Genomic DNA, 72,089 nt, shown 5'->3' with positions numbered 1-72,089 from the left:
ATCAACAGGATTCTCAGGGTGACCCAGTGAAGTTTGCACAACACTGGAAAACCGCTATGAAGGAAGCTTATGAACTGGCTAAAAGAGCTGCCGTGAAGAACTCACAGAAAGGTAAGAGGTACTATGACAAAGGCAAGCTGCCCGCACCTCTTGAACCAGGCAACAGAGTTCTTGTCCGGAATGTTGGCAGGTCTGAAGGTCCCAACAAACTTGGCTCGTTCTGGGAAGACAAAGTATATCGTGTGGTAAAAAGACACTCACCAGACCTACCAGTATATGATGTTGCTCCAGAAGATGGCATTGGAAGACAGAAAACAGTGCATCGTAATATGCTCCTGTCGTGTGAACTGTTTACACCCGAGAGACCGGCGAAGGATAGGAGGTCCCAAACTCACAGGCCAAAGCCAAGACAAAGGGCACGGTTTGTGGAGGATTGCAAAGACTCAGGGTCTGACTCTGAGGATGATGACTTTTACCTGGTTAGGGAACCGCTAAATACTATGAACCAATCAGGGGGACCTAATGGCGAGGTTAATCAGGATGACCTAATGCCAGTGGGCTCAGCTCAACAGGATGACCTAATGCCAGAGGGCTCAGCTCAACAGGAACAGGTAGCTGAGAGATACCCAACTAGACAAAGACGACCGAAACAGATGTTCACTTATGACCAACTCGGAGTACCACGTCAGTATCAACCAGAGGTGAATCACGTGCAGACAAGGATTGCCCACAATGGGGACATGTCTACATTACCTGATGTTGAACCACGAACAGAATATAATGGACAGATAGAGCATTATATCAAACCAGAGGACAGGATTCTGTGGCAACCCGCTCCACCCATATATCAAGGACCAGGGTGGTATCCGCCCCCCGTCCCGCCATATAATGCATCAGGTGGTCCGATTTTTACCCAGCTGTGCCAACCGCAGATGCACGAGATGTACCACCCACAGACATATCAACCAGTGTGGTAGTCGACTGTTGAGGGGAACTGGTTGAAACTGCAAGTAGACTGCCTATAATTTGGTTAAAACAGGACATTCTGTTTAAATTTTAGTAAACCTGAGAATTCAGAGGGATATTGATTGTTATCGGCATAAAAATATTTTACTACAAATGACTCTACAGGAAAGATGGGTTCAAAACTCTAACTGGATTATACTAGATTGGTAAAAAGAGTGAGTAGAGACAAAGGAGATAGTACCAATGCCCAAGCTAGTTTAATGGGGTGTGCAAACTAAGTGCCTATCTTATAATGGAAATTTAATTAATCCAAGCAGAGTTCAGTTGCTAAAGGACAATCTTTTAACCGCAGCAAAATAGGTGGCCACTGTTTTGTAGTGAGACATAGGGAATCTCCCTTCTAGAATCTGTTGGTGGCACTGTGTTAATAGTCCAGAATTGTGGAATTTGTAGGCAAGCAGAAAGAGAAAAAAAAAAGGTAAATCAGTAGTCAAGTGAGAGAGGAACGTATTCAAAAACAAAAAAGAGGAGATACAACTTTGTTGAACGTATTTCGTATTTCATTTTCTGTTGATCACTTTCTTTTCTGTTCAGTACCCAAAAGTTCTACGAGGTCGAGGACGACTTCTTTTAAGGAGGGGAGAGTGTGACAGGTATGAATTATGCCCCCTACAAAAAAACTTGTCATTTTCCAAGTGGCAGTATTACCGTCATTTATACGACTGCGTTCGCATCGATTCAGGTTGTCAGAAGTTAGCAGATTCCAATCTGTCAGTTTGTTTACTGCGGGGTCTGGGCACGCTGCTGGATGAGAATACAGCAACGCCATTTCTCAAAGTATATGAAATATTTGTCTGTCTACTCTCTCCCCTCCAGGTATGTACATAATGTATTAATTTTACCTTAAATGATTAAAACGATAAATGACTCTTCAGCGGTCATTCTTTGATTACTTAAAGCAAGCTTGTTGCCATATTTACAATGATTATAGAGTTAGTTTTCTTCATAGTTACGGCCAGGCCGTCGGCTTACGTTGACCATACGTCCATGTGATAGTATATTATGTTGGCAAGGCTGTACTGTTAATATAGAGTCTATTAGCGTGGGTTTGACAGCCGTAGGCATGGTCTGTATTATAATGTGTGTTAGGTAGCAGTTGCTGTGGGTTTTATGCATTTGTGTAACAGTACGTAGTGCATAGGGAAGCGTGGTAAGCAAATGAGTAGGGTTGAATCATACAAATTGTATAAGGAGCCTCACCTCATGATCATATAGTTTCTATAGAACTATATATAGTTTCTATAGAACTATAGTTTCTATAGATCATATAGTTTCTATGATAGATCACTATCATATAGTGATCATATAGTTGATCATTGTGCTGTTGATTGAGTATAAATATTGTTATGTAAAGAAGTAAGGACACTCATTCACTTATTTGTCCAACTGTTCAGTAACAGACATGTCAATACCTACATTAATTATACAAGAGACTCTACTGTAGGTGAAGTGCTACATCTTAAAGTTGTTTCAGGGTTAATATTAAATTGTTATGTGTACGGAGAATACAGCAACGCCATTTCTCAAAGTATATGAAATATTTGTCTGTCTACTCTCTCCCCTCCAGGGGACGGTAACATCAAGTTAGCAAGAGGCAAGGGAACCAGAATGAACAATCGGGAAGGGCCGTTTCCGGCCATCTGAGGGGTTTGTAAAACCAAAAATTTTCTTGTACGCTCCGCGCCAACCTATGGTGGCGCTCCGCTCAGATAGTCTTGCATACAACTCTGCAAATCCTGGCTACGCCCCTGACTTTGAATGAATTTGTGTGGGTCAAACTCAAAGCTATTTCGAATGGAAAAAATTGTTAAGATATTAACAAGAAATAAACTCTAATTCGGAAGATTCCTACATTAGCAACTAGCATGATCACCTCATTTTGTCTCAAAAGAAAACTTGTTCCTTGTTTCCCAATTTGCACATTGGATATTGCAGTGCTAGTATGCATATTTTCCTTGAGGGGGGGGGCGTCGACGGAGTGATGTGTATACGCAAATAAGATAATACAGTAAGAGTTATAAAGGGTACTAAATATAAGGCTGCATCAGTCCAATCGAATTTCTGCAAAGTGCCCTTTGATGTCGGTGCCCCCCCCCCCGATAAAAAGTGCTTCCGCCGCCCTTGAACATTAATACCTACTAATACTGGTTGTATAATAATACTGCGTTTACTATACAACCACAGAAACATATGAATTTGGCCTCTATAAATAGGTAACATTGAAAATTAATGATCTTGTTTTGTTATTTTCTTCACGAAGTTAGAACGTAATATATAGTATTACACCAACGTCGTATTTACGTATAATTTATACGTAATTACAACGAAACTTGCTAACGTTTTTACAACGTAAAGTATGACGTTGTATCAAGGAATAATATAAACGTAAATAAAACGTAACATGCTAGCGTTTTTACAACGTAAAGTCTGTTACGTTGTGATGTAACGAAACTACAACGTTATATCAACGTAAAACTTTACGTTGTGTGGACGTAATATTCAAACGTTAATAAAACGTGACATGCTAACGTTTTAACAACGTAAAGTCTGTTACGTTATAATGTAACGAAACTACAACGTTATATCAACGTTAAACTTTACGTTGTGTGGACGTAATATTTAAACGTAAATATAACGGAAGATGCTAACGTTTATACAACGTAAGGTATGTTACGTCAGGGGGTAACGAAACTGCAACGTTATGTCAACGTAACATTTTACGTTGTGGGGACGTAATATTTAAACGTAAATATAACGAATCGTGAAACTGTTAATACAACGTTTTTAAAAACGTAACCTTTATTTAACGTCATTAAAACGTTTTTTGGAAACGTTTAAAAACGTTGTGATATTATGTATGTTTGCTACGTTTTATTTACGTTTTCGTTACGTTGGGCGGACACCAACGTAAATACAACCAAAAAATAACGTTATTATTACGTTGTGTGTTAGCTGGGTTATCACCGAAATTATATGTTTTTTTCAGTGGACTGTAGCCCGAACTTCCCCGACCAGGATTTTCCAACTGCAGCTGGAAATAAAATTCGCAGTTATTCTTGGAGGAGGACCCTGCAATGGCCATAACACATCAAGATCAGTTGGGACGCGAACAGTTTTCCTTGTGATTTTAACCATGGAGTGGCCGAACTTTTGAAACAGCGGACAAAAATGGAAAGCAATCAACAAATCCTGGATGAAGTGCATAAAAATGTATCAGCACAGCTTGATGAACAAGACACTGCCTGATGTGGAGGAAGAAACACAGTTGTGATGATTGAACCCCACAAAATGAAACACGACATAAAAGGCAAATTTGCAGCCAGCACAGTCTAGAAATGATGATATTACATACAATGGCGCGAAATGTATCAGATGCCAAAATCCCGTGCTTGGAATTGAGTGGTGTCAGCATTGATAGTGTTCACAGCATTTCAAAAACAACTTTAACTTCATAGAGCCAGTTGAGAAATTTCTTGGATATAATGAAAGTGGAAAGGTTGAAATCTTTAATACCTCATTGACAGGAATATATTGAATGTCTTTATTGCAACATGATGTTTTCTCAGAGGTAATGAGTTCACAGGAACAATGCAACTCAAGAGTGCTAGGTCATTTGTGATGGAAGCTATTTTCAGGCCAACAGTTCATTCAGTTCTGTAGACCGGACATTACATATCTATCTTTATAATGATGAATTTGAAGTATCTAACCCAATTGGAACTTTTAGGAAAAAGCAAAAACTGTCGAGTTGTCTGCAGCAAAGCAATGACCTACTTTGTAACTTCTGGTGTGACTCCCAGAGAATTTAATCAGAGGTTGAATCTCTCTGGTTGTGAAACCTGTACCAGTAACATGGAATACTGGCATAATAGTAATTAAACAGATGTCTTGTTTCATGAGAGCTTTATTGATAATATTGGGTGATATTATCCCAGAAGGTGACAACCACTGTCAGTTGATACTATATCTGGCTATCTCACAATAGCTCATCAATTTCCTTCATGGTCTAATTCCTGACTCCAAAGATCCATTATGCAGAATAAATAACAAATTTTGGGCCTCTTGCCTATGGCGCGAGAAAGCGGAATATATTACGTACAAATATATATATGCTGCACTTGCGAAATACATACATGGTTTACGTCCAAAATACATTTAGAAATATTTATATATATTCTGAAAAAAACTATTCTCTAACACAAATACATTTATATAAATATATTCTCTACGAGAAAATATATTTTCTTTCAAATATATATATATATATATGTTGTTAAAAAACATATATATTCTCTGACAGAAAAATATTTGTCTTTAACAAAATATATAAATTCTGAGACAGACATATTTATTCTGCAGGAAAAATTGTATTCTGTGCAAAAATATATTTTTATTGTGTGTATGGAAAATATGTATATTCTCCAACAACAAAATTCTATTCTGTGCGAAAAATATATATTCTGTACGAAAAACATATTCTGTGCGAAAAGATATATATGCTGTACAAAGTACGGAGCTCTGTAAGTGCTGACTAAGATGTTTGTTAAAGTTGTTCAGTAACTTCAGCAGTGACCAGCTTCTTCATTACACTGGCCATTCATAAAACGCACATTTCTGCTCAGAATCTTAATGTTCACAGTGAGTGGGTTTGCGACATCACATTGCACATGATAGTACCAGGGATTATTCCATAACAACTCCCTGATTGTACGACGATACGATCGACAACGAAGCCTTCTGTACCGTAACTAGCCGGCTTAACAGTAACAGCAGCAATATAGCCATGGCGTCCAGATCGGGCCCGTGAGTATGATACAATTATCACAAGATTCGTTGCATATGACTAGCCACTGCAGATTTTCTACAATGCATTGTTAACAATGTGACCGAAATTAGGCTAGGCTTGCATTACCTACGTCAGTTGCTAGCATTATATTAACGTCAGGCTACTCCCAAAAAAAAAAAAAAGGCTAAACAACATAGGCCCTAGCCTACCTACTATTTAAACTTACATTTTCTACCATTCAAAAAATCTACTTACACTAGACTAAGAATTAGTATAGGCCTTCATACAGTTCAGCATGATTGAGAATTATACTTTCATATGTTTTCCTTCATGTATCATAGTGTATAGTAAAGCCAAGGCTTCATAATTGACGCACCCACTCCTTCAGATATTACTAGCAAGGGTACAGCAGGGAACCTTAACTATTTTACAGTGAAGCAGAGTTACATATTTGATGAATTTTAATCCATTTGAGATAGGTGCTCATCAATTTGTTTTTTTTTTTGTAAAGCTTTTATCACCCTCCCCACCAGTTTTGCACGGTTTATTGCATTTGGATATCTTACTCCCTAATTTTCAAATAACCAAAATGACGACAGTAATATACCATTACTCTCTGGGACCTGACCAGTCATAGCTAGGATGTTCAGAGCATAGCAAACAGCATCCAAAGTCAACGAATGTGTACTTAGGTCTACACAAAGTTCGCTTTACTACAAATGTGTCAATTTAGGGTACTGTATGACATGTAAGATCTCGACTGGACAGACATTTTGTGGTCAAATTCTGCTCAAGTGTACATTGCATAGGCACAAATAAAAAATATTTGGAGTTCATTATATTATGAAAAATGCATACAGTTAAGTGAGTTTGATTTTTCAATGATAGACATCACTAATCAAATTCTTAAGTGCGTCAATTATTAGCCCACAATGCTAGACGTACAGTAATGGGTGCTTTTTCCTTCTGTGTTTAAAACAACAACAAAGCGTGGCACATATTACGGATCAATCTTATAAACATTGTCACACTGTATGCATTGTGATGTGGTTAAAATAAAGCCTGATTTGTGCTTCAGGTCAGTCTACGCTGTTACATCTGAAAATGGAGAGCCAAATCATGCTCACAGTGTTACTCCTCCCTCATCAGTGTCTCAAAAGAAAAGAGAAAATTGAAGAAGGAAATCATCTATGTTCTGTATAGAGGGTGTCATCAATTGTTTGTAAAGTGGAAAAGTCATTGACTGTATTTCACTCTTGTTCCCACTTTACACAGATGGCTTATCACTGGTAAGACAGCATTTTTAGTGTTGCCTTTTCTACTGCTTCTGGGGACGGACTGTTCAGTGCATGCCACCTCCAGTACGAAGAAACGAACCAGATGTAAATGTCTTCCTGAACTCCCTGCTGCGCTTTTACGGGCAGGCAGTGAATTGAAATGGAACCAACTTGAATGAAATTGAACAGAATCATCGACATGGCATCGAGTTCTTGGATTCTCTGCAAATGCTAGCGCTGCAAGCCGAGGACTGGTTAGTCCATTCCAGGGACTTTGCTGAGCTAAGCAATGCTCTCTATGAAATGGTGGAAATTTTACAGCAAATCCTTGCTAGGCTAGAGCACTTGCAACTTCACTTTCAAGCCAGGCTAAATCCACCATCATTTGTATGTCCAACTGAAAACAGACCAGGTCCAGGCAGACCAAAGCTACTTGTAACTCTGCAGCAATTAGAATATTTATGAAACTTAGGATTCAGTTGGGAAAAGATAGCCCAACTTCTACGGGTTTCAGCCCGTTCCATACGAAACATACGGCATGAATTAGGCATGCCAGTTGGTTAAAACCACCACAACATCCAAGTATTTAGGATTAGGGAAAGTCTGCAGAGAGTGCATCCTATTGGCGTCGCAATGAGAAGGAGACATTCTATTATTAGACGAACATATAATATTCCATCTCCAAACTTTCTCTGGTAAGTACATAAAGAATGATGCAAATAGAAAACATTCATGCTATATAGTCATCAAATCTTTTTGAATGTTGTAGGTTGGCAAGTATGTGTTTCTCCAATAAAAGTATAGTTATACTGTCATTGCACAATATAGTATTTGAAATAAGTCCTAAATTCCAGACTCTATTCCATTATCTTATGTTGGGTGGTGAACCTTTTTGTACGTATGTAAAAGCCAACTGTTTTATCCAATACAGGTTATCAGACTGCAGTTCTAGGTATCTTGTAAAGCAAATTGGTATACTCTTAAATCACACAGTATGTATTATGTAACCAGGGTGAAGTCTGGTAAATACTGTAAATCTTTGGTAATATGTCAAATCTTAAAAGTCCCTCACAACTCCTATGCATGTGTACTCAAAATTAATGGAATTCTAATGTTGAGACGTAGCATTGGGCTACCCGTTAGTTCACAGGACAGTCTCTTCTTAATGAAGTATGGATAAAACAACTCCTGTTTCAGTCTCTATTTAAGTGCCCTAGACTAGTCCAATCCAATGTGGCTCAGCATTAAACATTTTCATATAGCCTACATCGATGTCATTATGGTTATACCTGAGTCAAACAGAGGAACATGGAGTCTTGTGAAAGTTGACAAGTAACTTTGCTAAAATGTAATTGTCATACTAGATTAAATGGTATAGACCATCAGTATCTTATTCATACTTCTATATTCATACTTCTTTTCTCTTTTATTTGTGCAGGCACATTGACGGCAACCATAAATTAATAAACCCCTGGCGCTTTGTGATACACGGCTGTAAAGATGGGTTCTCTAGGACAGTCGTGTTTCTACAGTGTAACACAGACAATAGGGCTGCAACAGTGCTGCAGTTATTTGAGAGAGCAGTGGCAGAGTATGGTCTTCCTTTAAGAATTAGATGTGACTACGGATCAGAAAATTTTGAGGTAGCAAGGGCCATGCTTGAAAGAAGAGGTACAGGACAAGGCAGTGTTATAACAGGTCGCTCAGTTCACAACCAAAGAATTGAACGTTTATGGAGGGATGTTTACATAACATGCCTTCAGTCATTTAGGGCACTTTTCATTCAAATGGAAGACTGGTTTATTTAACAGAGATAACGAAATAATAATAATAATAAAAAATGAACTTATAAAGCGCTAAAATCTACGAAGTATTCAATAGCGCTGTACAACCCTAATAGAAAGCCAACTTAAACTGAATGAGAGTGGGAGAACTCCGCACAGATATGGGTACACCATTCCAGAGCTTGGGGTTTTCAGTTTAGTTCTGGGAACAGTGAGAGTGAGTGTATTGCTAGAACGCAAGGTATAACGAGTATTGACCTGGAAGGACAGATCGTCCGACAAATAGGCGGGTGCCATTCCATGAATGCACTTATATACCAGGAGCAGTACTTTGAACTTAATTCTGAATTCAACAGGCAACCAGTGCAAAGAATGGAGGATACTCAACGATGGTGTGTTGAAGTCATAGCAGTCTACAACAAGCCTGGCTGCGCTGTTCTGCAGACGTTGCAGTCTCTGAATCAGATACCATGGAGCAAACTATTGCAATAATCCAAATGGCTCTGAATGAATGAATGAACCAATGTACTCATAGTTCTAGAAGACATATGTGTCCTAATCTTCTTTAAATTAAAAATATAATAGAAACCAGTCTTGCAAACTTTACTGATATGTTTATCCGCATTCTAGCTCTTCAGACTGTGTTTCTGCCTCGTATTAATAGATCTCTGAAGTTGACAGTTGGCTTTCGTGGAGTGCAGACGTGTTTTTCGCTCTCGCTCTACATCTGATAACTGTTTTTTCACTGTACTGTGCTATACTTCCCGCCAGGCGGGTGTGCGCCAGTTCGTATATCGTATATCGTTATCGTATATAGTCATCGTATATTGTATTTTATCCAACCTATCTTTAGTTTGTTTTGTTACTCCTCTGTGGCCCAGCCACCTTCGGTATCATGGCATCGCGCCGTGATTCCAAAATTGTTAAGTTAACCTTCACCGGTGAACAAGCGGTTCCACCGGTGCAAGTTTTTAGTTTTTTTAAAGAGTAAGGGTGTTGTTGTGCCTGGAGAGGTTGATGCGTTGCAAGCTCTCCAGGGTCGTAATACTTATGATGTACGTTTTACAAGTGACGTGACCCGGCAGAAGGGTGTCGCGTTGCTGAGTGGGGTTGAAGGTTTGACAGTTACTCCGTACGAGCGTTCCGTATGGGTAACTGTCATCCACGTAGGACTAGAGGTGCGTCAGGAACTTGTCGCAACTGTTTTAGGTCGGTTTGGGGCTGTCAAGGGCATCAAAATGTGCTCGTACGCACAGGCCCCTGGGGTGTTGAACGGGCACCGACAGGTTCGGATCGACCTCAAGCAGGACATTCCCTCCTTCCTTTTTATTGCCGGACATAAAGCTCACGTGCGATACCCCGGTCAGCCCCGTACCTGGGGAGACCGGGCACGAAGCCAAGGGCTGCCCAAACAAAAAGTGTGGGCGCTGCCTTCGTCTTGGGCATGATACCTCTGCTTACCCAAGCGAAGTTGTGTGCTCACTCTGTGGGAAGGAGGGGCATGTTTTTCGCGCTTGTCCCTCCTCTTATGTCTTTATGACAAAGAGTGGGGGTCAATCAAAGGCGCCAAGTTCTGGCGCACCTACTGCCTCGGAGGAAGCTCCACGCAAAGACGGGGGGCCGGATGCACCTAGTTCACCCTCCCTTGAAGTTGCAGACCCCAACCCCGTGCCCGCACCGAGAAAGTCTCCACCAGCTTCCCCTATCAACTCGTCCAGTTCCGTCCCCAGCCCGCCGCCGGTGTCGCCAGATCTGGAGACTCTGTCCGACGGCGACTCCGGGGACTCGGTGGTCATCGGGTCTCCGGAGGCTCTGTCTGACAGCGACTCCGGGGGCTCGGTGATCGTCGAGCCAAAACGTGCCACTGGGACGAGCTGGTACGACGAGATGGGGGAACCCTCTCTAAAAAGGTCGGCCTCAAGTGACGACTCGGACGACGATATGTCGTCTAGAGCGCGCTTGAAGCTTACAGAATCGTCGTCGGCGTAGTTTTGCCCCATTGCCCTCTCATGGCCCATACATTCTCAGTTGCCACTTTGAACGTGAATGGCATGAGGGATCATCGCAAGCGCAGTCGCATTTTCCAATATTGTAAATCAATGGAGGTCGACTGCGTTTGCCTGCAAGAAACACATATTTTGGAAGAAGATGTCCCTCTATGGGCTTATGAGTGGGGTGGTGAGCTGCATGCTTCGTTTGGTTCGTCTTCATCCTGTGGCACTGTCATCCTTCTGTCAGCTCGTCAGGCGGGTTGTGCCACTAGGGTGGAGACGGATCACGAGGGCCGATTGGTTTGCATTCTATTCAAGTATCCACAGGGTAACATCGCCATTTGCAATGTGTATGCTCCCAATCGGCCTTCTGCTAGACGAGATTTTTTTAACACGCTGCCTTCCTTTGTTCCTGGTAGTGCGCCGTGTGTCATGGTCGGAGACTTTAACTGTGTCCCAGACTCGGGTCTTGACAGACTCGGAACTTCTGTGTCTGCAAGTTCCGACGCTGGGATCACAGAATTGGACAGATTCACTTCGGCACACCTTTTAGCCGATGTCTGGAGGCATATGCACCCGTGTAGTACGGTGTATACGTGGGTGAGGCCTAACGGAGAAGATGCCTCCAGGATAGATCGAGTGTATGCGCCCGTAAGTTTTACATTTTCGGGTTGCGAGACGCTCAGCTGTCCGCTCTCTGACCATGACACTGTAGTAGCACGTTTTGTTTTGCCTTCCATTTTCCCCATCGGGCGGGGCCTATGGAAGCTTAACTGTCGGATTCTTGGCGAGGCAGAGTTCCGCCAGGGTTTCGAGACCAGGTACAAAGGATGGCAAACATTGAAGCCGGCCTTTGCTTCTACATCCCAATGGTGGGATGAGGTCAAGTTGCGCATCAAACGCTACGCAATTCAGTATTGCGTGACCCGCGCACGGCGTCGAAGAGAAAAATTCTCGAAGCTGTGCGCGGAGGTGAAGTTTGGCGACCCTTTGGCTGTCATCGCTTTGCAGACTTATCTCGATGAAAAGTACCACGGTGCCCGCGTCAGGGCCCGTGTCGAAGCGGTGGAAGCCGAGGAGCGCCCTTCACTGAGGTTTTACCAGTCCGTTAGCTCATCGGCAGGTGCCAGACGCGTCCCGTCTGTACGCGCTACTGATGGGACCGTGGTTAGTGACCCTCACGGCATTGTCCGCGTATATAAAGAGTACTATTCGAGTTTATTTACGCGTGGCAATGTCGACTTGTCGGCACAGGCCGATTTATTGAGGGGAATCTCAAAAACCGTTCCCCACGATGTCAATGATATTTTGGGGGGCGAAATAACCACTGTTGAGCTTTGGAAGGCGCTTTCGAAGATGATGAATGGCAAGTCCCCGGGTTCGGACGGGCTTCCGAGGGAGTTCTACCGAACCTTCTGGGCAATAATAGGACCCGACATCAGAGCCGTCTTCGAAGACGCCTTCCAAAACGGACTGTTAAACGAAAGTCAACGTCTGGGCATGATTACTTTGCTGCCAAAGTCTGGGGACCCCTTGGATCCCCATACCAAGCGTCCGATCACCTTGTTAAATGTGGACTACAAGTTGCTGGCTAAGGCCTTGTGCAACCGCCTTGCACTGGCTATGCCGCATCTTGTTGGTGATCTCCAGACTTGTGCAGTGAAGGGTCATTGCATCCAGCAGAACTTGTGGTTGATGCGCGACTTGACCGACTTTGTTATTGAGCGTGATCTGCCATGTGCATTGGTGTCTCTGGACCAGCAGAAGGCCTTTGACATGGTGGATCGCGGTTTTTTAATGAATGTATTGGAGACGTTTCAGTTGCACCCAAATTTTCGTAAATGGATTTCTGTTTTGTATGAACAAAGTTTCAGTTCTGTTATCGTAAATGGGTTTTGTTCGGAGGTTTTTAACGTAGAGAGGGGGGTGCGCCAGGGGTGCCCTCTGTCTCCATTACTTTATGTTTTGTTTAGCGAGTCCCTCTCTCGTCTTTTGGAAAGGGACTCCAAACTTGTTCCATTCGTTGTGCCAGGGGGTGCCAAAGTGAAATGCGCTCAATATGCAGATGACGTGACATGTATTGTTTCGAGTCTCGGCTCCTTTCGCGCACTCTCGCAGGATCTATCTATTTTTGAGAGAGCTACCGGGGCGAAGTTGAATCCAGAAAAGACAAAGGGCCTTCGTCTTGGTAGCTGGAGATACAGAAACTTACCATTCGGTGCGTCGTGGTCGGATCAGAATATCAAAATTAATGGTATATGGTTCGGCTACGATGCACCTTGTGATGTCACCTGGAACGAGAGGGCTGAGGTATTTCAGAGCAGACTCGAAACCTTTGGCACCCGCTGGCTTTCGATCTTGGGGAAAGTCACTGTTATTAATCGTTTCGTTTCGCCCATCTTGTGGTACCCTGGCGCGGTGTATCCTATTCCGCGTCGCGTCCTGGTACGGTTGGAGAGGGCGATTTTTTCATTCATATGGTCCGGTGGTACAGAGCTTGTCAAGAGGGCGGTATTGTACCAAAAACTGGAGAAGGGGGGACTAGGGGTGGTTCATCTGGGAAGTAAATTGACCTTTTTGTTATTTAAGCAGTTGTTTGTAGCGGTAACTGACCCAGGGTTGCCTTGTTCATATTTTGTACGTTTTTGGGGCGGTTTGCACCTGCGTCGATGGGTCCCGGCGCTGTTTAGCAACAGAGAACCGCATAGTAGTACTCCAAACAGGGCGGTGCGTGTCATCTGCTCCGCGCTGATTGAGTTGCCCCCTGTTGACCTGTCACAGCCGGCCCTCGTTCACAGTTCGTTGAGGGATAAGGCCTTGAATGCAACTTTTGTCCAGGGACGTCATTCTGCAGAAGTATGGCGTTCGGTGCATTGAAGGCTGAATGGTTGCAGGCTCCGTGATCTTGCATGGAGAGTTGCACACGGTGCCTTGGTGACCAACCTAAAAAGATATCATTGGCGATTGGGTGATGGACTGTGCCCTAGGACCGGCTGTGACAGCTTAGAGAGTACTGCTCATGTTTTTTGGCATTGTTACTTTGTAGTCAACTTATGGGAGTGGTTCCAGACCTGGGCCGACCGTGTTACGGGAGACCGTTCATGGTCGGTAGGGCAGGGCTTTATTTTATATGGGGTAGACCCTCCAGTTTGTTCGGTAGCTGTGTTGCACCGCATCATTTTTGTTTGCTCTATTGTAAAAAAACATGTTTGGCGGAATAGATGTAATTTGGTTTTTAGGGGGAAATTTGCCAGTTGGCAGGCAGTCCTGGAGGCGGTGAAGTCTGACATTCGCCTTCAGATTGAAGGCGATTTTCGCCGTTTATCTGGGGCTGCCTTTTTTGGACGCTGGTGTGCTGGGGAGGGGTTTTTCGTTTCGCTGCGTGCGGGTCGTCCTTGTGTACGTTTTTGAATGTTTGAGTGGGGAGGGGGTTGGGCGTTTTGTCTCTGCAGGTCGGCGGGCGTATGTTTTTTTGGCTCGCTAGACCTTAGTTTCGTTTGTCAGAATGGGATGGTTCGGTAGTGCCGTTTGGCCGTGACGTTTTGTATCCCGCATGGCGGGTCACGTAAAAAGCATTAATAGATCTCTGCAGCTCTTTGTCTCTCAGTGGAACAACCATATCCTTAGGACGGAAGGTCTGACACCTCTTCAGCTATATACACAAGGTTTTCTTTCAAGAAATGCCTTTCCACACAACTTCACAGCATACGGCATTGATGATGATGGTCCTATTCCACAACTACAAACCAATAACAATGTTGATGTCCCTGAGTGTCTGGTTGATCTAGATGATGAGGCAATTCAATTTGTTGAGGATTTGGATGTATTGGAGGATGATGGTGAGAATGGTGTACACATTTAACGTCAGTGTTGTGAATTTGTCCAAAGACACGCTCAAAATTAAATTAACCTTCAATGCAGCTTGTTAGGCTAGCCTTTTTTTATATTTTAATTCAACAAATTTCATTATACTCACATGTTTAAATTGAACTCATACCTTTAAATTGAACTCATACCAGCATGCTGGATGTTTGCCATATGAAGCCAACCATCATTACTACATATGACCCCATGTGCACCTGCATACTGGTTAGTGGACAATATAAACTTTGTAATATTCTGTTAACGATGTTAAAGTTTTTATTTTATTTTATTTTTGTACTAGTTTTCTATTGGTAACCTCATATTGATTTAAATGTTAATCTCAACCCCAAAAGGTGGAGACTTTATACATTAATACTCATTTTGGGGTATGTATGTGCCTTATTTGACACTGCTTCAACATTTATTAAATAATTGAAAACAAAAATGTGTTCTTCGTTGTACAATTTATTGGCAGGTCAACATATGCCCCCACCCACCCCCAGTATCACATTGTTAATGAAAACTGAAAGTAAGTATAAAGGAAATAAGAAAGTAAGAAAATAACTATAAAATGATTTAAACAAAATGGAATGTTCTTTAATGGGATATTTCGACATCTCCATGGTTACAAACTTTCTTATGTGCAATATAGGTCATCAAATATTAAAAGAAAAGAATACATGTAATCAACTGACAGGAAATAAATAATTTCTGTACTGGCAAGTTATCGTCAAGGTGCTTCTTGTGTTCTTTATTTGTAAGAAACAAAGTATGTGTCTTTTCACTGCCAAGTAAGAAGACAAAGATTTATTGTGCCACTGTGCACAACAGCACTCTTTTTGATATTGAATACAGTGGTAAGTATTGGCAAGTATACATTATGAAATACTGACAAAATGGTAAGAAAGAATCTAGCATGCAAAATATTTGATAATAAAACATGTTTTATGGTGTTAGATTCTGTGTTGGAAGTGTATAATGAAAAAATGAAAACCCTGAATGTGGTTACTTGCCATGCAGCAAATCAAATAATTGGCAAACTGGACAGTAAGAAATACAGTGGCCATATACAGCAATAACTGTTGCCCACTAACATAATGTGAACTATCTACCAAATGCAACAAGATTTTGCAATAAGTGTGGGGAAGCCACATGTCACAAGTTCTGTAGTTAAATAAGCTCACTCCAGATAACCTGTGATATCCAAATACAATAACAACCCCCAAATACTTTTAATGCTTAGTTAAAAGCTCAGTATTTTCAAACAACGAATCAGAAGGCGATCCCAGATTCATGAACCCTTATATAGACTACTGTTCAAGTAACACTATTATCGATATTCATCATGACCCATTACAAACTGCAGGAGAAGCATCTTCTGCAGTTTCACAAAACTAACTCGAATATTAATATCGGATAATTCTATCAAGAGCATCAACTGACACAACGGTGGCTTTGTTTTGTGTGTTGCCTATATTAAAAGTTGAAAGTCACAACTGCGAAGGCCAAATAAATAATGGCATCGGCATATGTTGAAATATGCATGGAAAAGAAGCACGGGGCAAAAACATACATTAAGTCAACATCACATCATACTTCAATGTAATATCAGACTTGAGACAACATTTAAGTTACCATTGACCCATATATCACTGGTAATGTGTGCAAAGTGACGAACTATAACTTAAAACTTTGATATTAGGTTTCCATCTTTCAAGGTGTGGCCTTTTCTGCACATTTATGTTGTATGCATCAGTGTATACATACATACACGCATACATCCACTCACCCATCCACGCATACACACCTACTAACACACATACTAACACACAGACAGACAGAAATAGAAACATACATTCAATGGGCAAGTGTAGCACGCGAATGATTGATAAGAACAGTGTAAACTATGTGTACAAATTTTCTCTTAATAAGTGAAAAGACATCAACATGAGATATAACTCAAAGTACAGCAAAGTCAACAGCTGTCATTGCCAAAGACATCATGTCTCTAAAGTCCTCCTGGTTGAGGTGACGGGGCAATGTCAACATCAAGGCACATGTGGAAACCACAGGTAGCCTATCCGATGCACAGAAGTTTATTCTTGGTGCGACGGAAAACCCCCCTGGTGGTAAACGTCTTGCACCAGACAACCATTGGAGGAAATCAGGCAAACTTGTGTTGTGCTCTGGCAGAAAAGAAAAATAAACAAAATTAATACAGACAGTTAAATATGCATCAATTACATCATTTACCTTGTTCAAGTAAAGAAATGAAATCCTTGAAACAATGATTTCAAAGTTTTGCACATGTCATGAATTCACATTGACACTTTCATGCATTGTATAAAATGGACCACTCACTTCCTTCACTGATCTCCTGAAGCCACATCAAGAAAGAGAAGTTTGATGCTTCCTCCCCCTCTCTGTCGTTGCTTCCCTCTGGAGAAAAGTCTACTGTAAATAGGTTGTAGACCTGATCCGCATCTACCTCTGGTACTGGACCACACATAATTTGTTTCATAACATCTGAATAATTTTCAATTGAGATATAAATGAGAAGCCAATAACGTTTTGATTCATTGTCTTTGGATTAAAGCCTATTATTGGGCGTAGAAAGTAGAAACAACTTGTTTTGTTTTTCTTTCTTTATATTTTTCTTTTTAAAGGGGGATTGGTCATTAAAGCTCTGCTTTCCCAGTCCACTTCTTTTTCTATGAGTTTTTGTATGTATTTAAATGTTTTCTTCATTTCATAACGTTATTTATTTTCATTGTGGCTTTCCTTTAGTCTTAGGCTATCATTAATTTGCCTAATTTCACCCCAAATGATATTTGACCTCTGCTGACCTTAAAAGACCTTTGACTTCCACTACAAACAATAGAATTCTTGTTCTCTAAAATGCAGGCCTACAACCACACCAAATATGACATTTATCCAGATTCCCTTCTTCAGATATAGTTACTGTAATTACGAGCAGGAGCAGGTGTCATACTGACCCATGCAGACACATCTTAACAACTGCAATTAGCTTTTGCTTATATGGCAAATCCCAAAGTCCCTGCTACTTCTCATTGATTACATTTACAGGGAACTTGTACAGGAAAGCCCTATGATAAACTTTCGTCACCAAAATATGCTATTGCCCCCATAGAAAATACATAATTAAGCAACCATCATCATTTTGTCAAGTCATGCTGAGTGTGATGGTCTTCAATGCAACATCCCCTCAACACTTCTGTTTATAACAACTTTACCTTGTTGCAAATATGCTACTTATCTCTTTATTATACTTTACATCTTCTTAAGTGACAATAGCCTTTTTGGCTGGGGTGGGGATGGGATAAGAATGAAATCATGCAGCAATAAACATGAAGTTTATAGCAAATGATGTAGTTCACATAGATGTGTGACAAGTGTTCTGTTTATCACACTGATACTGTGCTACTAACAAATTGTACGGCTTGGACTTTGCTTGGACTCTGAAAAAGTCAACTATCATGTACAGTAGACAGTCAGACAGAGTATCAATGTGGCAAGCTTACTAGTAATGTTATGATATATGTTTCAATAAGTGCCTTGGTTACTATGACAGATGGGAACATTTAATGAGAAAATAATTGTGATATCTCAGAACTATGTACCAGTATAGTAATGTACTTTCTATGCTATGAAGTGAGATATGTATACTGTGTGTGTCAGTTACCTCCATTAACTTCACTTTAAGCATGGCCCTGGGATCTTCAATGACTGTGTTGCCAATTGGTGTCTACAAAGAGGAAAGCAAAGTGTCAATGATTACTTGATATCATATGCAAATATGATCTCTGTTGATGTTATGGTTTTGGAAATATAGGCTTTTCTGATATTACGTTTTGACCTTTGCGAATGCCAATAAGCTTTGACTTCTGCCAATATGTACCTACACAAATTATTGAAACTTACAAGGTAAATATCTGTCGCAGTTGCCTGTGTTAACAAGTTTTTCCAGATTTGACCTCTGCTAACCATAAACGACATTTGACATGCTAAATTGTTTACAACATCTCACACACATTTACACTCTTATACCATGCAATAGGGTCTTCCAGATTTCACATTTTGACTTCTTCTGATCCCAAATGAGCTTTGACCTAAAAAAACACATAGGGTTCTTGCACACACATGCAAATACGAGAACTGCTGTAGTTATCTATCTTCATATATTCTGTTTTGATTGTTTTAATTGTGCAAATGGTGCTGTAATACAAAAATGAAGCACGTGCTTACCATCTTTTATTACACTAAGTTCTACTATACACTGAGGAAAATCTTCCAACAGGCATCCAAATGCAAACCAAATATGTCTTTTTTGTCAACATCACCTTTGATTTGCAAGAAGCTAATCAAAATTGTTGATATTTCAAGCTCTCTAAAATCAGTTTACTATCAATACTGGCATTATTACAGGAGTTCAAGAGATAGAGCTTACAATTTAGAATGGAAAATTGTTGCTTTTACCACTAGTTCCAGAGCAGCAAGTGGGATCTCAGAGACTGGAGGTGTTTTTCCATGAACAATATCCTCGATAAGATACTCTGATAGTAGGTTAAAAGAAGGCCCTCCCTGGCAAATGACTGACGCTACCAGTTGACCAGCTGAGTAATATGCACGGTCAACTAAGTGCTGCATGCTGTTTATTGGCACCATGTGACCAGCTTCTCCAATGAACAACCCAGATTCTTGGATGCCATGGATTATCAACTGGCATAGCTCCCGTGTTAACCCACCTCCGTCCTCACCATCTTCACCAAGAAATTTTAGCTGTGATATAAGAGATATTGAAGTACTTAGGTTTTATGATTAAAAAGAAAGAAAAAAGACCACAGTAAAGACCCTGAATGTGATTTACTTTGCCATACAACGAATCAAATAATTATTATTCCTTACTTTCCTTACTACTTTACTGGCAAAAATTACAGTAGTAATTAATGTTTGGGTAATCACCATTTTTTTTTAGATATATAAAGGCAACTGCCTTTATCTACTCAGCCACAGCACCGGTATATTTTAAAGTTACAACACTACATGATCTACCATGCAAATATGATCTCCGTTGATTATCTGGTTGCATATATAGTTCTTTTTGTGATGAGATTCTCACATTGTTACTTCTGCTGACCCCCAATGACATAGCGTGTCTACAACCTGGAGCATCACATATACCCACACATACACACATACCTGTTGATAGAAACCATAAATGAAGAACATTGATAAGCCCATTTTCAATATCCTGTCTTCATAGTCAGTGTTAAATTAGTGTATGTGAACAGACACAAGATCTTCCAAGATTTGTGATGCCAATTAGAAATGTGAGAGTGCAAGAGTATTGCTGATTGATTTATGTGTGCCTATGTACAGATTGTTCAAGTACAAAACAACTTCATTTCTTGAGTGAAGACAGTTTCAGGCTGTTAGGTAAACAGACCTTTCACATCCATGAAAAATATAGTGATCATCTTCCAAGTTTTAAATTTTGGAACAATTTTACTCTGTACATGTTAATAAGAAGGTTCTCAGATTTCAACCTCAAATAACCTGTCACATCCATTAACACAACTCAGATTGTCTGCACATGAAAAGCTACCTAGAAAACTAAGTTTAAACTTCCGGCAACTTTAACTGTTGAGGATATTGTCTTTACAAGCGAAAGTGCCACACACAGATACTGACAAGCTACATAACCATCATAGATTCCTTCTGCCTTCAGCAAGGAATCATTAGTGAGAACATTTCCATACCTTCCATTTGTTTTGAATGTAAAAGCTCTTCCTCTGCAGCCATTTGTTAATGTCATTCCAGGCATGTCTCCTCCGAATGATTATATTCTGTACATCCTCTCTAATCACTCTCTGAATGTGTTCATCAAGGACAATTTGTAAAGGTAGGTCACTGATGGATTGATAAAAAACTAAGTGTTGAACAACACTCAAATATTGTAAGAACAAGAACATAACATAATCATAGTGCCTTCTGGCTCTCTGGATGATATATTTGCAAATAAAACATAGACATCACAAGAGAATGCACACGCACACATGTACATATGCCTCAAATATTTCATAGACATGTAACAATGAGTAACAGAACTATTGTCACTGACCTGCCAATGTCTTCATTTGCAAGAGGAATTTCATCTTCTTCATCAAAAATGTCTCCCTCTGTTCCTGAGTTTGATATATCCATCAAAGTCCTTTGAAAATAAAGGATACAGCTTACATGTTAATAGATGAATGTCAAGAAGGCTTACATTTTCTTATTTCCACCTCTCTTTATCTATAGATGGGACAAATGTAATAACCATGTTCACTTAATTATTAAAAATGTAAAAACAAACAAACAACAAACAAACAATAAAGAAACTAGAATGCAAAAATGCCTTGTGGTTTCGATAGTATAACGATCGATCAGCTTTCTTCTTGAACCCGAAGTGATGTATAGTGACAGTGTACAACATACTTGATCTTAGTAATACAGTGATATGCAGCACCTGTGATTTGACAAACAATTAATTCACATTGACACAGGCTGTCCTGAAATGACCATTGACCTCAACCACAGGATTCAGATATCCTGAAGTTGGGCGTCACAAACGCACACAAATACACACGCTCGCACACACTCCATCATGAATGCAAAGGTTATGATTGTTATGGAAACCAAAACAAGTACCTGCTAGCGATCTGCAAAACAGTGTTTGAGGTTGAGGGTTTATCTGCTGCAAGCGGATGATGAGAATTCTAAAACAATGAAAGGAAATTATGAATTGAAGAATGTGTAATAGGAAGTACCTATAGCATCAATAAGATTGAACAGATGTGCGAATGACTTGAATTGATTGATTCAGGGTTCAGATATTACGGATACAAATGTAACATTCCATCAATCCAATTACGCCAAAATGTGGGGCACAGGAATCCACAGACACCAGAGATACTGGCATTGGAGCCTGATTCAATTCTTAATAAAAGATCTTAATAAACTAGCATGCAAAAATGCATTGTGCTTTCGATGGTGTAACATGAGCAGTTTTCTTCTTGAATCCGATGTAATGTATAGTGAGGGTGTACAACATACTTCATCTTAGTAGTACAGTGAAAAGCAACACTTGTGATTTGACAAACAATAAATTAAAAATGACACAGGCTTTCCTGAAATGACCATTCACCACAACCACAGGCTTCTTGTACTAAATGTGACATCCATCCTTGGTGAAATATTGTGTAAAACATGGTCTTTACAATTTGACCCCTGGTGAACTACAACAACCATTGACCTCCGCCCACAACATTAGGTTTCTTTGCACACATACATACACACACTTGCCATCATGAGTGCAAAGGTTACGATCATAATTGTAACTAAAAAGAGATGGTAAACAGAGCTCTTGTGGTTGGTAGTGAGAACTTTTGGTAAATACAAGTTACTACAAAAGAGAATTCAATGGAACAAAGGTGACTGTGAAATTGGAAATTAGATTCACAGTACATCTGAGTAACAACTTACAATACACCCTTCCTGTGTTAACTACACAAACAGATTGCCAGGCTTCACCTAAACAACCCTTGACAATACTAATGATTCCACCTAACTCAGCAACCCTGCCCAAACAGACCTAAAGGCTTTCATACTGAGCAACTTGTAACAGAACAGCCAAACATGAATAACAACTTTGGGCATTCTTCTAATAATAACAAAACTCATGACTCAATGAATATCAACCATGTAGGACCCAACACATATCACAACGGATGATTTGTATAACTCCTTCACAGACTTTCAGCAGTACTATAGCACTGCATGACACCATTTAACCACATGAAAAGCCATCACGCAAACGGTGGACGGATGACACTACCCAGAACTTTGCACATACCGTATGCATATTCACAATGGAGCCCAGTTATTTAAGGATACATAAAACTTGACCTGTTACACAAGGCTTTTAGAGTGATACTCCCTGATATGAAATGACCTTTGACTGAAAAGACAATCTCAAAGTTATTTACTGACGACAAACTAAACCAAGTCTTAAGTCGTAACAACGGTTGCTTCTTGAGATAACATATTAACTTTTTAAGGGACAGGCAATTATAACAGAGAGTATTTTACTGTTATCTCACCTTCTCCTTACCCTAGGGACATATTTACAATATCTTACCTAGTAGCACAGACAGGAAGTTCTTACATCACACCTCCCAGAAACCTCCAACTTCTTAGTTCCAGGAGATCATCCACACTGTGGCCTCCAGTGTAACTTTCTACAACCAAAACCCTTCACCGGTTTGTGCACCTATTATTATGTAATCTTCAGCAGGATGTGTGGTGAGCTTCTCAGTAGCTTAACCACTGTTTATGTAGTTAAGTAAACATGTTGACAGAGTATTACATCCTGTCCCATCCCCTTGTAATCCATGGTAAAAGAGTGTAGCAACTTTCACCATTTGTTTTCAGTAGCATATATCCAGCCAAGTGAAGAAACAATATATACTTTGTTAAATTGTTAAATTCAACTACTTGTTTGTGCCTTTATTTCTTGTTCACATACCGCTGTGACAATTTGGTACTTCAAGTTGAACTTCAAGCAACTTTGACTTCTTCAGATGTCATGTATACAAGCTTTTTCACATTTGATCTTTGTTGATATAAAATGACCTTTGACCTCAATGAATTATTTTTTTGGCCCATTTTCTTACCAAGGGCTTGCTAATTACTAACTTGAAGTTATAGCAACTATTGCAAATTGAGATAGCATGTTTAATCACAAGGTTTTATGAATATTACCTCTGTTGACCTCAAATTCCCTTTAACATCCATGAAAAACAATACATGAAAAACAAAAGTGATCTGTACTCCCTAGGACTACCTACATATTAAGTTAGAAGTTGTAGGACATTTTGCAATTTGAGAGAACATATGTTTACAAGGTTTAAACTTTGACCTCAGATGAACTTGAACCTCCATTAAAAATTTTACTTTATTTACTCACCAAAGGCTACCAACATGCCAAGTTTGAAGGTAAATCAGCAATTTTTGAAATATCATGTTTACAAGCAGCATCACAGAGACACACTCATACAGGACTTAACTGCATATATTCTCATTGCAAGGAATTAAAGTTGTATTACCATAAATACTAACATGGAATGCATTACAACATTAATATAAAATCAAGGTAATGACATCATTCTTTGTGTCTGTGGTGAAATGCATGTATAGCAATTGACTTGAAGGCCATACATTACAAAAAATATGCTTGACAGTAAAAGAATAACTCACATTGACGACTGGTGCACTTAATGAATGGATCAGGAAGTTCTTCGCCGTAAGAAAAAACAACAACAAACAGCAAAGTAAAAGAGATTTTTATCATTGTTGACCAGACGTGATCAGAAAGGGTCATGTGCAGCCAAAAAAATAATTGAATCATACAGAGGAAAGAGACAAATAATTTATGTTTCATTAGAATTTGAGATTCGGACAAGTGGTACCTTCTTTTCATGTCTAAAATAGCTGCTGTTTTGACAATTGCATCTTCAATTGTTCATTGTGTAAAGTATTTGCTATGTACAGTATACTTTCACAAATGTGTTAATAATGTGTGTATGAAGGGCTATAACTATTTCAGATTTTTTTTTAAATTTACACACTGACGAATTGCAGATGAAGTAGAATGGCTGTTATTGTGAGCACAGGCAGTTGCATTGCTCTGAAACAAACCTTAACCATGTGTAAAACTATCCTAAATTGTAGTACTGTTTGCTTTCATTCTTTGCAACTCAAAAACAAATGTGGTGAAGACTTTTTCTGTAAACTGTAATGGATTGTACATGACTGTCCATTTATTATGAGTTTTCCAATGTCAAGTTTAATTCATTATCAGAACTTTAAGACCTTACAACAATTCAATGTAAGATTCATTACTAGGAAGTTAAATATGAATTTGATGTGGTTACTGGCAACATTTCATCATCAGGCACCAATACTTTAAAGCAAATTTTTCTCAAATTGAATGAGTGTTGGTATTTAATTAAATATGTGGTAATGGCACCATATCTAATGAACAAGGAAACATGTATTCATCTGTTTAATACTTATCAGCAGTGAGAGGTCATGAAGCAACATTCGATAGTGTTTGAAAACTGATTGGAACATGTATCCCTATGGAAATTCATCAACTTACGTCACTTATCACATCAGTCTGATTCTCTACTTTCTTTGAAGTCAGTGGAATGGTTGACCTAACGTATACTGCTCCCTGTCCAGCTGGGTGTTTAACTGCAACCCCGGTCCATCCATGTTGATTATGTGTGTTTGGGGTGATGATGTCCCCACGAACCACTCGAACAAACTGAAATCTAAGCGTATAGATGGACAAATGAGGTACTGATAGTAGTGAATAAGGTATGATGAGCCACATAGATCTATGACATCTATCACACAGTTCATAAACTATGACCTTGTGTAACACTTTATTGCAATCAAACTAAACCATTGAAGGAACAGCCTACATTATGTCACTACTCCATCAGTGTCTATTGACAAAAACAACAGTGTATCCCAAGTGCTGCATTTGCATGTAGGCAAAGCAAAAAACTCATCCACATTGATTGTTACTGCAAAAGATATTACAACCTGGATCAGGCATACCCAACCAAAAAATATGTTGACAAGGTGTACACAACACACACAAGAAACCAGATTGCAGGCATTGAATGCTGTTGCTGTGTAGCAGTTAAGCAACAAATCATTGATTCTTAGAGAACAATCTTTTGATCCAATAAGAACCGTTAGAACCGTAAAACATTGACCAAATATAATAGTATTCTTGCAGTTAGTCTAATAGTGGTGAAGCCACATGTTATGAAGTCTGTTGTATCATCGTGGTTGATTGAGACAGAGATTTTCAACGTAGACTGTTGCTCATTTCAAATATGATTCTTGAAATATTGTCTTCCAGATTTTAAATATTTGACCTCCGATGACCTTTAATGACCTTTGACCAGCTTGTAGAATACGTTTACACATTATTATATGACCCCTACATGTGAGTTGCCTTTTTCATGATTCTGCTGTATTACCTGTCTTTGCTCACAATGACTTTTGATTTATAGAGACTTAATGTTAGACTAATTATAAGCTCCTTCATAAAAGAACTAACAAACAGTATTATTACACTGCCATAACAATGGTTCTAACCAGCAAAATACTAAAATCATCTATTTCATATAATTATATAGCCTATATGTTGTGTTTACTTTCTAAATATATTGGCTATTTGCAAAATATATATATGAGCAAGTTAACAGAACAAGATCAAAACAACCACCAGTTGTGTTTCTGTGATCATTAAAAACTGATTAAACTGATTAAACTGAGTGTTCTCTTTGTACGCATGTACTTGGAAACATTTCCTCATTGGTTTGATCTTACTGGTCATTGCTAATTTACCATGAGTCATCACATTTTCCTTTTTTTGAATACCTTGGCTGTTCCAGTCCTGAGAGATGAGAGTAGAAAATGTCCTCAATAAGGGATGTTATGTCCGCTTCCGTCATAGAGCGAAAAAACTCTACTGCCGTCACAATACGCCCTTCTTCATGCATAAAAATTAGGTTTCTGGGCCTCTTGGTCTCATCTGCACCAAACAGGTAAACATCCTTTACGAACATTCCTCTGCCTGTAAAGAATATGCATGTAGGATATATTATGGACATGAACATCATCTCAGTTGCACAATCATACATGTTGATGAACTAACACAGCAGCATTGTGCTAAAATAATTTTCTGAGTATATGTGAAATTAATTCTTGTACTAGCATGATGAGGTTTCATAATCTGTAAGAAAATAATGACTGATTTAACCAAAAGTTCTTGCCTCTTATGTGTATTACCGCCTAGTGCTTTACTGGTCAGGTACAGTACATGTGCCTTATGTAAGTATATACAATTCATTTTTAGTATCAACGCACCAAAAACAGTTTAATGATTGTCTAGCTGAATATTTGCTCCCATACACAAAGCTTAACTTGATTGTAATTACTCCATCCAAAACTCACAAACTCACTACAGCAATACCCTTCACCAAACAGGATGATGGTGCCCCCCACAGACTCATTACCCAATCCCCCCACCCCGGGAATAAAAGGTGTAACTGTTAGACTGTTTATGGGTCAATGAGTGAATATGGTTTCCATATATTTTTTTTTCTATCCCTCACTTGGGTCATACGTTCGTTGGTGGGTATTTATATAGTTCCTACGACCCATTTCATGATTTGTGATTGATCCTGTTTTAGTATTAATAGGCCTACTACTACTAGCCTACAGTAGACCAATGTACGCCTAGGCTATAGACCTGAGTTAAGTAGACCTAGCTGTTCCTCAAGATTGATGTAAAGGCTACATGTATGTAATTAGCATAAGCCTAGTCCCACATACCATTTCTTTGATAAGGTTCGAATCTCCGTGACCCTGACCCGCCTCAATGCTACCCCGGTTCTGTCTTGGGGCGTCTGTCTTGACCCTGATCTCCTTGAAGGTCGAAAGAGCTCTGTCAACTCCTGTTGTGTACTGGTGCCGTGCCTTGGCCGAGCACTGACGTTTGGCCTAGTTAGAATGGTATTACTAACGTTAGTCCTAGGTACGGGCCGGACTTGCTGCCCTTCACTTGAAGTTAAACGATGGGATGTGGATGCTGGTGGTGGGTTCTGTGTCAATTGGTTCACCGACGAGTTTGCCACCACCTGCTCTATTAGACTTGAGAGCCGTTCGAACTGCTGCCTCATGTCTCTGAATTCTGAGTGATCGGACATGATGTCTACTGTCTACTGAGTACTATACTGTTGGTCCAGTAGTGTGCGCTGGACACTGGACTTCCGCGGCACGAACTAGTCCGAACAACAAAACATCTTAGTTGGCACTTACAGAGCTCCGTACTTGGTATTGCATATATATATTTTTCGTACAGAATAGAACTTTGTTGTTAGAGAATATATATATTTTTCCTTACACATGATACAAATATATTTTTGCACAGAATATAATTTTTTGTACAGAATATATTTTCTGTCATAGAATATATATTTTGTTAGAGAAAAATATTTTTCTGTCAGAGAATATATATATATTTTTTTAACAAGATATATATTTATTGTAAGAAATATATATTTTTCTCTTAGAGAATATATATATTTTTGTGATAGAGAATATATATTTTGTACAGAATATTTACAGTGATAGAATACATTGTTTTGCAGAAAATATATATTCGTGGTTAAGAAAATATATCTGTATACCTGGAAAATATATAAATATATACTTTAAGGGAATAAATATAATTTTCAGGGAATATATATGTGTATACATATATATTAATATGTCTAAAATGTATTTTTGAAGTTAACAATGTATGTATTTCGCAAGTACAGCATATATATATTTGTACGTAATATATTCCGCTTTCTCGCGCCATACTTGCCTACTGCACTAGCCTGCGATTTGAGTCTGAGTTGATCAGAAGTCAAACACTGACATCCTATATAACTGTCATGAACATCCTATTAGACGCTGTTCTACATTGAGTATATTACACGCTTGGTTGGAGCAGAAAATCGAAAGTCAGTTTAGGTAAAAAGTATCAAATGTTGCTTGTAATTGGGGGTATTCATAGCCAAAATCAATCATTTTAAGTTCCTCTGGGACATTTGATAGTGTTCACATGTGAGTGACAGCACATTCAAGGCAAAGGAATCCCAGATCCTTGTTGATTCCCTGTTTAAAATGTTAAAAGCAGAAATATATCGTAATGAATAATGTAGTACTCACTGCAACATTTCTTTTAGTTCTCAGCCCTGAAAAATCTTTTAGGTTCCTTGCTGGAAGTAAAGGAACATTCAGGTTGGCAACAATTGAGTATTCGATATTTGTCATACTGGCAGTGTACATGTATGCAACTGAGAATATTGAAGGTAAACTTGGCATGGAGTTGATAGGTGGTAAATGGTAAGCCTACATTTTCTTTCGACCACCTGGGCCCAAGAAATGTATGGCCCATGTTTGGGCTGGTTGGTCCCAACTTGCATTGCCACCTCCAATGCACTTTGGGATACATTCTTTGAGCTTGAAATTGAGACCAACATTATTGGGACCATTTGGCCCTCCCTCTTAAAAATTTTTTTTTGTGGGGGGGCCAAGATATTTATGAACCAGTTTCTTTGGGCCACATATTTTATGTAGGCCGATTTTTTGGGGATCGGCGAACAAAAATCGCGACAGTTCCACAACGTTAAATCCGATTGTATCCAAATTTGGAATACAGTTTTTGTTAATTGGTGGTAAGTTTGGAGCTAATTTTGTCGGCCGTATTTGGGTTCAGTGGGTAAAAATTTTAGTTGTACCTCAAATGCAACATCAATATTCTACTTAGCAAGAAACCGTAGTGCCCTTGGGCTCTTGTTTTTTTTGTTTTTTTTTGTGTGCGCGCCACCTTGTTCAATTTTATTATACTTTTTAATCTTATTCCAGCTACAGAGACAGTTTGAGCATGCACCGAAAAGAGAGAAACCACTCTCCCCTAATACCTCCAAGCAAAGACAAAATTAAATTATCCCGCCGTAGCTCGCACTGCTAGCTTTACCCAATCGCTGTTGATTTTAAGTTATCTGCCTGTAAAACACGGCCTTGAATCGTCTTTGATCTACTATCATCGGTTCCGCCCTTTAACCGCGAGAAATTGGTACATCACATGCGCGAAAGAATTAAAACCTTATGAATATGCTTGCGGGAAGTTCAAAGTTCATGTGCAGTTCTTATAACGTCAGTAAACATCGTTGAAGTTGATGTGCAGTTTCAGATATTATTTGTCACTTTGACATGAAATAAACCGCAATTCAATACGAGGCGATTTTGTCGAGTTACGTGGAGTTACATTACACGTAATTTAGCGTATCATAAGTTGTGGGGAAATATTACGCTAATTTTTGCTTACTTTTTCGACGACCAGGATCGCTCATGACCTAAACCCTTTCTTCAAGGCCTTTCAAGGCCTAAACTTCCTGGTAAACAACGTTACAACAGTGTCCGGGTATGTACGTTTTCTTAATTTGTTGCTGAACTTCGGTGTGCTGAATCTTTTTTTTTTTTTGGGGGGGGGGCGGGGTTGCCTACGCAAAAGTACGACTATGTGTGGTTGCTAACTCCAATATTTACTCCTTGATCGTACTAGTTGCGATTTTTTTAATTTGATGGAGATTAGAAACTAATATTTATGATTAGAGGTCTACGAAGAACGACTTTCGTGAGTATAGGCTAGCTCCATGGCCATAGTGTAGTACCTCAAGTCATAGGCCTATGCTTTGAAATTTTTAGTTTTTATTATGATCAATATTATGATTCATCATTGAGCTTCAGAAGCTGTAACGTTATGATACATTTGCTAACATTAGAAGGATACATGAAGTCCCATCATCCCAATTAATTCATCATATTTAACCTCTAGGTTGTAACCTCGGTTTTAATGGACTTGAGGGAAATCAGAACACAATTAATTTAAAGTACATTTCAGAGAAAGGGGTAATTTAAGAAAATTGTGAATTGACATTTTTAAACATTGTAGTGATTGTGATCAAAAACATATTGGCACAAACCGTTACATTTTTGTAAATGTACATAGGCCTATTTAACTTTTTTACATGAGGTAAGCCAACATGTGAAAGCCAAGCGATCGCTAGAAAATGTGCAAACGACTATTGGCTTCAGCTATGCTCATCCATTGAACAGGCATCTGACACGGGTAACATCAGAGTTATGTATGAGGGCATTAAGAAAGCCGCTGGCCCAGCTGTGAAGAAAACAGCCCCGCTGAAAGCTAAATCAGGTCAGGTCATTACAGACCGCAGAAAACAGTTGGAAAGATGGGTGGAGCATTACTATGAGCTCTACTCTACAGAGAACACCGTTTCAGAGGAAGTCATCAACAACATTCCAGCCCTACCAACCCTGGACGAACTCGACAAAGAGCCCACCGCATCAGAACTAGAAAAGGCCATCAATGGCTTGGCGAGTGGTCAAGCCCCAGGAAATGATGCCATCCCTCCCGAGATCACCAAGAAAGGGAAACCAGCTCTTGCCCCATCTTTACGAACTCCTCTGTCTCTGTTGGAAGGAAGGTGAGGTGCCGCAAGACATAAGAGATGCCAGGATCGTAACTCTTTTCAACAATAAAGGTGATCGGAGCGATTGTAACAACTATCGCGGAATCTCCCTCCTGAGCATTGTTGGCAAGCTGTTCGCCAGAGTTGCCCTGAACCGACTACAGACATTAGCGGATCGTGTCTACCCAGAATCACAGTGTGGCTTCCGTTCCGGCAGATCCACCACCGACATGATCTTTTGCGTCAGACAGTTAGAAGAAAAATGCAGGGTGCAACGTCAACCATTGTACGTAGCTTTTGTTGACCTGACCAAGACCTTTGATCTCGTCAGCCGCAGCGGACTCTTGAAATTGTTACAGAGGATCGGCTGTCCACCAATACTTCTCAGCATCATTATGTTATTCCACAACAACATGAAGGGCACTGTGCGCTCCGACACTCTTCGGCATCTTTATCTCCCTCCTGCTGACCTACGCATTCCAGTCCTCCTCTGATGGTGTTTACATCCACACTCGGCATGGTGGCAAGCTGTATAATTTGCCCCGATTGCGTGCAAATACCAAAATAACCCGTGTCTTGATAAGGGAAATGCTGTTCGCCGATGACGCAGCCCTCGTCAGTCACACCAATGATGGCCTTCAGCGACTCATGGATCAATTCGGCCATGCTTGCAAAGAATTTGCATTGACCATCTGTATATAGAAAACAGAGGTCATGACACAGGATGCGCCCATACCTCCCATCATTTCAGTCAACGATTTCAGGCTTGAGACAGTTGACAACTTCAGATACCTGGGCTCTATAATATCAAGTAATGTGAGTCTGGACGCTGAGATTAATGCTGGCATTGGTAATGCAGCTGCAGTGATGTCCAAGCTTCAGAAGAGAGTGTAGGGGAAAAATTGACACTTAACACCAAGATGGCTTGGCCATGTCCATCGAATGGAGGAGGGTCGTATCCCAAAGGACCTCTTGTATGGACAGCTGGAATGTGGCGCCCGTCCCAGAGGCCGCCCCCATCTACATTACAGGTGTCTTACTCGTGTAAGAGGGATCTTCAGTCAGCAAACATCGACATCAACAGCTGGGACGACATAGCATCAAAGCGCTCAGCCTGGCGTTTTGGCCTTAAATCAGGAATAAACAGAGCTGAGGAAGACCGTTGCAAGAAACGGACATCTAAGCGAGAGAAGATGAAGGCATTAGTCTCACCACCTGACACTACTTTCATCTGCAACACCTGCACGAAAGACTGCCACTCCAGGATTGGCCTTTACAGTCATCTATTGATCGTGTTCTTTAGCAGCAAGGCGCAACCCATCGTCTTCTGAGACGGACGGAGGCCAATGAATGAGTTGTTGTGTTTATTTGTTTTTGGAGGTTTAACAGGTCATTTGACATTATGAGTCAATTGTTCCAGAATTCTAAAAATGAATGGTGCTAGAATAAATAAAGGATTACAGATGGCATAAAGTTAGAATGAATTATGGCATTCCTGCACTGCCCCTCTTCTGTGTTATCTTTTCCCTTTCTGTAGTTATAGCTAGTGCCCACTTCGAACTTTTGATCTGTAGATTTAAGCCAGGATACAAAAGGAGTGCATCCAGAATTTGTTTGCCAATGCTGTGCCTTTAAACTTCAAAGATGGAAGAAGAAAGACAATAAAAGTCAAAAGGCAGATCTTAACATTACTTTAAAGGATTATAAGGCTCATTCAGAGAATTGTACTTTGTGCACGGAAAATAATGTATCGTCTGCTGGAGAACAAAGTGGGAGCACAGAGAAATCCACTATCATCTTGACCAACGGTAAGCAGTTTGGCTGGTTGTTTGGCTGGTTCTTGGATGGTTGGCAGTACATGCTTCAGTATTCAGGTAGATACCTATGGAACATGCCCCAGGAAGCGCATGTTTGTAAACCAAAGAAGTCAATGGAGACAAACTCTTGGCATGTGTTTGCCACGTTTCCATCTGCGACAGAAATCATGGCATCTTCACAGATGAAGAATATGATCAGCTGCAGAAGAATCTCATCATTGAAAACTTCATTTATTTCGGTTCGTCTACAGTTAAGACAATAACACACAATAGTTGCAAGCATGTTTGTACTTCAGGGAAGCGTTGTAGCGTGTGCACACAGTACAAAAGTGACTTCTTTTTAAAACGGAGTTGAATGCGCGGGAAACCAAATGATATGTGATTCTCAGTTGTAGTACTCGAAGTGATTTCTTGACCAGTGCTGAAAAAGATGTAAAGCTTAAGCTAAAATGGCACATAAACAAAAGCACCTTAAGGGACATATCTCGTTTGGAAGAGAAATGTGCAAAACTGTTCAGTCAGGAAGGAGTGGTCCTAGGAGACGAAGAGAGCACCATCATAAAGAAAATATTCATGACAGAACCCGAACAGCCCAAAAAAAAATTAAAAATGAAAAAACCGTAAAATCGATGGAGATGGCATCCAGACATTTTGAAATGGTGTGTGTAGCCATTCATGCCAAGTCACCTGCTAAATATAATTTATTGCGACAGAGCGGCCTATTGCCTCTTCGAAGTTTCATTCATAAGTATGTTCATTTCTGCAAAGCTGGTGTTGGATTCACACCAGAAATTATGAAGCATGTTGCAGAAGAGAACGCTGCCCCATCAGCAGATATTTAAGAAAATGTGACACTAGTATTACACGAAATGAAAATGAAATGTGGTTTAGTCTTTTCGGGATCTTCTGACAGACTGGTAGGGTTTACAGATACAGGATCAGTAAACAACATGCTGTGCTTTTTACGTGCAAAGAAACGGACACGGACCAAAGGTCAACAAAACCAAAAACAATGCCAGTCTGTTTAACAAACACCAAAAACCCAACTGAAAACCCACAAACAGAAATCTCTCACTAACCCACAAATGTATAAAAATATAGCGTTTAACGTGACGTGAAAAGGACACGGACCCAAAGGCTAACAGAACCAAAACAATAAAGCTCCACAAAGCTCCACAACATGCTGAATGATTTCCAGAGAAGAGTTAGGGAAGCCACGCAAATCTAACCGCCATGTCCGGGCCGGTTGATTTTTCCGCGGCTATAATGAGCACAGCTACAAGCAGATAATGAGTCACACTTGAGTGCACACTGTCCCCAAACTTTCCTCCACGCTATACAGTAATATTCACAAGCCGCGGTCAAGCTTTTACTAAGCCGTTTAGAACACAATAGCGAGTTGAACAAAGAGGTAGGCTCTAAAGGTATCCCGACGTTATTCTTCTGCAAAGGCAGAACTTTGTGCAACCGCCTTGCACTGGCTATGCCGCATCTTGTGGGTGACCTCCAGACTTGTGTAGTGAAGGGTCATTGCATCCAGCAGAACTTGTGGTTGATGCGCGACTTCACCGAATTTGTTATTGAGCGTGATCTGCCATGTGCATTGGTGTCTCTTGACCAGCAGAAGGCCTTTCACATGGTGGATCGCGGTTTTTTAATGAAGGTTTTGGAGACGTTTAAGATGCATCCAAATTTTCGTAAATGGATTTCTGTTTTGTATCAGGAAAGTGTCAGTTCTGTAATCGTAAATGGGTTTTGTTCGGAGGTTTTTGACGTAGAGAGGGGGGTGCGCCAAGGGTGCCCTCTGTCTCCATTACTTTATGTTTTGTTTAGCGAGTCGCTCTCTCGTCTTTTGGAAAGGGACTTCAGACTTGCCCCATTCGTTGTGCCAGGGGTGCCAAAGTAAAATGTATTAAATATGCTAATGACGTCACGTGTGTAGTTTCGAGTCTGGGCTCCTTTCGTGCCCTCTCGCAGGATTTATCTATCTTTGACAGAGCTACCGGGGCGAAGTTGAATCCGGGAAAGACAAAGGGCCTTCGTCTTGGTAGCTGGAGATACAGAGATTTACCATTCGGTGCGGCGTGGTCGGATCAGAATATCAAAATTAATGGTATATGGTTCGGCTACGATGCACCTTGTGATGTCACCTGGAACGAGAGGGCTGAGGTTTTTGAGAGCAGGCTCGAAACTTTTGCACCCGCTGGCTTTCGATCTTGGGGAAAGTCACCGTTATTAATCGTTTCGTTTCGCCAATCTTGTGGTACCCGGGCGCGGTGTACCCAATTCCGCGTCGCGTCCTGGTGCGGTTGGAGAGAGCGATATTTTCATTCATTTGGTCGGGTGGTACAGAGCTGGTCAAGAGGGCGGTATTGTACCAAAAACTGAGAAGGGGGCACTAGGGGTGGTTCATCTGGGAAGTAAATTAACCTCTTTGTTATTTAAACAATTGTTTGTAGCGGTGACTGACCCAGGGTTGCCTTGTTCATATTTTGTCCGTTTTTGGGGCGGTTTGCACCTGCGTCGATGGGTCCCGGCGCTGTTTAGCAACAGAGAACCGCACAGTAGTACTCCAAACAGGGTGGTGCGTGTCATCTGCTCCGCTCTGATTGAGTTGCCCCCTGTTGACCTGTCACGGCCGGCCCTCGTTCACAGTTCGTTGCGGGATAGGGCCTTGAATGCAATTATTGTCCAGGGACGTCATTCTGCCGAAGTATGGCGTTCGGTGCATTCAAGGCTGAAGGGTTGCAGGCTCCGTGATCTTACATGGAGAATTTCACACGGTGCCTTGGTGACCAACCTAAAAAGATATCATTGGCGATTGGGTGATGGACTGTGCCCAAGGACCGGCTGTGACAGCTTAGAGAGTACCGCTCATGTTTTTTGGCATTGTTGCTTTGTAATTAACTTATGGGAGTGGTTCCAGACCTGGACCGACCGTGTTACGGGAGACCGTTCATGGTCGGTAGGGCAGGGCTTTATTTTATATGGGGTAGACCCTCCAGTTTGTTCGGTTGCTGTTTTGCATAGCATTCTTTTTGTTTGCTCTATTGTGGTTTTTAGGGGGAAATTTGCCAGTTGGCAGGCAGTCCTGGAGGCGGTGAAGTCTGACATTCGCCTTCAGATTGAAGGCGATTGGCTGCCTTTTTTGGACGGTGGTGTGCTGGGGAGGGGTTTTTCGTTTCGCTCCGTGCTGGTCGTCCTTTTGTGGTTTTTTGAATGTTTGAGTGGGGGGTTGGGCGTTTTGTCTCTGCGTATGTTTTATTGACTCGCTTGACCTGAGTTTCGCTTTTCAGAATGGGATGGTTCGGTAGTGCCGTTTGGCCGTGGCAGTGCCGTTTATATCCCGCATAAATTGTCTTGCTAAAGGACTATTGGCAGTTTATCATTTTTCAACCAAATTCAAAGACTGAACCTCAGTGCTTCCATAGTGTTTATCATTGATTCCTAAAGTCATGCTTTCGTAGATGAGTAAAAGCTCTTACATTCCATTGCTTCTTGTTCTACGTTTAGTTTCAGGGGAAAGATATCCGCTGGTCACACCTGATGGCCCTGCAAGAATGAGACCAACAACTAAATGCTCCATCACCAGGTCTCCGCTTTGTGTAAAAGTTAACACATGAGCACATCAACCCACTGGGGGAACAATCTTCTCCTTCGAAATTACAGTCTCTAATTTGCTATATTGACCATCCATATAAAATATCATGTTACAGAGCCTCCATACAAATGTAAACGCTCCTTTCCCTGCATTTTGGGGGAAGCTGCAACCCTTCTCTTTGAAGTGGGCGAGAACCTTGTTTCTTAGCCTGGTGAAGTTGCTCTTAGGTTCCTGTACAGGCTCAGGAATGGCTCTGTTGGCTGTTGCATCCACTGAGAGAGTGCCCGCTCTGGAGTGGGGAGGCATGTGGCACACGGTGTCGAGTGCTGAATGATTATAGAGAAGAAACGCATGGTGACGACCTCTATAAGATCGGTCTCTGCATTCCCTGTGATCTTATTAGTTGATTCCAAGGCGAGAGTGGCAGTTGCTTCCTTGAACAAAAATTTTTGGCAAGGAAGGTCCAATTCGAACGTAGTTGCCAACGGACCATCGAGTATGTCATGCCAGAGTTGACCATAGGTGTAACTGATATGGGACAACCTTACAAACTTCCAAGGGCAAACAATTTTCCTTTCCTGAAGACTTATGCATATAGCAACCTGTCCTGCCATCTGTAAAATGTGAAAATATTACAGGGGGTTCAATTACTGTACATCCAGTAGATAATATTTGTTATGGCAATAATTGCTGATTTATTTTAAGATAAAAAATAATTGTGGATTTGTTTATATTTAGTGAAAAGGATGGATGATCAAAATATAATTTATTGTGATCATCCATCTTTTTTAATACCAAAAGCGATGAGAAGTCATGTGCAAAAGGAAACAAAAAATAAATAAAGGGAGGATACAGCTAGGGGTGTCACGATACGACATTCTTGCGATACGATACGTATCGCGATACTTGGTCACGATACGATTCGTATCGCGATACGTATCATGACGAAAAATTTCCACACCTTTCCTAAAAGTGGGCCGGGGCAAAAAATTCATGCACAACAACCAACGCTTTAAAATCGCTGCTTTTTATTCACAGTAAGGAGAATAAAACCCAGGCTTTCAAACACAACTGCGCATGCGTAGCTATCTACATAAACCATTCACACAAGTGGTATATAAACGACTTCAAAATGCCATGTTTGCTATCACGGTAGGGGAGAATAAAACCCTGGCTTTCAAACACAACTGCTACTAGTACTAGGCTAGCTGGATGGGGATGCATAGAATTTATAAAAATGTTAAAATAGAACCGGGCTCCTGTCTGCAACATGATGTACACACAGTGACAATGACAGCCTACATGACTTGGTCACTACAGTGCATTGACCTGGAACAGTCTGACTCCGTACGTACGTAGACTATTCCTAGATCGACTGCTTGTTATCCTATGCTTTAGCATTACAATGGAGACGATCAAAAACACCGCCGAACATCGACCAGTGAATCGTAAAATTTCACATTGTGATCATGCCATCCATCAATATTTGTATATCGTATGCAATGTCAATAAACTTTGTTATAGTTTAGCCCTTTTATTTCAACAATTCGAGTCTTGAAACTATAGGTATGTATAAAAGATTGAAAGGAATACTTAGGTTTCGTTCCACGAGAACAATTCATGGTATCAACGCGCGCGCGCGCGCGCGTGGAGACATTGCGAGAATCCGATGTGCCCATTGGTCGGTGCGGTTGGAGCGATTTGACCTGTGACCCCGACGACGCCGCAACACTGGCAAAGCGATGATACTGTTTTCATAGCTGCATATACGCGATAAATAGATCGTGTTTCCGCTGTGCGCGATTTGGATTTGTTTAATTTTTTGGTAATGAAATTTTTCGTGCGGTAGCTTTTCATTCTCGTGGCCTAAAGAACCTAAGGATGTGTGGCGATATCCAAAGGCCTACGGGGTAGTAAAGCCGACGAGCTACAAAGTCAGAAGCGGTGGAATGGGGGCTTGAATGACTTTCTGATGTAATCTTTAAAGTGAAGTAGAAACCTTTGGTTGTAAAGGATATCCAACGGACTGCACCGTGTAGCCTTGGTTTTAAGTAATGACAAGAGATAACAGAGTCAGAGGCATACAAGAACCTGAGAGTTTGGGGCGACACCCAACGGGCTACAAAGTAATTATTGAAATACTAAAGCAATTATAGTTGGGCGGGTATGGGGGACAAGCAATGGGCTATGCCTCAAAATCTTTATTGTTTTTGTCTCCGTAAGTAATCGTATAACATAAGAAGTATATGTTGTATTAATGAAAGAAAATATACCAAACTCACTTTATCATGTTTGGAAAAATTCTGAAAACTAACTTTGTACAGTAAATAATGCCGAATGTCTAAGCACTACCACAATAGCATAGTAAAAAGTTACAATGGTTATTAAACAATTTTTGAATGCTAGATTTAAGGCAGCGAAGCACTACCACAATAGAAAAGTGTGGGATGTAAAAAGTCACAAAGCTTATTAAACAATTTTGGAATTCTACATTTAAGGCAGCGACGCACTACCACAATAGAAAATTAAGAAATGTAAAAAGTTACAAACGTTAGTAAAAAAAAAATGGAAAAAAAGATTTCAAGCTTTTATGAAAATCGTAAAAGTTGCTTGAGTTACAAATTGTTAGTATCCCTCTTCTGCTAATCTATTTTGGATGTTTTCAGTTCAAGCTGCTGGAGAAGGTTTTTGGTAGGCTTCATTGTACTGATCAAATGGGCCAGGTGTCGCGGATTGGTTGCAAAAGACAGAGACCTTATTTGCTGAGCGAGGTACTCTTATTTGCACCATATTTCCAAAGGCTGCGAGGGTCTGAATAGTGTTTTTAAACTCGGCAGGTGTAACGGAGCGAAGTCGTTTTGGGCCTACTTGCTTAAATGAGCGTGCGGTGCAATATGGTCCTGGGCTTTGGTGACAACAATTTCATCGATAACCTGTAGTAAAAAAAAAAGGATTGAAAGTGATAAATAATGCTTCTTGATTCACTGCAAGATTTAAAATTTGGCCATATGCAAATATGTTTAGGTTTGGGGTGTTAAAAAGTTGAAATTTTTATTTAATGGATATTTTTTTTACCATTATTATTACCATTTATTAAAAGTTTTCCCAAGTTGTACGTAATTAATTACAACTTTTGATGTAATACATGGAAATATTTAGCACAAATAATGTTAACTGTCGTATTTTTTTCTGGGGGGGGGGGGCAAGATGTATCTGCAAAAGAGTTAATTTTGATTAATTTTGTGACATTCTTGACGAGTAATTATTAAAAAAATGCCGATTAAGTCATCACTTGTTGCAACTGGTACAATTGCAGAATACAACACATGTAGTAAAATATCCAGTATATTTCAACACGCGCATTAATAGTCATTATTAAAAGTCATTGAAATGGTTACATCTAAGATTTATTCACACCTACTGTACATTAACTAGGATGGTATCATGACAGTCGAGGTTGTTCATGTCATTTCCGCTTTAACAAAAATGAACGTCTTAAACATGTATTCACACCTGCGATAATCCCTCCAATTTGAGCAATCTTAGAACTAGAGCCGTTTCCTGTTTAGTAATTTCGTTGATTTATGTTTCTTTGAATTTGAAGAGAACTTAGTTATACGTGCTAAGTCAATGGGTGAAAAATCGCCAAAGTTTACTTGCTTGACGAGCTCCGTGCTCCTATAAAATAAAGGAATTAGCCCGGTGAGGGAGGTTGTGATCAAATTCGTATGTACCCTCTAAACGTTGTATGAATTTGGGGGCGAAAAGATGTCTCGTTTTCCTATGGGGGGCCAAAAAACGACAGAAATATCAGTATTGAAGAGAACTGTTATGTATTAATTGAAGTGATGATTTATAAAGACTAATATTTATAAAGATCTTAAATATATACTTACATTCATCATAATGCATCTTTGAGATTCTATACTCCGTAACTTTTACAGCTCTCTTAAAAGTCTCAGGTGAAATTTATGCAGGGGGACAAGATGGGTTTTCCGTTCCCGCTAAAAGTTCTAAAACAGTGTGGTCCAATACATGTAGAACGAGGGCCATACGGCTAATAATGTCCATTTTCTTTGATTTTGGTGGTACATTTCCTGTAATTAAAGCTTCATTTAGTTAATTTATGAATGATTTAGTCAATTCATTGTATAGTCCCTTTGTTTCACCGGAAAACTGATATTCCTTTTCGTTTAAGTGATTATCAAAGATTGTTTCAAGAACTTTGCTTATATCTTTAAGTGTCATATCCGACAGAGTATGAATTGCCGCAATGGTTTCTTCGGGAGACGGTCGTAAACAAACTGGCACTAATAAAATGAAACGGTCTAGTAATCCCTGCCCCATGTCCATCGCTGCTAAAAGTTAAACCATTGGCAACATTTGATAATCGAGGATTTCCCTTTGTTGAGTTGTGGCTAATGTCATTCAAGATGACTCTCCGCTGAATAATTCACATAATAAGGAGGTGTCTGTGTGGTTATCCTTGTCGCCTTTTATTAACTGCATTAGTACTTCACTAACTTCTGGCGAAATAATAATGGCCCCATTTCCATCTGACAAACGTTTTCGCAATCCTGCCGAGGTAGTCTTTTCCAACAAACTGTACTCTAATTTACGTGAGGTTTTCAGTTCCTGTAGGGGGCATTTTCCGGCCAATTTCAGGGCTTGTGATTTTCCGGTCGACGGCGGTTCAATAAAAATCGCATAGAAGTTGGGTTGGACGTTTTGGTTCCGATTAATCACCAACGACGCGACCGGAGCTAAGGGTACAAGCCGTTGCAACTACCAATGACGTCACAACGTATCATACTGAAGTGCTTACGGACGGAATTGAAAAAAAAAATCCATCGGTTGGAAAAAAAGTTGTCTTAAAATCAAATTGAACCTCTGTCAGGCGTCGGTGCAACATGGACCACGTCCTATGATTTTGTCGTGAAATTTTCAAAGCTTTCGTTAAAGGCATATTGACTAATATGTCATAGATTATATTTTCCTTAGGTTTAGCTTGCTCTGATGTCGAAGATGTTGTAAACTAAAATGAGCGTTAATTTGAGAAGAGAACCACGCTTATAATTATACAAGTAATGTCTGACTTCTTCTCCTTTATGTTGTGTGCGGTTGTAAATACACTTGCTTCTTTCCTCTTTAAGTAGCGGCTTATATCGCTTGAACTGAGGAATAGATTGTACTGACTTAGTTTTGTATGTTGGCTATACTAAAGGTCTGAATGAAAATGTGATTACCCAAGTAAACCTGTATATGCTGTAACTCAATTCGTTGAAAGTAAGTTCGAAATATTGTCGGCAATGTGGGATATTCTGATGATTTTGAATGACGAATGATATTCATTTAATGATGAATTATTTCATAATGTTTTTATGTTATCATCGTATCATAGTAAGGAATATTAAAAAAAAAATAGACTTACCTAAAGATCAGGATTATACAGCTTTGCAACGTCCATAATGAAAGCTGAAAAGATGTCACCATTCTTGTGCTTATATCGGTAGATAAATTCAGCTAGGTACACTGTAAAAAAAAATTGTAAATTTTACAGTGAAATGGCTGTCAGCTAAAATGCCAAAAAGAATTTGTAAATTTTACAATCACTTGTAAATGAAAAAACAGTTAAAAACTGTCAACTTTACCATTTTTGGTAATTCAAATTACAAATTAATGTAAAGATATTTACCGAAAACTGCAATATTTACAGTTGAAAAATGTAAAATTAACCATTTCTTGTAAATTAATTTACAACAATATGTAATATATACAGATGAAAACTGTGAAATTAACAATAAATTGTAAATGAATATACCAAAAAATGTAAAATGTACATATTAAAACTGTTAAATTGACAATTTATTGTAAATAAATTTACAAAGATATGTAATATTCACAGTTTCAAACTGCGAAATAAACAACAAATTGAAGATGAATTTACCCAAAAATGTAATATTCACAATTGATTGTCTGCAGGGTCACAACAAATTTGGAATATTAACATGTCCTATTTCCATGGCAGTGGTATTTCACCAGTTGGTTAGCGATACAATATTTACTCGATGAATGGCATACAATGTGACCTTCGCAAATGACCTTTGAGCTACGTGAAAAATGAAATGCTTCCACATGAATCATGTACAAATGACCATTATATATATAAGTAAGGAATTTTAGCTTTTTTTCTGTAGTCACATTTAGACTGTGGGTAAAACAGAGTAAATTTTCAAAAATCGAAAATAAGAAGGAAATAGTTTATTACAACTTTATTGGAACCTTTAAATGAATACCTGTAACTGTGCTTACATTCTTATTATCATTAAAACACCAGTCTTACATATGGCCATGTGTTTTAATCTGGGCCAGTAAATAAGTGGCGATGTTACATCTGTGCAACACATTTCCAGGGGCGGCCACTCCCTAACCACGCCCCCCCCCCGAAATTTGTGGTTTCCCCCTTAACCCCCTCCCCCAAGAAAAAAATAACAAATACAACAGAAAAGTATAACATTTTGCCTCATTCGTTACCTCAAATCTCCATAATGTCTCAGAGGAAGGACATTTTGTACGAACGTATTTTCAATGTTTTCTGTTTCTTGCAAAACTTCCCAGAGAAAGAATCTGCATCACTAATATTCCGAACTGTAGCACTAAATATGATTTCACAATATTAACCCATCGTGTACAAAAGTTATAAAAATGTGACAAAAGGAGGGCCTGTCACTTCCACGCAAAAGTTCACAAGAACCTTGAAGATGTGCAGTTAGCCACGTCGCCATGAGATGGTGGCAGACCGTGATTATGATTATGTAAAGGTCGGAAGACAAACACAATATGGTTGGTTACCTCAGTGACCCTCCTATGGGCGCCCATTCATTTTGTTAATGCTCGCAATCAGCCTCCGATCAGTAAACTCAACAGATAGCTAGTATCATGCTGAATTAGCCCCCTTATTTGCAAATGTAAAATTTCCAGTGTCCCTCATGTTTGCAGAAGTTTTATGTGGGTCATTCCAAGCCAAATTTTTTACATGCCCAGGTGACAATTTCCTGTTTTTTGGCAGAATTGGAACTCCCTCTAATTAGTTGATAATTAATGACCAATTAAAAACATTTATGTGAAAATACATTTTTCTGAAAGATATTACACTCCAAAAACTATTTCAAGTACTTGAATATATTCCTAAAGTAAACATACCAACTGATCCAAATTTGGATAAAAATAGACGAAAATTTAATAACCTTTATTCACGAACCGTCTCCCACATGACCACCTATTTCCCCGCCAGTTGTACTAATGCATACACTTCCGGGTTGGCTTACGATTTTTGAATCAAAGGCGAAGGCAGGCATGATCCTGTTTTAACTGCGATACTGTAGGGTTTCTTAACACGTAAAAAGCACTGCGATACTGTAGGGTAAACAACCCCCTTGCCTCCAGATGATTCCTTTTTTTGAAATATTTGTTATGAACTTTTACAATATTGAAAGCAGTTTCCGTATTTGTCACCCAGGCGTCGCACCCAATTTTAAAGTAGAAAAATCCAATAACCCCTGACACGTCATGCGGTACTCATTAATTATTCATGAGCTAGCATCACCACGCTATAGTTTAGGTTGCACTGTGTAGTAACTATGTAGTTAGATCTATATTTAAGGAACATTATTCACAGAATATAAGAATGTGGTCAAAATGAGAAGGGAAACAGGAAAGCGTGATGTACAATAAGACAACGATTCGCGGGAATGAAATTTGATGTTGTACTTTTAGGTTCCAAAAATATTCCTATTCTCATGGTTTCCGGGGAGAACAGGGAGACGCTTTAGGGCTAGGTGAATAAATAATTTAAAAGGGCACAGACAGCACAAACAAAAGGGTATGACAGCATTTTGTGCCGTCGGTGGTGTAATATTTTGGGGGCACTGACAGCTTTTTTTCAGTAAAAAGGAAGGGCACGATGGCAAAAGCCTTCGGTTTTGTCGAGCCGTGAATAGGATAACCTATTCTGAATCTGCGAACAGCCGATCTATCAGTAATGGGTCGCTAAAGTAAATGGGTGTAGTGACCAATGGAGTCGGCCCCAATTTTTCTGAAGTTTAAATAATTCTTGCAATCAATTCTTACAATCCAAAGCCAAGTCTCATGCTTCACAGTTGGGCATTTTTAGACAATAAAACACATTTGTCTTAATGGCAAACCTACTACACAAAATTGTGAGATTATAACGAATTGCTACCAGTGTTGGCGCTAGGATCATAATTTCGTGGGGAAAATCCCCCCCCCTTCCGAATTTTGTTTGGGGGGGTTTTAAATTTTGGGCGGGAATACTAAAATTTAGCGTAAATTTAAACTTCTTCGACATAAAATGATGTTGTACTAGTTTTATGCATTAGCAAATGACAGTTGAGCATCAGTAGTACAAATTAAAAGCTGATAAAATCAAGCATCACCCCCCCAAAAAGAGGGGAAATTTGCCCCCGACGATTTGCCCAATGCGGGATCGGCAAGAAAAGTGCGGGAATCCCGCAATCGCGCTGCTTAGCGCCATCACTGATTGCTACTATTTGTTAATGTTCACAATTGTCACTACAGAGCCCATTCGAAGTCACTGACGTTCTGGATCAAAGAGAGTACTTTCGGATGGGTGCCATATCCTTTCTTGAGTTTCGATCCTTTGTCCGGATTTATCATCAAGAAACACCTACAAAATTGAAGAATAAAAATGGACAAAAATGGACAGATATAATAGTGTACAGAATAATACTTTGTCAAAATCCATCAAAGGATATATGCATGAGATCACTTATGAACACTTGTTGAGAGATTGAGTGACAGATAGAGTGATGGATGCAGCGCAATCAAAATAGCCCTGACCAGCATGATGTTGGTATGAGCAAAGTGATATTATCTTGGAAATCTGTTCCGGAAATTTGTCGTTAAATACAATTACCCAAAGCTTGACATCAGCACCCAAAAATGCGGATGAGTTTCCGGCTTGCGGGTGCACACAGCAAAGGCACACGCAAAAGTTTTGCGGGCAAAAACAAATTGTGTCCGACAGCACCTGACGTGTGCCCTAGGCTCCATACAAACCATACATCAGGTGTTGTACACAGTTTTGTTTTGATGGTAAACCAACTTTCATGGATGTAGACGATGCGATTCCACCCACAAGGTTTTCCAGGTAATCAAATCCCCTTAAGAAAATGAGCATTATTCTAGCTCATATTCAAATGATGGCGCAAATTTGTCTTTTTCAATGCATTCTGTGAGATATCCTGTGAGTTCTTCGAATGTATTCCAGATTAATAGCAATTTTAGACAGGATCCATGGCTCTCATAAAAAATTAGGCAGGTCCTGTGATTGATTACTGTGATAGGATATTTTCTGGCCCTTTTTACCAGGTAAGGTCATATAGAGCCACCCAATTCTTTTTTATATCAGTTAGAGACACTGAGAGCTACAATATATCACCCAGGTGGCTCATGTAGACCCATAACCTTTAGGCCCACGTCTGGGTCGTATGTGACCCACCTTTTCCCCTTGCCACTCGAAACTGCCAGTAGGTACCCGGAAATTTGGACAGCGGGATGCAGGCGCGTGACGACTCGCGCTGTTGCGAACACAAGGGGGCAGACTTCAGCCTCCTCTCAGCCATTGTCGCGCAAATCCCACCCTACTTATTGCGAGGTGTGGGCTAATGGTTGACCAGCTGTGGGAGAGCCTCGTCAGCAGCAGGCTGAGAGATGGACTGGATGGGAGTGGAAAAAATTTGAGCAGGGCTGAGGTGGAAAGATTCTGTGGTTAGGGATATGAGAAGTGTTTGGCAGGTGCCAACATGTGTGATGGCTAGCCAGCTTCCCTTGAGGGGTGGAAGAAGTTGAAAGATGTCCCAATTCACAAGCGATCTCATAAATTGCATATCACATGTTCGTATCTACTTTTTCAAATTGGATCGACCATTCATGTCCAACTTTGAAGGCTTCTGGTTCGCCCAAATTCGCTCCTGGTTCACTCAAAACCTGTGCACCAACCAGGAACCCCTTTTCTCAAAATGTGGCTCCTAATTCCAGCATAAAAACCCCCACCATTGTTGCCCTTTCTTTCCAGGCATGGTTATTGACATACTGAGTTTACTGTACCTTTGAAAAAAGTCCAAAGTTGTAGGTGCTCCTTCATTATATTCTATTCCGAAACAGTAGTAGGCTGAAAACAGCATTCCAAAGGCAGACAGGAATGACAAAATATTGTCAGCAACAACATGGCGGTCGATATCCAGCATCCATTTCTTGGCAGTTAACATCTCACCTGAAAGTGAATAAATATATTTCTCATTCACCTCGTTTGAACAAGAACAAATTTGTGATTCCAGCTGGGTATATTGTTCCTTTTGGGTAGTCTGTTTTTTATCCTTTTAGGTTGCTGCAGTTGCAATATTCTTGCATGGATTTGGCTACTGTATTGATTGCTGACCTCAAGTGACCTTGAAACAACATAAAAAACTAGGCTTTTGAACTAAGTATAATAACAGTTAGGGATGTACCCGATCCAAAATTTTGAGACCCGGCCGGACCCGATTTTACCCGATAGTACGAACTATCCGGCCAGATCTCCGGCCGGATAGTATGAACTATCCGGTACACCCCTAATAACAGTCCCACAAGTTGATATTCCCCAGATTTCATGCTTACAATAAGTGTCATAGACGCACACACCCACATGCCTGCAGAAATTAATTTCGCCATTGGCAAGAAATAACCCCCATCAAATCTTCCAACCTTGTGTCAACTTGTCCTCCTGTTGTCTTTGTCATTTCAATTTGAAGTGAAGCATGTCACAGCTTCGAAATAATTTTTAGGTCTCATTTTTTTATTAGTGATCTGAAACAGTTTGGTAAATATTATTTCGTATTAGCTAATGAATTTTCAATACAGCCTTTAGGTTGACAAAAGGTTGAGTTAAAATCAATCTTATTCTACAAGCAATCAGGAATGGAGTGTTTGGAAGATCCTTCTGCCTGTCTACATCATCTTTAGTGGTTGTAGGCTGAAATAGAAAATTAAATGAAAGAGAAATGCAAATCAAAACAGGAGGCCTTGATTCTGACGAACCTTATAACATATTGATGAAATACACTGCAGCCTACAGACTTAGTGACCTTAAATCATTTAGATTTTTTTCTTTAGTGTCCCGTAAGTTATTGACCCCATTATTGTTCCAAATTGTAGCTCGTGCAATTGTGCTTTTGCTATCAGTGCCCTCAACTATTCACCAGAATCAAGAAATCGCATCAATCACTGAGCAGTAGTAGAGTGGTCTTTAGTGTACATATTTATCTTCTTTTTTTTACATAAAAATAGGACTTCTGTAACAAATGGTAATGGGATGCCGGGAACACACGTTCAGGACGTATATTAAAGCATTTTGCATGTGTACACAGTTGGGCAGCAGAAACAAGATTTTCCGTTGTGTTGCGCAATCTTTAAATTCGCGGGATTTTCCATTATATTGCGCAATCTTCACATTCGCGGAATTGTTACGTATGGAAACAATTAATCGTTCGAATAATGCGTAGCGATTACCGAATAGTAAATTATTCGTAAATCAACAGCCCTATAGCCTACTATTTGCATATTAGAGCGCAGGCTACGCATTCAGCGATATCACTTTTACTGGTTATAGTAACAACTACGGTTCGCATTATTAGCAGCGAAATGGGGGAATCGCGCAATCTGAGGCTGTGCTCCCGCGCCAACCCCCCACCCCCCCCCCCGTAGCGCCGCCACTGCAGACAGTAAAATTAGACGTAGGCCTAACATATTTTTTTCAATGGACAATTGGAGATCGCAAAATTATCGGCACTAATGATATTCGCTACAGTTCTTTTGTTTATCGTAATTGCTACAAAACGAACGAATAACAGTTTATCGTTAATTGCCAACAGCCCTACACTGCACTACCTACATTGTACAAATGATCATTCCAAATACACCTTGAACAATTGGAGTACAGTAAAGAAGACTAAAGAGGGATTAAAAAAACATTTCTTTTTCATTCATGTACTTCACAAGCTATAAACCCTGAGTTAGGGTAATTTGTATTTGCCTCCTCCCCACCCCTCCACCACGCAGTTCACACAGTTCAAACTACCAACCCACCCCCTTGTGTGGGACCTCATCTATGAGTGCCCCCTAATCACTGGTAAAAAGTTGATTATTCAACATTTTTGGCATCAACTATGAACCAGTCTGAAAAAAAATCATATTCGTGACATGTCTTTAGGACTGAAATTCACAGTACTGTTTTCATCGGTACAAGTTATGATACTAAAATTCCCACAGCGTGCCATGAAATGTTACTAAAATTTCTCCCATTCATCTTCATCCTTAGCTAAACTGTCATTTTTGGATATTATTTCCTGACAAAATGAGTAACATAATTTTGTATAAATGTTCAGTATTTTTTTTCTATGAACCTGTTAACATATTACGAAATTATTTCACTTTACATCCGGGCGCTAACGCACGCTTCTCAAGTGTGGGGCGAAACAGACGACCTGCTGCCATCTGAAGTTAGTAATACTATAGGGCAGGGCGGACTTCTTTGAACAATGCTGTTACCAGGACAACTGTACCCAACCCGCCGTACTATCAGCCGGTGAAAACAAACGGTCTACGTTCACTGACACTAAGTTACTGTGGCCTAGCTTGATCGACAGAGCTAAAATATTCTTATTTACAAGTTGAAATTTCAAATAATGTCATATATTTGTGTAGTTATATGCTACTAAACACTTATCGTTTGGGATTTCGGAATCAAGTATGTCAGGAAACATTTTTTCACTTAGCAAAAGCCATTATTTGTAAGCTATCTCGCTGTAGGTAAGTGTGTGCTCACCGGCAGAAATCCGGTGAATTGCTGAAAAGTGACGTCAGCACACGCTGCCCTATTGTAATTATTTTCTCAAATTTCACCATAATTAACATGGGGTGATCATTTTATTAATGCATGCAAGTGATCTGATAGAGGCTAGTGATGGATAAACTAGTACTACTATTCCTTTAGAACTACTATGTTAGCATATTAAAGAAACTTAGAAATAACCCACGATTTGTTAATACTATTAACTATTATTCTCACCAGTTTGTCAAGCATACTGTATGACAAAGTAGAATTCGGCCTAGCTAGTTCAATCCAAATCTCAAGTTCGAATAGTTCATATAATAGACCGAGAATATCGTTTGAATTTGAAATAATTTCACTTTATACCAAAGGCAAGGGCGATATTTACTACAGACTAGTAGTACTAGTAGTACAGGCCAACGCCGCACCTTGGCGGGAAAACTTACTACGAATAGCCTAACACACTAATTCACCTGTATAAACAGTCAATTAACAGAGCAGAAAAGCCTAGGCTTAAGTTTGCCCCGATAACAGCGTCATGCAGTGTGTAGCCTAGTGCTACTATTTAGCCAGTGAATTGTTGCACCAAATATGTACGATACGGAAAAAAGTCAGTGATGTGTTTGTACGTATCGAAAGGGACAATTTCATAAAAGATTTCAACTCATTCCTTACCTTAAATAACGGCTAGCTAGTCTGAGACTGAACGGAATTCGGTCGACACGACGTGTGAGTACGAGTACACATGCGACGGGGTCCGGTACAGAGTGTATATATGTATCGCAGCTAGCTAGCGGCGGTGCAGTATATACTATGACGTATACGTACGTCGTACGCGTAAAGTTGATATGAATACAGTACACCAGCTGTTTTTGAAATTACCTGTTGACAATTGTATTTTATACTGCGGAACTACTGTAAATTATACAGTAATTTTTTACAGTGTAGGAGGAGTAGTGATACTTCTTTCGACCGTGAGTAGGAAGGTGACTCTTCATTTGGCGCCAGTGGCCCTGTATTTTATTGGTGTGAAATCCTTCTTTGTTTACAAATTCTTCGGAATGGTTGCCAGTTTTATGTTCATAACCATGCTTTCATAGCTTAATGTAGCCCTTCCAACAATCAGAAATTATCACTGACCCCTTTTCAATGTACTTTCCTATCAATGGTATTAATGTAGCCTGACTACGATCTTCGACGGTAACAATGAAACATTTTGTACAATCTTGCTCTATTCCACCAAATACCCACTGACCTTGGAACTCTGTGTCCTTTGTAGTACTTGCGTTTTCCAATCTTTGATTCGTCTATTTGAACAATTTTGCCGGGGCCTCCAATTTTATTTGTTGAAAGTTCATTTTCGAGGGTAACCTCACACGTTTCCCTACAAAACATGTCCCAGTCTACAATTGTATGGCTGCCTAGACCTAATTGACGAGATATTTGAGCTTCCGTTAAGCCTTCACACCACCAATAAGTCAAAGTCAAAGTTTCTTGTAAAGACAAATTCGAATTGTCAAACCAACTTCCTTTTCTTATGCTCCTTTCGGTACGATGTTTCTTATTTCCATATTTTCTACATTCCCATCGCAAGCCATCCTTTCGATCAACACATGGAGTTAACTTCATTGGAGAGTCACGAGTAGGACTTCCTCTTTGTAGGAATTAAATGCTGTTCCGTACACTATACCAATAATACTTTTTTATTACAAAAAAACATTATCTTTCAACGAATCATAAGAAAAAAAGTTGTCTTTATCTGAACGATTGTACGAAGTTTCCACAGACTCAGTTTGTGTTATTCCAATTTTAAAATTACTGGCAATAAGAAAAAAATTGAATCCCTTTCATAGTAATTTGATTTAATACGAATAAATTACACATGTGCAAATTGTTTAATAGACCTCTTTTATACTTGGGTTCGCAAAGAATGCCGACACTAAAAGGAAGCAAAACTACGGACGTGGACTGCTGAAAACACCGGAAACTGTTTATCTGATTTACCTCAATTCCTCAACTTTGATAGGCTTTGTGAAGATTGGCTGATTTAAAACAAGCAAAGCAACGGATGTGGGCTGGTGGAAAACAATTAATGAAACTGTTTATTTGTTGTCGCTTTAACGATTGTGTGGTGTGGGGGTATAGCCAAAATAATTTCATATATGAATTGAATACTTATTACAGCGTAGCCACAATTTTACACATACAAAGGTTGACTTAAAATATCTCAGAACGACACACACAAACACAAAATGCATAAGGGGAGGGGGGTATAGGGGCATACGCATCCTATGCTAAAATGTATATATTTATAAACTGAAGATAAACATGTTCATATATCAATTTAATATCCATATAGGAATGTAATGTTGTTAACATAGTTGGCGTAATATTCAGTTGCTAAGAATGATTTTTATAGAATTAGATTATCCGCCATGGAAAATATATGATTTCGTATGTACCAGCTTGGTGTTCACGAGGTTTGAGTACCATACCTTGGGGGAGGGGGGGGGGCTTGGTACTGAGGGCTTTGAACATTTGCAACGCCTCACGGAGCTAACACAAAGTCAATGGGAGCCGTTTCATTTTGTTACTAAGTCCAAAACAGAATTGGCATATTTGGCATGTGTTTCGGGCCCCGTGCGCCATGGAAAAGAAGGATTTGACCCAAACTAAGTCCTGACCCAAATTTCGTATGTACCAGCTAGACGTTCATGAAGTTTGAGTACCATATCTTGGGGGCGTGGAACTGGGGGCTTTGAACTTTTGCAACGCCTCACGGAGCTAACACAAAGTCAATGGGAGCTGTTTCATTTTTTTACTGTCCAAAACAGAATTCGCATATCTGGCATGTGTTTCGGGCCCCGTGCGCCATGGAAAAGAAGGATTTGACCCAAACTAAGTCCTGACCCAAATTTCGTATGTACCAGCTAGACGTTCATGAAGTTTGAGTACCATACCGTGTGGGGGGGGGGCTTGGGACTGGGGGCTTCGAACATTTGCAACGCCTCACGAACATGGTGTTGAATCAATATCACGAACTTCATTTTCTTTTGAGATCTCATTCCTGTGCAAAGTCAATGCGTACAGAGAACTCAGAAAATATTTCTGTGTGTGTGCGCCGTGGTGCGTGCTGTGATTTTGGTCTCGTCAGGATTTAGCCACCTTGGTCAGAGATTTAACCTGTGTAAGCGCTATAACCTCTTCTGTATGATTTTGCTGCATGGTAGGGTTGACGGTCGTACAGGTTGTTTACTGATATGACAGACCAAGCAGGTTCTGCAATCTGTTGTAGAGCATAAGTATGTATGATATTTTACAGTATCCAAAGACTCTGCGACCAATTTGACACCATTTGTCAATACAGATGACAAAGATGATCTGCTGAAATATTGGCTCCTCTTGATCACATTTGCCAGTGACAACTAATAGGTTTTTGCAGTACTTGACTCCATGAACAATGCTCCATTTGGCAATAAAGACCTCCTCAAACATATGCATACCAAGTTCCCTAGAAGTTCCCAGGAATTCTGCTCGAGCCAGTGATACTAATATGGTTGAACAACCACGCCCCACCTCAACATCTTTGTGCACAAGATCTACTCCACCGATCATGTTGAATTTGTCAACTTCTTTGATCAAAAGATTCGTAAACTTCGGACATCTCTTAACAATGCATCCACTTCTGCTTCAGTGAATGTTACAGACCAATGTGACTCCTCTCTTGTCCAATTTCAAGAGGTTTCGGAGGATGAAGTGCGCGCCCTTGTGATGAAGTCTTCGAAAAAGACATGCAGCCTTGATCCGCTGCCAATGTCGCTACTGATGTACTTGTTTGATGATCTTTTGCCAATTATCACAAAGATTATCAACAATTCGCTATCCTCTGGGCAATTTCCAGATGCTTATAGAGTTGCTCGTGTCAAACCTGTGATAAAAAAATTATCGCTTGACTGTGAGGACATGAAGAACTATCGTCCTATATCAAACTTAAGGTTTGACTCAACTCTTGGAACGTGTCGTTGTAAGTCAACTTCAAGCCTATCTTAAAGAAAATTGGCTTCAGAGCAACAAACATTCCGCTTATCGGGAAGGCTGCAGTACAGGGACTGCACTTCTCCGCGTGTGCAACGACCTCCTGCAGACTGTTGACAGAGGCGACGAGGCGGTACTGGTTCTCTTAGATTTCTCGGCCGCTTTTGAGGAGCGATATGGAATCACGGATAAGGCGCTGGACTGCTTTGTTTCCTACCTTGAAAACCGCAAGCAAGCTGTTGCTGTTGAGACTGCACTCTCCGACGCGCTTCTAATGGACTGCGGCATACCGCAGGGATCGGTAGCAGGACCTGTTATCTTTACAATGTATAGCGCTCCGATCAAAGACATACGCAGATGACACACATCTGCATATTTCTATGAATCCTTCAAACAGAGACGTTTCTATGTCCAATCCAAACTTGAACAATGTCTTGCCGACATGGACTGTACGCTACAAACTTGAGTTAAATGACAGCAAAACTGAAGTGATTCATGTCACATCGCGAAACATGAAGGCGACGCCCTTATCTTGAATTAGGGTAGGTGACACTAACGTAGAACCAACCTCCTCTGCGCGCAATCTGGGAGTTATTTTAGATAGTCAGCTAACTAGGAGGGAACATGTTAATAACGTCTGTCGGAACGCAACTAACGCCATCAGAAGCATCGGAAGGATTAGACATTATCTCAATCAGGATACAACCGAGAAACTGGTTCACGCCTATGTCACCTCGCGTTTAGACAACTGCAATGCCCTTCTCTACGGCCTCCCGGACTCTGAAATCATGAAGCTGCCAAGAATCCATAATACTGCAGCTAGACTGGTGACGCGCACAAAAAAAGTATGACAGCATATTGCATTTAAGATCAACCTGCTCACATTCAAGTGTCTCCATGGGCTTGCTCCTCCATATTTAACTGACCTTATCACGCGATACAATCCTTGTCGGTCACTTCGCTCTTCATCCCAGAACCTAATCAAACCCCCTTCTCGCCGACCACGCACCGCCTATGGACGCCGATCATTCGTAGAAGCCGCTCATACAGAATGGAACAATTTGCCACAACATATCAGGACTGCATCTTCTGTGGACAATTTTAAAACAAAACTGAAAACTCATCTCTTTCCTCAGTAATTGATTGTCTTTGTACATATTGTGAGACAATTTTTATTTCACACTTTTTTCTTGTATATACATGTTAGTGCTTATACATGGTTATTGCCTTTTGTGTGCTATTTTACTTTTTATCATTCGGTCATATGCTTCTTTTGCTGTGTGTTTGACTTGTATTCTTTATGTATTTTTGGACCTTTTTATTTGTAAAGCGCCCTGAGACTTCTCTTACGGGCGCTTAATAAGAACTGTTTATTATTCTTATTATGATGATGTTATAACAGAGGAACATTTGCTGTCGTTCGCTCACAGTCTTTAGTATGTTCCGGTAATTGCAAATTATGTGAGCAAGACGGTTTGAAGAATCTATGTTTGGCTTCAAACCTCATTGTCCAATAATTGATCAATGGTCCTAGTATTTGCATCTATTGTGGATAGTGGGTCATGAAGTGGTGTTTATGCTTCAAATTTCGATCTGGATATAGATTCAAAAAATGATTATGATGGTCTTCAATAACATGTTCAAGAAACTGTTTCATCTGCTGTAACTTCTGGGCCGAAGATGAAGTCCATACATTCCAAAAGAATAAGAATCAGTTCCAGGTGAGTGTTACCCTCCGGAACTTTGTCTCCAATCATAAGAGGAAGATAACGTGTAAGACACCACATCTGGCCTGTATGGGTTCTGAACTTTGTTGCGGGATATTGGGAAAGGCTTGTTTTTGGAATCAAAAGGTGCATAGTCAAAACTAGTGATTCTGCTATTAAGTAAGTCAGGATGAAAGAATCCATCCTGCATTAAATTTCCTAAAACAACATACACTTCAAGACCACATATGCCTTCCAGTAAGTCATGCATTAAATCAGGTGCATAATTAGTTGTTACATGGAAGTGTGCCAGATCATTTAAAAGGCATGGAATTTTGACACCGGTAGAGGATGTGTCATTACGACGAACATCTTCATTATAATTATTAAAGTTGCGAAGTAGCTCAGGCTTTGATACTGATGCATTTTGCATATCATTCCTATGCATTCTGCAATGGTGATTGCTGACGAAACTCTCCACAAAGCCACAGGTTCCATTCATACCTACGTTATCCACAGCAACTTGAGCGACACTAATGTGAAGAATCCCCTCAAATGCATCTGTTGTTATTTGCAATCCATCTCTGTGAAGCATCTGTAAGTCATTCACGAGAGGTTGTAAAATAGGATGAAATTCATAAGTTTTCACATCTCCAGCATTGTACAATGCCACAAGAAAACAGTTACACAGAGAAGAACGAAACTGAGGGGGTAAATTTAGTATGGTGCAATATATTACTCCAATTTTATGCAAACCTGCCTTCGAGCCTAGCGGATTGGTAATCTCGCACTCATCAGTGTACAAAAGAAGTTTGATGTTCAATTGGTTACAGAAGAACTCATGATTTTGACAGAACTTTCCATCGTGAAAATTCCGCATCACTCCATCATTACTAGGCTGGTAGTGGCAAACAGTTCTCATGAATGAATCCCTTACTTTCCAAAACACATTTTAAAAGATCATGCAGCGGAATGCATTGGATGGTAACATGCTTTGCTACTTGAACAACATGACCAGTTTCTGCATTATTGCGAGGGTAATATGCAACAGCGAATGGTATTTCACGTGGTTTAATAAAATAGCCACTTTGTACAAAATATTGATGTTGTTCATGAGCAGTTTCCAAGTGCTCATATGGGTATTGATGTTCTGCAAACAAATCCATCAGTCTTCCTTCTATCATCATCCTCATGTATCCCTAAACCTTGTAGCAAGTCAGCTGTTTTGAATTATAATGTATTAATAACATCAAAGAATAAACTTGATGTTTCAGAGACCACATTATCAACTGTAGATTGAACGACACTGCTGGATGCCTTCAACTTAGCTAAAGTTGATGCAGCCAACTTTCTTACATCTTCCTTAGCAAGTACATGTTCATTACCACCGTCAACGATAGGAGGAATAGCCTCAGGGTCCTCGCCAGGGACGTCCTGAATTATATCAATGACAGGATGTGCAACATTTACATTCACATCACCAAATTCAAGGATATAGTGGTTCCTTTCAACATGCCTTTTGAGAGCAGTTGAATATCTGAATGTCTGTAAACAGCCATCTTGGCCACAGGCTACTGGACGGGTAAACATTCTGCCAGCTAAAAGAGCATGTTTGTTTTTAAAATGCCAAACAAGTGAACTTGCATTTCCATGCACAACCAGGTCACATACTGAACCAGGTCACATACTGAACATGATTACTAAAATTAACAATTCACTGTGTGTCAGTTGAAAATAGTATGTACCTGTTCTTGTTGTAATTTTTTCAGGAACTTTTTGTCGTGGTCCTACCGCTTTCACCATTTCTGTTAAGGCTGCTTCGTCTAGCTACAAGAAAGCTTCCTCATCGATCATGTTCTCTGAAGAAAAAGTAGTGAAACATGGTTGAAATACAATCCCTTTGGTACAGTACGATTGAATGTAGTTCCCCCACCAAGAGCATTCATATAAAATGAAATGAAACATTTGAACCATTTCTGATGAAGCTCTATCTACAAAAAAATGTTATGCTATCATCCTGTCAAAATAAAAACTCATTCATTACATCACTACGGAATGATGCACAGATGTATTACACCACCAACTTAACTTTGTGTAGCAAATTGAGATGCGATACTGAATAAATTATTCCCTAAAATGGAATTGTATTTGTAAGTTGGCCTAGGCTAGATAGACTAGTTTAACACTTTAAAAGGCCTGACACATAGTCCTACCCTAACTTACTGTAGTAATAATCAACAGTGGGGATTAACATTAGTATACGCTTAGCCACTAGTATCAGCAGGCCTAGCCTAATACTGTTAGGCTATGCGTAGCCTATGCACAAACTAAGGAGAATTGCAATCGCGATATGGTATTGGTAGTTGCTACAGTAGGCTAAATTTCTGTCGTAAACTTAAGCAAAAACACACAAGAGTAACCATTTTTAGTGGCGGTTCGCTCCTTTTTAGGGCAGTTATTTATGGGGCGGCATAAGTCACGGCAACCGGTTTAACGTAGGCCTGTTTAAGGTACTAAAGTAAAGCACACCTGTTCGACAGCTAGCAGTGTATAGGCTTATCCATCGCTAGACCTGTCCTAACGTTGGGCCTAGCCCAATTAGTCAACTCCATTGGCCTACCGAACGTCTCATCAGAAAATCGCACGTACTTCAAAGGAAATAGGTCAAACCTTTCTGCATCACAATAATCAAAACAAACTTTACCTTCAAATATTTCATTGAGTGATGATAGATTTCATTCTGCTAATCTTTCCTTCACAAACTCATCCATGGTTTCTGGCCTGATGTGAAATCTTTCGACCGACAATGTGTTATGAAAAGCCCGCGAAGTTAGCATGTCAATTACGTCACTGAATTCAACCAGGAAAGTGGTTAAAAGTTAGAGCGTGATAAAATTCACATCAGGCTAACCAGGATACGGGTTGGCTGCTTATATTTTAACCCCAATGGTGTCACTTTGAGGTAACCAGGATTATTCCACCAGGACGTTTTTAGAGTGTAGTCATAGCAAGATCCATGCAAGGAAGACACGTGCTGTGCTGTGTACAGGGCTAGCGCTATTCACTATATTATCGGCGTAGTAGGTAGTGTTAGTCGCAAGGTCTTTTTCATTTTGGGGAGGGTGAAGGGAGGTGGTGATCACCTGTTGAGGCGACTGCTAGTTGGGTAAATATCGGTCTGAAGATGGGAATATGGATGGTGGAATTCCAAGCCACTTTGTGCATTAGTCATGAGTGACCTTTTTCGGTCGGTATTTGTGATCAACACAACGGACAGCCATTCCGTATCAACTCGAGAACTGCTTACAGCAGTAGAGGTTGTTGCGGGAGGGAGGGTGGGGGGAGGGCAGTGGGGGAGGGGGTGTCAAGTTGTGTAATTATGCGCATGTTTAAGTGCATTGACAAGTGCATCCCCCCCACACACACACACACTTACTGTAGTGATTTTAACCTGTTCACGAGGAGGATGGTGTTGTGAGCAGTAGAACTAAAAATGGCCGATGAAAGGGAATATTTTTACATCGGGCAAATCTCAAACTTAACAGAGACAAGGCATCCTAATAATATTAAATAAAATATTCTTATATAGGAATGAAAACAGACAATTTGCATGTATAAAGGAGAAGAACGCTCTTTCTGGAATATTTAGTGGCTCTTAAAAGAGCCGTTGAAATTCGACACTCCCACTAATGTCCGGTAGCCTTGCCCTAAAACTCCAACACCTTCGGCAGGACTTTCTGTATATATGCGATGTATCTCTGGCACTTTTCTGGTGTAATACGTTCAGGCCAGAACTACGCAATCATCCGCTTCAAATCATCTTAAGTTGAAAGGCTTTATCTCCACCCGCAAGCAGTGCTTCATCTCATGCCACACCATCTCTAACGGATTTAGGTCTGGGCTTTCGGGAGGGGTTTGCCACCAACTGAACCGGCTGGTGTGCTTTGGGTCGTTGTCCTGGATAAAACGGTAATTACCATCTGGAAAGGCGACTGTAGCAAACGGAAGTAGGCCATGCTGCAAAAGATGATTGCAATAGAACTCGCTGTTCATTATCCCATCAAAGATGATGATATCTGTAGCACCTCTCAAGGAAATCCCAGCCCACACGTGCACCTTCGTTGGGTGTTTCGGCTTCCCGATAAGTTTCGGCAACTCCCCTCTTCTCCGGAACTGTATCTTCGCCGTATGATCTCTATTTCTACGGAACATTCATCTGTCAAGATGGCGCTCAAGAAAAGATCCTTCGTTTCGATACATCTTATGGCATACTCCAGTCGGGCGGTTTGGTTCTTCCGTCGTATCAGTTGAGTATAACGGGGCCTGGAGCATACCCACTGAAGTTTCTGTCTGCGGGCTCTTCTAATTGCACTCGATGTGACTGTCAATCCAAGTTCTTCTTCTATCCTTTTCTTGATACGGACAGAGGTGATCTCACGATCTTCAGATATGAGTTGATCAATCAACTGTAACTGTTCTCGACCAAGTTTACTTCTGGCTCTGTTTCTGGGATGGTCTCTGATGGTATGGTGAACACGCCATCGCGTAACTGTATTTCGTATAGTCGTTCGGTGGATCAAAACACCTTCCTCTAATGTCCTCCCGTCATCCAAACTTCCAGATACCGACGAACAGTTATATTTTGTGGTAACTAATAAGTACTTGCTCCAGCGATTTTGAGTTATTTATATGCGCTAGCCCTTTGTATTGTATTGATGCTTCCAAACGCCGAGCTGTAACGACATTTATTTTCTGTATAGAAGTAGAAAGATAACGACAGAAAAAATACTTCCAATTCTTACACAAAATGTACTTTGCATTCTACCAACTAACGCCCCTTTTGGAATAAATATATCGGAAAGGTATAAAAAGATTGAAATAAAAACACGGATATTTGCGCCTCCGTAATTTTTACGAAATTAGGTATTTGCAAACACTACAGTGACATTGAACAGCACTCAGGTCAGTAAATGACGTCATTGTGATGATCTTTTGATTGAAGTGCCACTGTTCTGTACGAAGCTATACATGCGTGATCTTCATGTCCGCATTACTGTTATTGTAGTTTGACACAATTGAATACACCACCATAAACAGATCAATGATGTTGTTATCAATAAAAACCGGTTCGTTCACCGGTGGCAAGCAAGTAAAATCTAAACGTTTATTATTAAATGTCGAATATTCGCTGAATAATTTTTCTCAACTTGAGAACCTTGGGTCCCTTATCTATTTTCACGTGAATAAATCCTGTGTGGGTCATTGAGGTTGTTGCCTGGGACCGGTTAAGAAAATACAATTGATGTTCTTTACAAAAAATGGTAGGCGGTGCCACTATCTGACGTTACCGAGGGTAGCAGGTGAACCTTTATTATTTTTAGGAAATTCCCGAATCATCTTTGGTAATTCATTGCAAAAGATGGGCTTTTATCATAGTATGCCCGGGGGTTGTTACTGTTTATTGGGAAATATTGTGCAAAATATTTGATGGCTTTCCGTGACCAGGGTTTTTAAAAGATTACTTTGGTTCTTAATGAAAAAGCGACACCGGTTTCTGCTCTTATGCTTATGCGTGGAGCTGCATCGGTAGCAGCCCTTATTGTCGCAGAGGGGAGGAATACAAAAAGTCAGTTTAAGCGTAATATCGATTTTCGTTATTAATATTCTTAAAGCAATAAATACCGATTTAACGATCATATCAAACAAAACATCCAGGTGTGATGGACTGTACTTCTTCACTATATATGCTAAACACATCATCACGAATTTTGAGGGATAAAAATCAACAATGAATGAAACATAAGCAATTCAAGTTTCGGGTTTACACAGGGATAACAACAACAAATTTAAAGCAAGTAAAAAACAATAACAAAACTGAAAGAGCACAATAAAACCAAATACGAGCGTAATAACACTAACAATTATAACGAAGACTAGTAAAAGAAAGGATAACAATATAAAATATGTTAGATAAAGTCACGTGATCAAAGAACAAACTCCGCTGTCAAATATAAACATACCGTGTTAGCCGTAACCGCAGTACACAATGGTTGATTCACAAAACTGGATGGCTGCTGCGCCTGCACAGATATTCCATGTTAAATTGTACATAGTAAATAGACGATGAGTAAAGTAAGGCATAGGTTAAATACGTATGATGTGAAATTGAAGAAACATTTACAGAATGTGTAGGACTATATTGAAAAAACTGCAGGACTAGCCTAAAACAATAAGATATTACAATTTGCTCTATTGGAAGAGAGACGCTACTTGTACACTGAAAAGGTGTCGGTGCATAAAACAAAATATTATGTAGGTCAACCTAACTATGTACAGTGGTGAAACAATGAAGATGGAGGCCTGAAATCATAATGTCATGGCAGTTAAAGCCTACAGTATGTCAAAGAAATACAGTTCGGTCAACCACATACAAACACTATAGCTTAACACACCCCTTAAAAGTTATATTTTTGTTGTTGTCTTCAACAGTTTGGGGACTGCATTTGCACCAACCCCTCCCACCCACCCTCTCCGCTTCAGTACTGGTTAGAGTATGGGGTGCCATACTGTATTGTACATACATGAACATACACACAACAACATGAATGTTTCTGCACACAAAACAGAAGTAATTCCGAAAATGGGTTCTCAGTTGGGTTTATGGTGATTCTTAAACAGACTGGGATTGTTTTTGGTTTTGTTGACCTTTGGTCCGTGTCCGTTTTTCTATGCACGTAAAAAGCACAGAAGAAATGTACTGTAGGCACAAAAGGAACAAATAACAAGTAATATTAAGGTGAATTTCATAGTAACTCAAGACCACTAAACGCCTACTTGTGTTTTCTTTTGATAGGATAGCTTGCTGCGGAAGCAAGCATCCAGTGAAGTTGTTGCCGCTCTCCAAACAACTGCTTGCCTACTGGGTGGGGTTTGTGTTAATTCCAAAAAATACTTCCTTAGTAAATCAAGCTTCTGCGGCGGAAGGGCATCTCTCCCGTGGCTGCCATTGCAGTTGCACCTTACCATCTCCCCTCTGTTGAATATTTGGCTGGCAAGCTTACGTGCAATTGTATTCGGTTGGTCCGCATAGGATGATAAAGATTGTAGGAATGTCTGAGAAAGAAACCCAGTGGTCCCAGACTGCTGGTTCAGGGTACTGGTGGTGCCAACCATTGGTTGTGTTATGACCGGCGGCGGAGTAGATGTTGAGGCAGCTGTAAGTAAATATGTCTCAGGTAGAAACTGAGAGGCCCCCGACTGCTCGCTCAAGCTACTGGTGGTGCCAACCAGCCGTTGTGTGTTGACCAACGGCGGAGTAGATATTGCGGCAGCCGTTGGTAGAAACGAGGACTCAGAATAGTCAGGAACATCGTGTAGCAAACCCATAGTTTGAAAATAAAATAAAATGGATGTCGTGCCACATCCTCGGACAAGGTTGCCATCTCTTGCATTAAGTTTTCCACCATAGCGCGAAGATGACCCAATTCTGTCCATATCTTTTCTTCATTTACAATAGGCCTATCTGATGGCGCGGTTGCATTCAACCCACTAAGTACATGTTCCTCGTTGCTTCGCTCATTACCCCTGGCGGTACTGTTCTGTGTAGTATTTCTTTTTTTGGTTCTCCTACTTCATTTGCTTCATCCTTTTTCTGTTGGAGCAAGGCTTTGCTCCTCTGTAGTAACTCTCTGTGACCGAGCTGGGAGTTATACCCACTTGAGGGTCAACACTTTGCACTTGTGGTGGTTGTCCTTGGCTGAGAACTTTAGCAGCCTGAAGCAGATGAAGAAAAGTTTCATGCATTACATTGTAATACGATGTAGAAATTTACCCAATTAGGAATATGCACTGCTAATCAAATTATTGGTTCTAATTATTGGTTCTAACTGGTTAAAGTAATAGTTAAAATTTACATCCTGTGAGACTTTCTTATTTGGTTAAATTTCATACAGAGTGTTGTTTTTACTTTCCACAGAAAATCAAAGGAGTTCACTTTTGAAAGATAATGTTCCTGATAATACTGATCGCTCTGTGTTTTTTTTTTATATTTGTTTTTTTGCCGAGGCATTCAGAACATTATTCATTCTAACTGAGCCTCCTGGATTGGTGTTGTTCTTTCCACTTGGGGGGGGGGGGGGAGGGCAATCCACTCCACGAGTAACTCATACCGTAGGGTCTGTTTGCAGGTTGTGATTACCTCTAAGATGAAATAGCAGATCAGGATAAGAACAATCATAAACACTAGAAATCAGTGTGGACTAAAGGTCCATTTTAATAACAGAAAGCAAACTTTAAGGTATGTGTTCTACTAGGCCAACAAATGCCTTACTTCTTGATCGATAAGTTAACAGTTCTAATGAGGTTCAATTTGCATCATATACTGTATTTTCACTGTCATAATATTCATCGATTTAAGTTACAAATGTAACAATTTTAACGACGCTGTAACATTAGCACAGCGGGCACTTCTGTGAATGTCATAGATTATGCTAAAGATGTCCATTAGGTCAAACTGCTTCCAAATCCTAGAACCCTTCAAAAGTGAAAAAAAAATTCTGATATGTATGACTGCGAAGTCAGCCTATAAGTCAATGGGTAACAGAAAGAAGCTTATTAACGTCATAATTAAAGTACGACATGTCACATTCAAGAACTTGAATCTTTGGTAAAACTACTTCACTTTTGTTGTCTTGTGGTAGGTGCCGTACGGTACATGCAAAATGAAATTAAATGACTTAAGAAACATCTTTTTCAAGATAGAAATAGTTTTGGGAGGTATTGGAACCAGATGTCAGAGACAGGAAGAGGACATGTTATACAAAGTTTTGTCAATTTGACAACACCCGATAAACTGCTGATATTTTCCCTTATCAATTGGAACACTTACATTCCCATTATATGGATCGTTAATGTAAACAATTTTTCTTTCGCTTGTGGTGCCGTCGGCTCTCACAACCTTGACCCCATTATAATGTTGTAGACATCTGGGATGCCCAACTGTCGGCCTGTGGTTCTTCTTCGGCTGTGTCTTTAGGGGGCGCTTGGTTATTGCGTTCCTGATTTCGCATGGTTGCAGCCACGTCTCGACGTTGTAACCTTCCCACCTACAAAGAAAACGTATATATACATAACAAGAGTTTATTTACGGAACACTAATGTGGCCATGCCAAAAAAAAATAAAAAAATAGGAAACACGGATATACATAGAACAAACATTTGTAAAACGAAAACAACATTTTTGACACGAGAAACCAAATGTTGTTTTCCGTTTTAATTTGTTTTTGTTTTTTTTCTTTTTTTTTCCCGCCATGCCCAAAAAATATATTACACCACGGATATACATAGAAGAAACATTTTTTAAACGAAAAACAAACAATTTCGAAAACGAAAAACGAAGAAATGAAAACGAAAAACGACCAAATAATTAAAACGACCAAAAATATTGTGTTTTTCGTTTTAATGTTTGTGTTTTTCGTTTTCTTCTATGTATATCCGTAGTCTATATATATATTTTTGGGGCATGGCCGCATAAGTCTTCCGTATATATTAACCCTCTAAGCTTTGTATGGATTTTCACACAAAGTTTCCTTTTGAAGTTTCTCATCGCTTCATTTTATACGCATGTGATTTGGCAATGGTGATACGGTAAAAAAAGGACACTCTTTATAATTTGTGATGGAATATCGTCTTCCTCGAGCCATTCCTTGTAACACACCATCATTAAAAAAATAAGTAAAACCTTTTATAACAGGCCATTGATTTATTTCTTAAGTTGAAGGTCTCTGATAGTTGTGCCTCCGGGTGTTCAGTCGACCCCTTACGCTACTTGTAATATACAGTGCCCCTAATACATTTACTAATAACGTTCAAGGACGAGGAGTTATTTCCTGTTACCTACAGTTCTCTACTGGTTATGAACATCCAAATTACCCAGCATCCTATTCGTGGACCGTGTGCCCTCCTCAAATTCGTCCGAATAGTTAAATAATTTTTTCTGGATGTTTTCAACCCTTTCCTCTAGTTTTACACAGCTGGCTGCCTCAAACATGGCCCACACAAGAGAATACAAGGGACTCTTAGCCCCCACCTCCTTGTTGTCACCCTGTAAAGAAACAAGTTAAATAGCTGTTAATATCATTTCTGCAACTTTTAAAATAAAAGTCTGCAAGAAGTTCAGATATTAATATAATTTCATTTGTGTAATATGACTATTAAAACAAAACAGTTCAAAAAAATAACTCATCAATCAATTACCTTCTACATCATTGATGGTCCTGATGGATCTCCGATACATGGATCAGGTGCCCACAGTCCATTGCCCATCCGGGTCTCCCGGATGTACTATAACCACAACTTACACAAGAAAACCTTTCCAATGAAATAATGACATTTTTTTTCTTAACTTTTCTCCACACTGCTTGGCGCCACTGAAAATTACACCTCAGAATGCTGACATTCGTGAAGATGGATTGAGCTCCTCTCCACATTGCTGCCTCAAAATCCATTACCATTCGCTTCACTTTTGGTTCCGTAGGGAGGGCATCCTTCACTGCCTTCATTACTTTTCTGTAGTCCTTTCTTCTTCTGCGAGCCATGACAGCCAGGGCAATTCCGTGGATCGCCTTCCGGAAGGTGTATCCTTAGTGCCTGGCTAACCAATCGACTTGGTTTCTCCTTTGGATGGTTCAGTGCAGAATCCTATTAAATGATAAAAAAAGTAATGAAATCGGAACTGAACTAACTGACTGGGAGAAATATGAAGAGGAGTGTTTGAATCCCATTTTAGCCTCAATTCTTTGCACTTCGCAAATGAGAAAAATTACAGTAACCGTGTATGGGTAACGACTAATGCCCAAAACATATATCTATACATAATTATATCCAACAGCTATGTACCTTTATTTCCTCTCTTATTCTTGCCACACTTTCTGACCCCTGCATTGCCTCCTGTAGGTGACCCTTCTGACTCCTGGTGAATATATCTCCAGTTTGTTTCACACTGGCAGGGCAGTAGGGTATGTCCTTCAAACGAACAGGGCATCTCCATGCAATTCATCCATCTGAAAAACAAACAAGATTTATTTGTAGCCTTTTAGATTTTCCAATGATCTGAATTGCAGAAAAGGCAAACATTGCATGCAAAAATGAAATAAACGCATAAAAATGTGGCACTTCATGTGAATTTAGCCTACCTTTATTTATATTCCTCAAAATGTAGGAGTAACCCAGGCTGTCGAAAACTTTCTTCTTGAACCGCCTGTCCTTTTTACGTGCTTACAAAACAGGTCAACAAAACCCAAAATAATCCGTCTGTAAAACAACAACCAAAACCCTACTGAAACCCACAAACACAAATCTCTCACTAACGCAGCGTTTAACGTGACGCGAAAAGGACACGGACCCAAAGGCCAACAGAAGCAAAACAAATAAAACACTACAAACAGGCCCCATAAAGCCAACCCCAAACCAGAAAGAGAAAAATGAAACCAACCTATATTATGTAACGACCACACAGCCCCCACACCTACCAACTAACTCACTCCAAATTTCATCCGGGGAACGCCGTCCCGATAGTAGACGACAGGCTTGCGCCAGCGTCTACGAAAGGCAGTGTCGGGAAGCCGTGCATGGTCCGCCTCCATGCGCAACCTGATGTCATTTTGCACGAGGGAACTAGGCGGCATCTGCTGTTCCAGATGTGTCTCCTGATGACAGCGGCAAACAACAACAGCAGATCCGTAACCCAGGTTGGGCACACAGGGGGCAACAAACCATACAAAACAAATTCACTACTAATGGCCCACTGTGTGCAACCAATAACACCTATAACGAAGGCGTGAAACCATTCCCACACCAACCGGACAAAGGGACACTCCAGCAAAAGGTGTTGCACAGTCTCGATGGCTTTACAGCCCACACGGGGACAAATCCCATCACCTAAATGGTTAGTGATGAGGACCCCATGTGCAATCCTCCACGCCAAGTCCCGGGACGGCTATCTAGTGACTTACAACACACACACACGTACCTGCCTTGCATACCATTGGAGGACATTGACAAGGGACCATCTTTCGAGGACACTATGTTAGGGGTGAAGTAGCCTTAAAACAAAGAAACACGTTTCAGTTTATGTCATTGACCAGTCATCTATAACTTCTTGAAAACCATCTGTCGTTTGATCATTTGAAGTGACATCTTCTATACATGTGAGAACCACACACATTATATCTGGTTGTTCTATGCATCTAAGGACGTTCTGGGTGTATCCAGAACTGTTAGTCATTAGAGGACAATGTATGTATGAATATGATTGCTATTCATTTGAGGACAGCTTATGCATGATGTAATGTTTAAGTTGGTTTATTAGTAAACATTAAATTGCTCATTGTGACCACTATGGTCTAACCTGAAGAGTGTTAGCTCCGCATATTTTACCCCCAGTTGGTATCTAGAGTGTATGTACATCTGAGGAGGATGGGGTAAGGGTTGCAGAGATGGACACAAGCAGAAGTCAATTTATTCTTTGAACACCAAATTGCCCATTCTTTGGTTGTATAATAAACCTTTATACATGTGCTTTTGGCCGATCAACTGTTTTCAACCAAGGGCTGAAGTGAGGTTATTGCGAAAACTGCAAGACTTTTCAAAACACGTTTAGTTTCCACTAGTTCTGTATATGTTTGCCAATCATCAGATTCCACGGGTCTAGCGGACTGAAAATTAAGCAAGTATTTTTAGGGTTGGTAAGGAGGCTGATGGAAGGGAAAGGTGACATATTATGTCATACATAACATTATGATCATTAATAAACAATATATAAAGTGACAGAAAAGTAACATATTTCTGTTATGGCACCTTTATTGAAAAACCTTTGCAACCAAAACAAAATTAACAACTGCTAACTGATGAAGAATAAAATGCCAGTAACTTATCTGTAAAAAGCTAAATATTAATTAACAGTAACTTATTGTAGCCACATTTCCAAGCTAATAACCATAGCCATTCTTGAGGTACTCTGGATTAAAAAAAAGAATCTATACCCAATTTTACATAATATGTTTGGAAAATCAGGTATGATTATCGTTGATTTCACTTCGTTTTGTTTATAACTAATTAACAGCCACTATTATTTTTATATAAGCAGAAAGGCTACACCAGTAAGCAGCTAAGTGAGAAATTATTTCATTGGTGGAAATAAGATACAGGCATTTACTATGCAGCCTTCAAATTTCTAATAACTAAATGATCCTTTTAATGAGAATTCACAACAAAGATAAGAGAAATACTTGCAAGCAAGCTGAACAAACTTCAATTGAATGTCAGAAGGGATAAACAATCATACTCATATGGTTCGCTTTTTGGCGAATAATAACGGTCGTAACGGAATGATTATTTTTAAGACGAACTGAAAGTGACCAATGAATTGTCTTTTGCATGTTTCGATAATAGATTTTAAACTAAAACGTCATACTGTAAGATTACCAATGTCTAGTCCACTCCTTTGACGCTTATTCGCAATGGCTTATTATTTTCCTAACAAGAATTATAAGAATTTCATCTTTCAAGGTATTGTGAAAACAAGGCACCAAATGCGGCCTTGTCCTAACGCTAACATTGGATTACAGTACAGTGCACTGCTACTATTGTTAACACAGTACTGTTAACAAAACACATATACAAATGCATTTTGCAAGTAAAATATTATATGAAAATTTAACGTTGAATTTTTGGTCGTAACAATAGGTTATACTGCATTTAGTTTGATGGAAGCATATATTTGGTATGGTTGTGAAAAACGACAACTAAAAACGTCAACCTTTATCATCTTATATTAGAAAATGGAGAAATTCTAAGAAACACCTTCAACTTATACTTCATGAGCTTAAAACAAAGAAGAACAGTTACATGAAGAACATCTGGAACAACAAATTCTGAACCTTCCACCCCTCCCTTAAGCCCTGATAAACTTCCAAAATCCTTAATTACTTTGCCAGAATTAAATGATAGAAACACATAAACACAAGACCTTTAGTCACATACATAACTGAAACACTTTAACTTACAAATTTGACAGATATTATCGCTTCCTTTTATTAGCTTCAATGGCACTATAAACTTTATACTTGATGTTTTTCCAAGTTTTATCATCAAGAAGTGGTGCCAGAGATTTCTTACATTTGTCGCATTCATCTTTTCTAATGTGCTTGTCAAAATAATCTTGGACAGCATCTGACTCTTTGTTACCCCAATGTGACTTTTTGTTTACTACAACTCTTTGCTCTGATTGATCTGGTTTTGTAACTGAAAGGTTACTGTGACTTCTTGCTGTGACTGGTTACTGTGACTTCTGGGGACTGCTTCTCTTCTTACTTTCATTACACGTTTTTGCAAGGATTCATGCTGGAATGAAGAAAAGGAAATAAGCCAATGAAGTGCATAGAACAAATGCAAGAAACTACCATTAAAAAATAAGAACAAGAATATCAAACATGGTTCCCCATTTAGAAAGAATAACTATAAATTAACATATGACAAGTTTTTCTGAATTATCTAGTAATACAAAGTCTTGCTTGCAACAAGATGTGTCTCAAATGTGAAAGTTTGTCTAATAATACATGCCAGTTTACTTGATGTACCTCCTTGTATTGATTTCATCAGGTAAATCATCGTCCTCATCTTCGTCAACCAGCTCTTCTTCACTAGTACATGGATCTGACCGAAAAAAGTTAATAAACAAAGGGAAAAAAAATGACTATAAGAATATAAAATAAGCGTAACAAAATTAAGTGCTTACGAGGTAGGAATATTCACAGAATAAATTTGAGAAATAAACTAGGTAGGTGACCTGAAAGACTACTAAGTTTTAAATACAACCTGTTTGTTACTCGTAAATAGTTCATTTTGATGCCATCGGGTTTCGAGTTAAAAAATGTTTGCAATTGAAAATCTTTTTAACCATCCATGTTACTCATATTGTAAATTTATGACATAAGACAATAACTTCAATTTATCATAAAACTTGAAAATACAAAACAATTAAAAACACTTACCATCCAAAGAGACCTCAATTTCAGAAAGTTTCTTATCTCTGAAGTTGCTTGAATTTCCCTTCTCCATCGCCAACAAGAGCCTTGCTACCTTTGTCATCTGCAGTGTGTCGTCAGGGAGGCGATAATACTCGCGATGAACTCTAATATCGTGACCTAAAAAGTTGGCAAGAATGTCCAGTTCATGGCGTTTGAGACAAAAGAGTTGAGAAACTGTTGCAATATGTTTTCGAAGCTTTGTTGATGTTAGTGCACAAGGGCATTTGGCTCCACTCTCTAAAGCTATTTTGCTAGGGCAATCAGATCCCCCGTAGTGGAGTTTTTGAACCCAATGTTGGCCTGGCAAACATATAGCGATTGGTCCAAGACACTCCAACAGATGAACGAGTCTCTACAAGGGTGTCGGCAGCCTCTTTCATTTCAGATGTTAGCAGAATGGGGACTTTTTGCCTCTTTTCCCTTTAGTCTCGACTCTAGAAAGCTGTTGACACAGTTTTTTCTCCCATTCAGTAAGATCCTGAAGGATATCCTCATTAGTGTGAGTATTGCATTTTTGGTAATGTTCCAGAGGCATGCGCTGTACTTTTCCACCCCTCCTATTAAATAGGATAATTTTAGCCATTGTTGCTGTAGCTAGTGAGTACCATGCCAGTTTATCCCGATCTGTTGACAATCTCTTGGTGCTTTCCGTAATTTTCACATTGAGGTGTTTGTGAAGGTTGACTACATCTTCAGACAAAGGTAATATTGTGAGCTTATTCCACTTCCTTTGATACAATGTAGAAGTTGCAAAGTTCTTCAAATCTCTCTTCATTCTGCAAGGGTCTTTAAACTTGGATCAAGTTCTTGTATATTCTTCAGTAGGCGACCCACCTCCCGCATTTTCTGACTGACATACTGTCCATTGTGTCAATTTGTTCCAAGCTTTGCAAACAATCGTTGTCCTAATGTCAAAATCATTTCATCATTTCGACAAATAATGCTTATGTTATCCCGACGCATAATTCCAATGACTTTGACCTTGAACTGTTCATCAACCTTCGTAGCCAGTGGGAGCAACAATGAACATCTAGACCTTAATCTGGTATTTCTTCCACTGTGGCTTTGTTTCGATGGACACTTTTTTGTGTGTTTCCACATATCTCCATCATAAAATTAACCAAAACAGTTTTCACATGGAAGGTATCTTTCAAAAGGAACACTGAAGAGTGGCCTTTTGTAGGGAATAAGAATACCTGTCCCTGAGTTTAGTACTTCGATGTTGTGTGAATGATTACCTTTATTGGTGAAAATTTTTAGCAATTCCTTTCTTTCCCTTTGAATTCTTGCTGAGGCTGAATGCGTCTTGTACCTCTGGTTCATGTGCATGCATAGACTGGAAATGTCTTGCCAGTTTTGCGTTTTGTTCCATACAAAAAACACAGAACTGGTGTTTATCCCATTTTCTAGCAAATCCATTACTGCTTGTCATGACAGTCACCCGAGGTATCTTCTTGAATCTAGTTTCACTGGTAGTTGAAGAAACTGCACAACTCGATACAGGTGTCTTGCTTGACACTTTGCATTCAGCATTCTGCAGTCTCAATTTAGATGATGAACTAGAAGTAGCGTGGACAATGTTTCCACCTGCTTCTGAATCACTTGCCGATGACCTCATGTCAACATTCCGTTTCAGATTTGTTCCTGGTCCTTTCCTTTTTTGAGTATCCATTTCACTGTTGCTCTCCGGTGACATCAGCTCATCACTGCTGCTTTCTGTTGGGAGGTAATCACTACAATGTTCATTATTTTCATCACTGCTGTCCGATGAATCTGTATAACTGACAGATTCTTCTTTTTCGAACGCAAATCTCACTTTTTCTGGTTACATCTTCTGTTTTACCATGTCTTTGCTGTTGCTTTTGATTGTGATCAGTAGTTGATACTATGGTGTGCTCGACATCAGATTTTAATGGATGCTCCTTGATGCAAGCTGCACCATGACTTCTCATTTTAGGGGAAAGAAGGGGAATCATATATTCTGAACTATTTGTAGAATCTTCTGAATCGCAA

The 72,089-nt window shown here is 39.8% G+C and overlaps 3 protein-coding genes, 1 long non-coding RNA gene and 1 pseudogene across 4 annotated transcripts in view; 1 reads left to right on the top strand and 4 right to left on the bottom strand.

Moving 5' to 3' along the window:
* Positions 1-15,231: 15,231 nt before the first annotated feature.
* On the bottom strand, positions 15,232-24,087 carry LOC139954898 (G2/M phase-specific E3 ubiquitin-protein ligase-like). The gene is made up of 7 exons (XM_071954875.1): positions 24,047-24,087; positions 21,440-21,507; positions 20,871-20,960; positions 20,509-20,659; positions 19,226-19,528; positions 18,432-18,494; positions 15,232-17,254 (listed from the first exon to the last, which is right to left on the bottom strand). Exons 3-7 carry the CDS (start codon positions 20,951-20,953, stop codon positions 17,246-17,248), a joined length of 609 nt encoding a protein of 202 aa, XP_071810976.1. The 5' UTR covers positions 20,954-20,960; positions 21,440-21,507; positions 24,047-24,087; the 3' UTR covers positions 15,232-17,245.
* A 6,487-nt stretch (positions 24,088-30,574) lies between these two features.
* On the top strand, positions 30,575-31,815 carry LOC139954741 (uncharacterized). The gene is made up of 3 exons (XM_071954659.1): positions 30,575-30,936; positions 31,064-31,346; positions 31,624-31,815. The coding sequence occupies exons 1-3, from the start codon at positions 30,575-30,577 to the stop codon at positions 31,813-31,815; spliced, it is 837 nt and encodes a 278-aa protein (XP_071810760.1).
* Positions 31,816-36,136: 4,321 nt separating this feature from the next.
* On the bottom strand, positions 36,137-41,637 carry LOC139954629 (uncharacterized; annotated as a pseudogene).
* A 3,172-nt stretch (positions 41,638-44,809) lies between these two features.
* Positions 44,810-50,899, bottom strand: LOC139984964 (uncharacterized). The gene is made up of 3 exons (XR_011799242.1): positions 49,925-50,899; positions 46,489-46,654; positions 44,810-45,046 (listed from the first exon to the last, which is right to left on the bottom strand). It is a non-coding gene; the product is annotated as an uncharacterized lncRNA (long non-coding RNA).
* Positions 50,900-71,830: 20,931 nt separating this feature from the next.
* LOC139954740 (uncharacterized) overlaps positions 71,831-72,089 on the bottom strand; it is a 1,995-nt gene continuing 1,736 nt past the window's right edge. The window contains exon 3 of the mRNA XM_071954658.1: positions 71,831-72,089. This exon is cut by the window's right edge and continues 206 nt beyond it. Within this exon, the coding sequence (XP_071810759.1) occupies positions 71,831-72,089 (259 nt within the window).

This window comes from Apostichopus japonicus, chromosome 17 (assembly GCF_037975245.1).
Source record: "Apostichopus japonicus isolate 1M-3 chromosome 17, ASM3797524v1, whole genome shotgun sequence".
Lineage (NCBI taxonomy): Eukaryota > Metazoa > Echinodermata > Holothuroidea > Aspidochirotida > Stichopodidae > Apostichopus > Apostichopus japonicus.
Note: the sequence above shows the minus strand (reverse complement) of the source record. Positions and strands in the feature narration are given on the sequence as shown.

Coding starts and splice junctions, on each gene's coding strand:
- LOC139954741 (XM_071954659.1), top strand. CDS start 30,575: ATGTATGAGGGCATTAAGAAAGCCGCTGGCCCAGCTGTGAAGAAAACA. Junction 30,937..31,063: donor CTGTCTCTGTTGGAAGGAAG/GTGAGGTGCCGC, acceptor GCTGTTCGCCAG/AGTTGCCCTGAACCGACTAC. Junction 31,347..31,623: donor ACAACAACATGAAGGGCACT/GTGCGCTCCGAC, acceptor ATCTGTATATAG/AAAACAGAGGTCATGACACA.
- LOC139954898 (XM_071954875.1), bottom strand. CDS start 20,953: ATGGATATATCAAACTCAGGAACAGAGGGAGACATTTTTGATGAAGAA. Junction 19,529..20,508: donor ACATTCAAAACAAATGGAAG/GTATGGAAATGT, acceptor CTTATATCACAG/CTAAAATTTCTTGGTGAAGA. Junction 18,495..19,225: donor TTGCTGCTCTGGAACTAGTG/GTAAAAGCAACA, acceptor TCCTCTTTGTAG/ACACCAATTGGCAACACAGT.